The 72,089-nt window shown below is 38.0% G+C and overlaps 3 long non-coding RNA genes across 3 annotated transcripts; 2 read left to right on the forward strand and 1 right to left on the reverse strand.

Moving 5' to 3' along the window:
• Nucleotides 1–4,466: 4,466 nt before the first annotated feature.
• LOC124258632 lies at nucleotides 4,467–17,632 on the forward strand. The gene is made up of 3 exons (XR_006893632.1): nucleotides 4,467–4,562; nucleotides 6,575–6,582; nucleotides 17,621–17,632. It is a non-coding gene; the product is annotated as an uncharacterized LOC124258632 (long non-coding RNA).
• Nucleotides 17,633–56,995: 39,363 nt separating this feature from the next.
• Nucleotides 56,996–70,313, reverse strand: LOC124258631. The gene is made up of 3 exons (XR_006893631.1): nucleotides 70,302–70,313; nucleotides 67,191–67,194; nucleotides 56,996–57,166 (listed from the first exon to the last, which is right to left on the reverse strand). It is a non-coding gene; the product is annotated as an uncharacterized LOC124258631 (long non-coding RNA).
• Nucleotides 57,636–66,775, forward strand: LOC124258628. The gene is made up of 3 exons (XR_006893629.1): nucleotides 57,636–57,739; nucleotides 61,212–61,218; nucleotides 66,765–66,775. It is a non-coding gene; the product is annotated as an uncharacterized LOC124258628 (long non-coding RNA).
• Nucleotides 70,314–72,089: the final 1,776 nt, after the last annotated feature.

Raw genomic sequence — 72,089 nt, forward strand, 5'->3', positions numbered from 1 at the left:
GTTATATTACGAAACATCTGAAACATAATGCAAAACTAAAGAGACTCTGAATGTGCTTAGGTTTTGTTGTATGCTTAAGACATATTTATTTTTACTCGGCTGCTCTTTGAACAACAAAACAGCTGAGGCACTGTCATGTTGTATCAGTCAGTGTAGCTCTCGGATACCATATAGAGTCTACGTTATAGATCGTTTGTCTAGTACAACATCACCAATTATTTACTATGCAATTACAGAAGTCCAAACCGGGAACAGGGAAGCAAAGACGAAGGCGCTCCTTCTTTGTAAAGAAACACTGAAAATCCATTTCAGAAAGTGACTCCATCGAGCGTGTGTAGATGCGCGAAACTATCCCTTCTATAATGAACTTAGTTAACACAAACAATCGCTGTTCTGGCTTTAGCCTTCTTTTTGGCTTGCTTGCAAATGCTCTGTCATGTTTTATTGACTTGCTAAATTTTACTGGATTTGTCGACCCGCTGTTAAAAATGATTTGAGGATATGTAGGTTATCATCTGTTCTTTATGCACATAACATAGCATAAAGATTGTCTGTCCGTGACTACATTTCAGCATGTTCCTCAAATATCTTTTTCTTGTGTCATATGGAAATTAATGTCAACACATGTGAGATTTGGGGATTTGATTTTTCCAAATATTTGAAGACATGAAAAAGGAAATGTGAATGGTTAATTGATTTTGAGCCAAGCATCAGCAAACAAAGTCAAACAGCACCGACCGGATGCAGAGGCTCATCATCACTCAAGTGGCAACTAATCTTCCTCGATGGCCAACACATGTGCATCACAATCTTCAAAAAAAGTCTTCAGCATCACAGATGTAGCCTTCGGGCATACTCACTTCGTCATCTTCAAAATGTCTTTTTTTCTGACATGCCTCACAAAAAAGTTCTCAAGTTTATCAGCTTCCTGTTCCATTAGCTTTTACTTTGTAGCATGGATGCGTGTATCATTTGGATAAAAACGTGACATTTATACCCCTGCATCTAACTGAGTGTCAACGAGATTGACCTGTAGATGAGATAGGTCGAGCAGGAATAAAGGATCGCTGTATTAAAGACGACAGTGACAAACACTAATTCCACCCAAAGTGTTGCGGCGGTGGTTCTGATAAACATCCTATCTTTACCAATCCGAAGTAGTTACTGTGAAAATAGATACAGGCGTACACATCAAAGGTCATCTGAAGCCGCTAAAGACTTAAGATTGACGTGTTGTTGACATCATCTGCTGAATTCACTTTACATAATTAAATCGTTACTGTGGACAGAGCTTTCTTTCTCATCGACCAAACAGTGCTAAACTGGGGTCGATTCATCGTCAATAAAAGGGTGATGATGAAACGGATGTTTGTTTATGGAATGAATTGTGTCGCTAATGGTCATCATCATGACTCTAATGTTGTTCTGTCCATCATGGAATAATCCATCAACACCTGTTGAGAGTGATACGCTTATCGGTTTTCGTATGGGGATGTTGTAGAGACGCGAGGTGTATTTCTCTAACCTGAAGTACACGAGTAAACATTGTACGTCACAAGGGAAATGTATGCGATACGTTGTAGGCGTATCTAGGCAGGCTATTAAACATTATATCATCCCTGATTTAAGGTGGCTGATTATCTTCCAGGCATACCTACACTCAATGCTACAAACATTCTGCCGGCTCTATTTACAACATGATGACTAGTGTGTTTGTGTGTTATCGTCAAATTAAGTGATCAACACTGTATGGATCTGATATGGCACTGTGTTCAAACGTCTCACGTTTGACTCAAAGCAACAAACATACTCATACTTTTGGACTGGACTTTCCGTTTTGTGGGATTACACTTCTCATCAGATTAAACCCTGATTTCAAATATGTTTCCATTTGAGAAGCGTTATGTATGTGATGAAAACACATTTGCAATATGCAGTGCTTTGAATGATCTCAAATGAACAGGTATTGTTTGCGTTACTGTTACTGAAATTGCGCTCTTACTACGGTATATACCAGTCTTAGCATGGCACAGGTGAACACTGTAGATAGCAGTGCAGACATAAAGTATAAAGCGGTGAACTAGTGACAGTAAATATTGACATTTGCTAGTCTGTGAACTGCTGATTCATTGAAACATGGTGAGGACCAATTTGCATGAAACACATTCTATCAGTGCGTCGACTATTTATTGGAAGTTGAGGGATAGGGAATGCAATGTTCCTGTGATTAGAGCAAAGGTGTTCAGATGTTATGCTCACGGCTAATAGTATATCTCGAAGTATCACAGTTACGGCCTTTCCAATTAGTATTGGATATTTAATGTTAGCAGCACCTTAAGTATTATTTTTCAGAGACTAAGCATTAGTCAACCGAGGAACAACCCACCAACGTTCCACGTTAAAGGATGACATGGTCAGTCATTCATGGGACACAATTTGTAGACGTTCATCAACGTGAAACACCAGCTTGTAGCAGTATAATGCTGACAAACTATGAAACAACGACAAGCTGGTTCTGACGTCGACGTGACCAATGGATTCATCCTTGCTGCCATCTTAACACAAAGTAGAGTCTTGCTTAATATTGGCTTCATTGTCACAAGCTGGAGCATTAAGTTTTGCGCACTCTCGTAATGCCGGCAGCTGGTTGATCTTGAGATTAAATCGGGATATTTTGTAAGCTATCAAAATCTCTTTATCACGATGAGTGGTGTTGAGCCGTAAAATAGCCTTGTAAATTAAGTTATTCGTTTTCCATCAAGTCATGTAAAGGTTGATGCTGTCAACAATTCTGATAATGCAAACATAGTTTTCACGGACGGACGTACATCTAAGCCCAGCTTATTGTGCTCTCTGTCAGTCACACCTGGCGTCATTAACCACAAATGTGTCCCTAAAAATACCACAAGGAATTTGTATGCACTTCCACTTTGAACGACACTCCTATCTCTCATAGGCAGACACAATGTTTCTCCCCATATTCATAAGACAATCACCGATACCGATCGGGAGGAAATGGGTCCAGCGCATGGCATTGCAGGCGGAGCACTTGCCTCAGTGAATGTTATCACGCAATTTTCCAAGTCAGTTCATCTCGAACAAAAACCTGAAAAAGACAGGGACCAAGATTAAGAGGGATCATGTCAGTGCGACATATAAAACGGTTAATTTGATTACATGACTGTCATTCATAGATCGTGGACCTGGGCAGGAGAGATTGTTCAAATCATCTTTCATTCTCCGTTCTCTGATCAATAAAAGGTTAAGCATACCTCTTACCCGATGATTCCTGAATCTGATAAAACATACTTATTCACATTTGTAATACCTTTTCTTTTTTCGATATTGCGTTTCAACAATGAAGACACTTTATCACTAGACGTCATCACCAGAAATTCGTTGCAGTGTTGTTGCCATAAAAGAAGCCCTCTACTAAATTTCACTGGTGGAAAATTATATTTAGGTCTACAATGCCATATCATAGCAAGGAAGTTTAGAATAATATTTCATAAGGGTGATGCTTACGAGATGAACATATCATCGTTTTTCTGATATGGTTGTTTGCATGTCACATCTTCCAAAACAATTTATTCTGCAAAAGTCTTTTACTCCTCTTTGAAAACCTTTGAAGTATTAGATTACGCATCATGCATTGGCACTAAGCGCTGGCGACGAATTCTTTTAGATGAACAACTATTATATTTTGTATAGTTTCAACTTTTAGATAAATGCAAGAATACTTTCCAAAATTGAGATTACGCACTTTCGTTCTGACCAGATTCAGTCATGTGGTTCCGTGATCCATCATACCATTGGTTTAATGTTGCAAATAAATGCAATGACATAGCCTTGGTCGACATGGAATTTTTTCTAAACTGAGTTTGAATATGAAAATTAAGATCAGTTTGCTTTTGTAACAGCCTTGTGGTGTACACATACATTGTATATGAGTGATGCGTATACCGTATACTCCGAAGAAAGTAGGTTGCATGGGGGAAGTTCAGCGTTAGAACAATCCTAGTTGTGTGTTTCGATTCCAAGCACTGAATCCTGTATACCCAGTCACACTCTTGAAACTGATTTCGAAATTGTTAAATACTATAGATATTAATTTCAAGGACTTATAAAGAGGTGATCAATGTATCTGTCTTTACCCCATCTGGTACGAAATGTTGCAGGAGGGTACAAGCAATAAATAGAACATGTATGCTTGATTTAGTGAGGAAAATGTATGTATGTATGTATGTATGTATGTATGTATGTATGTATGTATGTATGTATGTGTGTGTGTGTGTGTGTGTGTGTGTGTGTGTGTGTATGTATGTATGTATGTATGTATGTATGGATGGATGGATGGATGGATGGATGTGGTTGGCACTTAAGGGGAATAGTATTGGGCTAACGCTGTTTTTCAAGGGCATTATTATTTGCTGAAGCCCTAGGTCTTCAATTAACTGCCCGACGAAAAAGGTCAAGGTCGAATGTCGTCACGCTCAATAGTGACGTCATCTGTTTTGTTCTATGACGTTTCCATATTTGTAAAAGGTGGGTCAGTGACCTTCGTCGTTTGTTGTTAGCAGTAAATGCTTCAAAACCGATAGTATTGTTTGTTTTTATTATATTAACATTTCGATCCATTTTAGCTATACTAACGGTATTTTTCATCTGTTTTGTTCTATGACGTTTCCATATTTGTAAAAGGTGGGTCAGAGACCTCCGTCGTTTGTTGTTAGCAGTAAATGCTTCAAAACCGATAGTAATGTTTGTTTTTATTTTATTAAAAATTCGATCCATTTTAGCTATACTAACGGTAACGCTAATTTTCAGGGCATTATCATTTGCACAAGCCCTTCTTTGTCGGGCAGTTAATGAAAGACGGCGGGCTTCTGCAAATGATAATGCCCTGAAATATAGCGTTACCCTTATATTAATGTCATCGAATTTGGAATGACTTTGAATAAAAATGTATATGTCTGGACAGGGGAAAGAGTGAACACCTAAAGGATTTTGTCTCTATCCGGTTGGTATTTCATCTTATTTAGTCAAATAAACGACACATAAACTTGAACGGTAACAGCCGGTGATGTCTGTATACATCAGCAAAGGAAATGGGAGAGGGGATTTCGATTTCCACCAGAAACTGTTTGCGTTTGTTGCCGGAAGTTTCACGGTTGACCTTTCCGGTTGGCCGGTACTTACATCAACGTGCGACGATATGGCGGCAATCAAGAGTACAGATCGTCACTTAAGTTATATATTGTCATGGGTTGTTCGGCAAGGCTAGCACACGATGAAAAAAACTGAAACATGACAATATATACAGTTAACCGCATGGGTATTTCTGGTGAAATATTATTATTTACATGCTTATTTCTTATTGTTATCTCTCCTACATGTTGATGGTACAAATAGGTAAATATCACATTTCATATATATATATATAAATACGCATCTGTTATACCATAACATTTGCAATATTATGTTCTGTAGGTCTGTTGTCTCTTAGGTGTAGACATTGAGAGTACAATGTCATATAGTAATGTGTGTAGTGCCCAATGAAGCTCCTGTTCGATAAAAAAAATGATGTGCACACCTAAATATGGATACGACCCCAAGCACAATAAGATTGTCAGTTATAAGAAAAATAATCCGCGACACGGCACATTATTTGGGTCTTGCATGATTTTAAAATCCTTATTGAGACACATATTGGTATGCAATTAACGTCTACACACAACCGTTGATCTCTACGGCAAAGAGATAGAATGAATGTCGATTACAGCAAAAGGATCCCCAAAACACTGACAATTCATATTTATCCGGCCTTAGTTTAAACAGCGTTATTATCGTGGTCTCGAGAGCTTCGTTGTTTGTGGCTTATATATGTAGAGAGAACCAGTTTGTATACAGTATAGACACCTCACCAAACTTGTTCCACCTTAGCCTCTTGGTAGTATTTTATAGTGTCATAATTCTGCGTTAACCCATTAATCCCCAACTTATTAAATATTGCTAATTTTCAAATATAGTTTGATATTATAAATTCAATTTAAGCCAGTTCGTGGTAGATTGTATCAATTCATTTGAGCATTAAAGATCAACCTGTCATGTTGCCAATAGTTCACCAGTCGTCATCACCACTGTCATCGTCAGACTCTGCGCCATTATCAGGTGGTGTCATGAATATAGAAGCATCAGCAATATCGTATTTGTCAATGATTCTGACATCATGCACACTATGGGGCGGTGGGGTAGCCTAGTTGTTAAAGAGTTGGCTCGTCACGCCGAAGACCAGGGTTCGATTCCCCACATGGGTACAAAGTGTGAAGCTCGTTTCTGGTGTCCCCCGCCGTGATATTGCTGGAATATTGCTAAAAGCGGCGTTAAACCATACTCACTCACTCACTCATGTACACTATAAATTCTGCAAAGATTACATGTTAATCGTGGTGTTTCATAATAATATTATGTTCCAGTGCTTTAGTATAAACCTTCAGTACCATTCTGTTGTCTGACAATAATTATTTAGGGCAAAACTATAACGTTTTTGCAGTTTAGGCCGTGTCACAACTAGAAAACAAAGTTTCCTTCAACTTTTACTTGATATCTGTAAATGAAAACCCTGGGCACCTTTAATGCACCCTGTCGGGGTGTGCTTACGAATTATAGTCATGCATTGTAATCATTCTTGCACAAATAAGGTATTGTTCAGGTTACATGCAAAACTGTGACATTTAAGGTGGATAGTTTTCAAGATTAAAACTGACTTTGCAGAACGTCTCAAACCCACCATTTTCATTTTTCACACGTGTCCACATCTCCTGATACCCACTCAGGTGGAATAACTCCCAAACAACTACTACATCTTTGCATACCAGTCCAGCAGCTCAGCAATATATGTTAAAAAGTATTTGTAGGCATTTTGTCAGGATAACCCATTGGGGTGCATGGGGGTTAAGGGGTTAATGAGTGTTCCTTATTTAAGCTAATGTACTGTATAAATGACAATGATTAGCCCCTCGTAATAAACATCACCGCGCGTAATGCATCTTATTTGAATATTTGAAAATCTAAAATAGCCTTACACGTTCCTATTGCAATAATATAGACAACGTTTTATCACTTTATAGTTAAATGACAAGCTTAAGCTGACTAATGTTTTTTCTGTTCTCAGCCTTTTGGTCTACTTTGGATTTACTTCATTTGAACTACTTTATAAACCCAGCACTGCCAATCTAATGAATATTTTATTGACGTGAATAATAACAGGAGAACAAAAGATACAATTCACTCTGTTGGGAGCTGAGCTTCTGTTCATGGAGAACAATTCCAGATTAGTTGTCTGCCTTCCTTTCTGAGACAGTAATTGTGTCTCATTAGCACACAATATTCAGCGTGCATATTTAAAGGATTGCACATTCAGTTAGTGCTAGGCGATATATCGAGATATATTACAGCTTTTTAGAATATTCCTGTGACTAATGGCGGGATGTTACAGATGTACTGAAATGGACGTAAACTTCCTATAGGGGAATTCGCGTGACTATCACCTGTTCGCCAGTCAAGCCACGCAACATCCAACATTATGTTTGTCAGGTAAACATGATGTAAGCACACAATTCCCATCGGATTATATCACCATGAAACCTGCATCAAATAATATCGTGTTAGTTATCCATTTTGGATGTATTACTTTGCTATGATGTGCGACTGATTTGAAACTAACCTCTCAAATTTCCATTGGCTGCATTCGCATTGATAAACCCTGGTTTAGCTTTAAATGAACCGTGTATGATTACGCACTGCAGAACCGGGAACATAGTTTACAATTCGTGCATGAGACCGTTAGTCTGTTAAATCCACAACAGGCTGATAAATAGAGACCGGAGAAGATCTGAGTAATTTCAAAACAGTTCCATTGTCATGAATTCTTCGGTCGTACATAAACAGTTATAGTTCGTTTCACCCCATATCATTGCAGAATGTATGGATCCCGCTTTGTACAAGCAATGGATCTGAGTGCTCTCGCAACCACATACTCACAAACAATACCTGTGCAGTGTGCATGTACGTAATAATAGGATAATGTGCATCAGTAATAGTGATGACAGTAAAAAATTCAAATGGTATAAAACAAAGGGCTTAGAATACAATGCATTGCATTCAAGAGCTGTGGAAGAGCACCAAGAGCAACAACCAAATATATATACTTCTTTTCAACCATATATATTTTATGAAAGCTTCCAGCTATGACTGTGCAGCGATCGTTCAACTTCATCACATCAGTGTATATGTTTTCTTAGTAATCAAATATATAGTGAATAATACCGTGGGTAATTCTAAAGATAGGACAGCTGTAAGCGAATGAATGATGTGAGCATGGTGGTTCAACGCTGGTCTGCATTGCGGCATGCCTCAAGTTTATCAGTTAGTGAGACAGACGAGAACAAGGCAAGTAAGGAATGTGTTCCACAGCAGAATGTCAGCAATAACTTGGTAGGTACCAACGCTGGTCTGCATTGCGGCATGACTGACAAATGAATGCAGATTGCGGTAATTGCAAGATTGAAACTATTTTGTGACGAGAAAGCACTATCAACTATATAGATCAGTAGTGGGTCGTACATAAAACGAGTTCGTGCATCCGAGGTTTTTGATGCACTTATGCACAGACAATGATGATTTATGATTGCCATATCTGATGATCATCCATTCCAAGTCATCGTCCTTTCTGCTTGTATGACTCTTCTCGGCGAGGCAAAATGCTTTATATTGTGTCATGAAATAACCATATTTATGATCCGGCCGCCTCCGTGGTGTAGTGGTTAGAGCGTCCGCCGAGAGAGCGGAAGGTCGCGGGTTCGATCCCCGACCGCGTCATACCAACAGACGTTAAAATATGGTACTTGTTGGTCCCTGCCTGGCGCTCGGCATAAATGGGTACAACAAGGACTGGTCGGCTCGGAGTCAGTATAATGTATCTGAGTGGGGTATTTATGCTTCACTGCGGCATGGTATCTCAGTGGGCTAGCACTATAAAACCAGCTTCAGTCTGGGCTAGTACAAGCAGCCGCACATACACATACACACGCATGCACGTCGTCATATGAGCGAAATATTCTCAAGCACGACGTTAAACCCAATTTCACCTCACCTATTTATGATCCTCCACAAGATTATGTAATAGCCTGGGGTGACCCTCCGCTGATTCCCTCAGATCCCACATCCCCTGTGAATCTTACCGGTCCCTTCATATATAATATGATAGCATCACGATTTAAAACGATGGCTATGTGTGTTGACGGAATACATTCTCGTATGTTCAAAGATATAACCAAGTGCCCCTGGCAGTCTCAAAGACGGTCGCTGTAGGTTTCTGTCGGATGTGATGTAGACCACGCCGTCGTTAACGTCCCTCTTTAATACCAGTAGATATGTGCTCGATGTCTGGCGAAACAGACGCACCTCTTACACAGAAAGCGGATATTTGTCTCAAACCGGAAAACTTGTGTTGGTGATGTCTTTCATATTCTGACATGACAGAACTAGAAGTATATCTGACCTTAGCATGAGATCAGATGTAGTGATTGGTTGTGTTGCACTGAAGCTCACTTCCGGGAAAGTTTCTGCTACTGGTTGCAGTGAAATGATCATACACAGTGCCATTAACTATGGGGTAATGCGTAACACGGTAGTAGAAGAAAGATAATAAAATTATGTATACTGAAGGTAAAAGATCTCGCAACACCACACTATATCTTTTGTTAGCTTACTGAAAGCTTTAGAAAAAGAAAGAAAGCTTAAAACACAGGTCACAATTACCAATTTCTTGCATTTTCAAAACACAACAGCGGTGAACTCGGAATACATTCCGAAGTGCCAGCATTTATGTTGGAAAAAGTAAAAATGCGGCGCCAAGACCTCATGTTAATTGAAAATGTTAATTACGGGAGTCGGTGTTTTGGGCAATGCTATTTATAGGCGTCCGTTGTGAGTGCCACTGCCATTCATGGGCGTGACTGTTGAGACCAATGTTATTCCGAGGTACCTGCGGGACGGACTAAGCTATTCCTGAACGTCTCTAAGCCAGACGATGCTACAAATAGTCGAGGTAAAACAGAAACCTTGCATCTTCCTTGGGCGTCTCTGCTACTTGATCTGGCACCACTGTGGCACTGGTGGACTACAGTTAAGAGTGATACAGTCTGGTTAAGCAAACTTCCTTTGGTTTCTGGATGAAGTCACCTAAAGGTATAATATGAGTGTAGATAAACTGTACTTTACGGTTACAACACCTTAGACGTAGTTACTAAGTGAATTGGCGTTAGTATATATGATTTCGCATTTGAATTGGCAACATTACGAAATGTCTGAAACATAATACAGGGCAAAAGAGACATTGTATGTAATTGGGTTTAGTGGTATGCTTAAGATTATGTGTCACTTGTAATGTCACTTGAAAACATATAAATTTTTGACTTGGTTGTTTTGTGAACAATTTGACGCACGATCATTCTGTTATTTTCTTGACTGAATTATCACACACTTTGCTCACATTGAAACATAAAACAACATCTAGAATATTATCTACACACATACAAATAACTGCACTTACCAGTCAACTACACGTAAATAATCGTTTTAATGACTGAACATACGCAGGTTTTGTAACATGATATAATCAAACAAAAAGGTAAACGAGTATAAGCTGGCGCATAAAGCCTTGTGCATTAGACATCTATCATAACGGTCAACTTGTAGACAGTCTATGTTGGTAATCTTGCCCTGTTTTATAATCAAAGGGATCAGTCTTGTGGATGGACATCCGATGTCGACGTTCTTGTATCAGTCAGCGTAGCTCTCGGATGCCACATAGAGTCTAGGTTATAAATCGTTTGTATGGTTCAACGTTGGCTTTATATAACATTATACAATTATAGACTGGTACTGAGGTCAATGCCTGTTTTTATGGACCCGCGAAAAGTCCAAGGTCAATATTGCTTTTGAGGGCCCATAAAAACAGGTATTGACCGAATTCGCCAGTCTATAATTGTTCTATTTTGTAATTACCGAAAAATAGTTTCCAAAATCCAAAACATGTCCATTTAGTCAAGAAAAGTAGTTTTATTTTCACTACAAACCAATAACGTTATGTCAGCAATACTGTGACATGTAAACAATAGAATGACGTCATAGTAACTCAGATCAATATGACTTTTGGTCGGAGCTGGGTTGGAGTCAATATGCTTTTCTGTCGACGGTCACGTGACCGCCTCTAGACCAATCAGGTAGCCGGAAAAATATGCTTGCATAATAACATCAATTATTTACTATGCAATTACAGAGGTCCAAACACAGGGAACAGGGAAGCAAAGACGCCGGCGCTCCTCCTTTGTAAAGAAACATTGAACACCCTTTCAGAAAGTGAATCCATCGAGCGTCTGTAAATGCCCGAAACTATCCCTTCTATAATGAACTAAGTTGATACAAACAGTCTCTGTTCTGGCATTTGCCTTTTTGTAGGTTTGCTTGCAAATGCTCTGTCATGTCTTACTTGCTAAATTTCGTTGGATTTTTTTCCGGCAGTTAAACATATTGTGTGTATATATTGGTTATCATCTCTTCGTTATGCACATAACTCAAAGATATTTCAGCATGTTCCTCAAATATCTATTTCTCGTGTCATATGGTAATGTATTATCAACATGTATGAAATTTGGGGATTCGATTTTTTAATATTTGAAGACATGAAAAGACATGTGAATGGGGAATTGATTTTGAGCCAAGTACCAGGAAACAAAGTCAAGCAGCACCGACCGGAAGCAGAGGCTCATCATCACTCAAGTGGCAACTAATCTTCCTCGATGGCCAACACATGTGCATCACAATCTTTAAAAAAGTCTTCAACATCACAGATGTAGCCTTCGGGCACACTCACTTTGTCATCTTCAAAATGTTCTTTTTTCTAACATGCCTCACAAAAATGTTCTCAATTTTATCAGCTTCCTGTTCCATTAGCTTTTACTTTGTAGCATGGATGCGTGTATCATTTGGATAAAAACGTGACATTTATACCCCTGCATCTGACTGAGTGTCAACGAGATGGACCTGTAGATGAGATAGGTCGAGCAGGAATAAAGGATCGCTGTATTAAAGACGACAGTGGCAAACACTAATTCCACCCAAAGTGTTGCGGCGGTGGTTCCGATAAACATCATATCCTTACCAATCCGAAGTAGCTACTGTGAAAATAGATACAGGCGTGACATCAAAGGTCATCTGATGCCGCTAACGGCTTAAGATTTGCGTGCGGTTGACATCATCTGCTGAATTCACTTTACATAATCAAATCGTGACTGTGGACAGAGCTTTTGTCTTCGACCGAACAGTTCGAAACTGGGGTCGAATCATCGCCAATAAAAGAGTGGTGATAAAACGGAATTTTATTGATGGACTGAATGGTGTCAATATTGATTATCATCATCTTGGCTCTTATGTTGTTTTGTCGATCATGGAATAATTCATCAACACCTGTTGAAAATGAGACTCATATCTGTTTTGTCTTGGGGATGTCATTGAGACAAGAGGGTAATCGTTATAAGCGGTACACGTTAATGAATGAACCAGTAAGTGTATGAGTAAACATTGTACAGTACGCTGGCAACATTTCCGATACTTAAAAGTGAATGTAAGCCGGCTACTTAACAGTACATCACTACTAACAGTTCTTGCTTTACGGTGGCTGATAATACTCTGGGAATACTTTCACTCAATACTACAAACATTCTGCCGACTCTGTTTACAATATAATGACTTGTGTGTTTGAACATTTTTGACAAATAAAGTGATCAACATTGTACGAACTTGATAAAGCACTGTGTTTAACTGTCTCATTTGTGACAAAACACAACAAACATATGCTATTCAGTCGACAATTCAACAATTTGCATACAACACATTTTTTCAGTGCGTCGACTTATTGAAAGTAAAGATTGAGGGACAGTGAATGCAAATATACTCAAGGCAATAATGGTTGTCACCCCTTCAATTTTTTTAATTGGAGAGGGGGTGGGGGTGTGAGGTGTGTGTGGGGTTGGGGTGGGTAGGGAGGTGACAACCATTATTGGCATGAGTATATGTATGTTCGTGTAACTATAGCAAATGTGTCGATATATTTTGCCTACTGAGAATAGTATATATCAAAGGATCACAGTTACAGCCGTCCAAGTAGTATTAGAGATAATAAAATTATAAACAGCGCCTTAAGCCAGGCTATGTGAAGTCGTTTCAGGTGTACAATAACGTGAGATGTATCGGGCTCATTATTTTCACTTGTATAACATATGTGTATATGCTTGCGTACGTGCTTGTCTGTCTGTACTAATTGTACTCATACCAGTTTTAAAGTTCTCGTCCACTCGTATTCCGTACCGCATTTTGACATGTTAACTGCGATTCGACTGTTCTTTTGTCCCCGAAAAGGAAAACAAGCACAGTATATGGTTACGTTTTTTTGTATTGCAGCCGGAGATCAAGTCCGTCTCACTGTCCTTTCTTTATATCATTTTCCACTCAAACCTATCTGCAATGTGAAAGTCGTATATAGAGCAAATCTACATTTACTCTGGTTATGATTCTCCGAGCTTAATTTTTACTTCAAATTGACTTGATTTTTCCATCAGTATGTAATGTTTTCAGAGGCTAAGCGTTATTGAACCGGGGATCGAACTACCAACCTTCCATGTTACAGGATGACACGGTCATTTATTCACCAGACACAGTTTATTGACGTTTATTAATTGTGAAACACCAGCTTGTAGTTAGTATGGCGTTAACAAAGCAAGAGATATGGAACAACGACTCTAATTATTACGGGAGTACAAAAACAAAATAGTGTCTTACTAAATATTGGCATTATTTTAACAGGCTGCAGCATCACGAGCTTTGCGAGCTCTCGTAACGCCGGCAGCTGGTTAATCTTGAGATTTGATCGGGATATTTTGTCACCTATCAAAATCTCTTTATCGCAAAGGAGTGGTGTTGAGCCGTAAAATAGCCTTGTAAATTAAGTTATTTGTTTTCCATCAAGTCATGAAATATTTGATGCTGTTAATTATTCTGATGGGAAGGATAATGCAAACAAATTTTCACGGACGGACGTACATGTAAGTTCAGCTTATTGTGCTATCTGACAGTCACACCTGGGCGTCATTTACCACAAATATGTTCCTAAAAATACCAAAAGGAATTTGTATGCACTTCCACTCTGACCGACACTTCTATCTTTCATTGGCAGTCACAATGTTTCTCTCCATATTCATAAGGCAATCGCCGATGCCGATCGGGAGGAAATGGGTCTAGCGTTGGCATAGCAGGCAGAACACTTGCCTCAGTGAAAGTTATCACGCAATTTTCCAAGCCAGTTGATCTCGAACAAAAAACCTGAAAAAGACAGTGAGAAAGAGTTAGAGGGGTCATGTCGGTCCGACATATAAAACGCTTAATTTGATTACATGACTATCCTTCACAAGTGGTTGACTTCTCGAGTAGGGATTGTTCAAGTCATCGCCATTCTCTGATTAATAAGAATCTAAACATTACTGCATTCCTCTTACTTTTACTGAAAGCTGAATCGGATGAAACATATTGATTCACAATCAATGTTCAATACCTTTTTGTCTATTTTCAGTATTGCGTTTCAACAATGAAGGCATTATGTCACTGGACGTCATCACCAGAATTCGCTACGGTGTTCTTGCTATAAAATACGCCCTCCACTGAATATCGCTGATGGAAAGTTAACTTTAGGTCTAAAATGCATTGTTCAGCATAACATAGCATAGGCATAGAATAATCGTATATATGGGAAATGTTTGCGAGATGAACGCCTGACATCATGTTTTTCTAATGTGGTTGTTTGATATCAATTCTGCCTACAACGTTTCTTCTGCAATGGCTAAGCACTTGCAATTCTTTACTCCTCTTTCAAAATCTGTACAGTATTAGATTAGATGTGTCATGCATTAGCACCAGGATAATACGGGTGAAGAATGTTCTCATTAACAAACACATTACAATATTTTTGTTTCGATTTTTAGATAAATGCAAGAATAATTTTCATAACTGATATTATGCACTTCCACTCTAACCCGATTACCTGTTGTGGTTCTGTGTTCCCTGAAGACATTGGTTTATGTTGCAAATATAAACAATGACATGGCCTTGGTTGAGGTGACATGTTTCCTACAGGTATGTGAGAGATGTTGTGTGCATCATGATGTAAACAATATACCTTATACTCCAAAGAATGAAGGTAACTTGGGGAAAGTTCGGCGCGAGAAGATTCCCATGTACCTGTTTGGGCTACGAGCACTGAATCCTTTACCAAGAATAATGAATCACGATCTTGAAGCTGCTTGCGAAATTGTTATATACTGTAGTTATTAATTTCAAGTTTTTTTGAAGATGTCATAAGGGATCATGAAAATTCGCCCACTCCCCATCTGGTACACAATGGTGCATGTAGGCACCTGAAAACATTTACGGTATGTATGTTTGGGTTAATAAGTTGTACGTACGTGAGTTTGACGCTGCTTTTAGCAATATGGAGGAACATCACGGCGGGGGACACCAGAAATTAGATCCACACATTGTACCCATGTGGGGAATCGAACAAGAGTCTTCGGCGTGACGTATGTATGTATGTATGTGTGTGTGTGTGTGTGTGTGTGTGTGTGTGTGTGTGTGTGTGTGTAGGTAGGTAGGTAGGTAGGTACCTACGTATGTATGAGGCACTGAAGGGGAATAGTAGTCTTGAGAGCATACACATTCTACTTACTCAGCTGATTAATGTCGTCAATTTTGGCAGGACTTTGAATAAAAATGAATGTGTCTGAAAGGGGAAAAGTGAGAAAAGTGAGAATTCTCCCCTATAGGATTTTGTCTCTCTCCGGCAGCTATGTTAATTCATCCAGTCGAATAAACAACACATAAACTTAGACGGTAACGGTCTGTGATGCCCGTATGTATCAGGAAAGGGAAATGGGAGAGGTTTTTTTTATTTCCAATAGAAGTTGTTTGTGTCAGGAAGAATCAGGGTTCATCTATCCGGTTGGCCGACACTTTTTTTGGACGTGCGGCAATCAAGAGTACATAGGTCACCTAAGGTATATATTTTCATGAATTGGTCAATATGGCCATCACAGGATGAAATAAACTGAAACTAGGAAATAAATACAGTCAGCCAAAAAGATATCGCTCGTAATTTTTTATGTTTTTATATTAAATATTATTAATGATTTACATGCTTTCACAATTACATATTTAATTGGCATTCATAATATTTGGCGCGTCTCAAAGTGACGATCAGCTGCATAGATGACACGTTCTAAAGACAGAAACATGTTGCTATGAAAGTTATCAAAAATGTTCATATGACTGAAACGTAACCATCTTCTGTAAAAGCTGGAACAATAACTAAACAACACTTACACAAGCTCTTTGTGCACTCATCACGATATTAATAACACATCAGTTTTAATGCAGGCAAAGAGTAAACCTGTCAAGTTAGCTCACCTATATGTACATGATATAAATAGGACAAAACTTTTTCTTTTCATGTAAATGTACTCGAATGTTTTCCATTTCTTATTCTCCTACTTGTTGAAGACAGAAATCGGTAAATATAGCATCTCCTGCAAAAAGAAACTGTTCCATTTTATGATGCATTGTTACATAGCAAGCATATATCACACTTCGTAAATATGAGTATCTGAAGTATAAATAAGTTATGATTTAGCGTTTTGGGTGTACTGTAGGTTTGTTGTCGATTGAATACAGATATATATTCAATGTGCACAGAACAGTGTGTAACTTCTGAGACACTTCACATTATTATGGTCTTGTATGATGTGCACACCGAAATGTAGATACGACAATGAGATAGAATAAATGTTCGTCAATAACAGTGAAACGAATCCAACAACGGTGACACTTTATATCATTCCGGTCTGGGTTATGACAGCGTTATTGCTGTGTGGTTTATGCCTCTGGAGAGAACCCGTTTGTATGCAGCGTATATGTTACAGTCAATCTGTCAAACCAGTCATTTGGTCAAATGACTAAAACAATCAGTCATTTGGTCAAAAGACTAAAATTCTCAGTCATTTGGTCAAAAGACTAAATTCTCAGTCATTTGACCAAATGACTAAAATTTTGACCAGTTTATTTGACCAAATGACTACAATTTTTGACCAGTCATTTGACCAAATGACTAAATCGTTTAAGTTAAAAAATGAAACACAAAAAAAATTAAAGTGAACACTTTATTTATCCAGTTTCAACATAGAGCTTCAACATTACTTGTTTTGACAAGTGAGACTTGAATAACACCGGCTGTTGCACAGAAGATTGTTCTTATAGCGTTTGCATTTCTTGGTTCCGCATCCCTTGCTACCAGCACAGTTACACTTTACGAAACCCTGGCCTCCCGATAAAGACTCGGTTCCAACAGCAGTACGAAGGGATACTGAAGTTTCAGTGCTGACTTTTGATAAAATTAAGAGTTTTCTCTGGGCACAAATCTGGGGCAAGTTGTTTGGGCTCTTCAATTGTGGCATAGTACTTTTGTTTGGGGTTGAACACCTTCTTTAGCTCCTCATACTTCTCATACAGCTTCCGTGTGAACGTTTCAGAGATTGAATCACCCATAACTGAATGTTCAGATGTGCAAAGCATTGGGAGAAAAATATTTTTATAGTGTTTAAAATGAAACTTTTTTATAGTGTTTAAAATGAAACCAGAAAATGTCAAGATCAAACAAATTAAATCAATTCTGATTAAGCCTTTGAGTCAGTATGTGTTAATTACCCATTTGTCTCTACTTTCTTTGACTACTACAGAGTGTTTGTTTAAGAGATGATAAGCTCAATCAATAGAAACCATGTGCACCGATCTATCAGTATGTGTTAACTACCACCATGGAACGAATGGTAAACAATAGATTAGTTTGGTATTTGGAAACGAATAATCTTATCACAGATATTCAATGTGGTTTCAGGAAAAACCGAAGTACTATTGATCATTTAGTACGATTAGAATCCTATGTTAAGAATGCTATTGTAAATAAACAACACGTTGTATCAATTTTCTTCGATCTGGGGAAAGCATATGATACTACTTGGAAGTATGGCATTTTGAAGGATTTACATGATTTCGGTTTGAGAGGTCGTTTACCTCATTTTATATCACAATTCTTTAGAGACAGGCAATTTCAAGTCCGAGTAGGTTCAAACCTGTCTGATCATTACAATCAGGATCAGGGTGTCCCACAAGGCAGTATTTTGTCTGTTACTTTATTTAGTAATAAAATAAATAGTCTTTCTAAAGATTTAAATGATGCAGTTGATGGGTCACTTTTCGTGGATGATTTTAATGTTTCTTGTCGCGGTAAAAATATGCATACAATAGAGAGGCAGTTACAATTATGTCTTAATAAAATTCATAAATGGTGTCTTGAAAACAGTTTTAAATTTTCTAAATCCAAAACAAATTGTATACATTTCTGTAGAAAATATAAACCGCATAAAGACCCAGAATTATTTTTAAATGGCACACCCATCAAGGTTGTAAAGGAGGCCAAGTTCTTGGGACTTATTTTTGATTCTCATCTGACTTTCTTACCACATATTAAATACTTAAAAAATAAATGCCTAAAGGCACTTGACTTACTGAAAGTAGTTTCTAATTCAAAGTGGGGAGGGGACCAAACTGCCCTCCTTCACTTATATAGATCACTGGTCCGATCTAAACTTGACTATGGCTCCATCGTATATGGTGGAGCCTGCAAAAGCAACTTAAAACTACTTGATTCTGTCCACCACCAAGGCCTAAGACTTTGTCTTGGATCCTTCAGAACTTCTCCCATTGACAGTCTCTATGTTGAGGCCGATGAGCCATCTCTTAACCATCGCCGTATAAAACTATCCTTACAGTATATTACAAAACGCTATTCTAACGAGTCTAATCCTGCATTTAACTGTGTTTTCAATCCTCTTTATGAGGATTTGTACAACAAAAAGTCTTCTCTTGTACCGCCTCTTGGGCACAGAATTATATTATTTATTTCTGCTGCCGGCATTGAGCTGCAAAATATATCTCCTACCCGTCTTCTTTCTTCTCCTCCTTGGCAACTGGTGAGGCCTGAAGTTGACCTAACTCTGACAAAGTTTAAGAAATCTGAAACTAATGAATTACAATATAAACAAGAATATAATCAGTTAAAAACTAAATATGATACATACAAATCCTTATTTACAGATGGGTCCAAGGATGGTGGCGCGGTGGCATGTGCCACTGTCATTGGATCCAGAACAATATCTTCTAGAATACCGGATAACAGCTCTATTTTAACAGCAGAAGCAAACGCCATATTAACGGCTCTTAAATATATTCAAAGACACACTAAACATACACAATACATAATATTTTCCGATTCTCTTTCTTGCCTTCAGGCTATTAAAAGTCTTTCTTGTAAACATCCACTTTTAATCGAAATTATTGAATTGTATAATGAGCTTGCTACTGGCCAATGCGACATCGTCTTTGTTGGTTACCCAGCCACGTTGGCATTTATGGGAATACAATGGCCGATCTTGCTGCCAAGGCAGCACTCAACAAATCTGTGACACCACTTCTAATTCCATACTCTGATTACAAAGCTAGCATTAGAACTTACATCCGCGATCTGATGCAGAAGAAGTGGGACACCCAAGTAGGTATTAATAAATTACATGAAATAAAACCCTATATTGGTTACACCTACTTGGGTTGTCAGTCCAGATTTGAAGAGGTCATCATGCGACGATGTCGTATTGGCCATACAAGGTACACTCACAAATATTTGTTAAAAGGTGAAGATCCTCCGTTTTGTATCCCTTGTGATGAGAGAGTCACAGTCAAGCATCTCCTGCTTGACTGTGTTGAATTCTCCATCATAAGGGATAAATATTTCAATGTTAAAACTGTTAAGGATCTTTTTAATTCTGTTCATCTTCATTTAATTCTTGCTTTTTTAAAAGAAATTGATTTAATTAATGAATTTTGATAAATATGTTCTGTATATAGATGTGTTTTAATGATTGGTAGTGTAGATTATCAGCTTAGATTGTTAGTGGCTGTATCCTCAAAGGGGGTTGAAGTAGCGTAAAATTATTGTCCTCCTGAGAGGGTACGTAAGTCCCCAAAACTGTCAAAGTAAACTTTTCACGTCCTGTGTTTTTAAACGTAGTATTCTTGTCATTTTAATTTGTGGTTAAATTTTCCTACAATCGCCAACAGCTGAAGGGATGGTGTAAATCCAGCTAGGGTCCATGCAGGTAGCAAAAGTAATGTAAGTCCCGATGGTTCCTAGTATGGTGATCTACCTTCAGTTGTTGGCGATCTATAGCCCGTTTTTATATTGTATTGTCTTCGTAAATAAAATAGTTTTACATGTTCATGCTAGTTTTAGACTCCATCTGTGATACTCTAGTTATTTTACAGTCCTTCGATGACTGATTATTTAGCAACTTTAATTTATTGTTTATGTAAAACATTTCTCGTCACTATATGGCTGAAATATTGCCGAGGTGACGTTAAAGTCTAACTCACTCACTCACTCACTCACTCACTCACTCGCTGTTAACTACCCCTTTGTCTATACTACAGAGTGTTTGTTTAAGAGAAACCACGTGCACCATGTGATTTCTGTGAAAACCACTTTGTTGAGACAACATCAAAACAAATACCTTGCATTTGATGGATTGACTAAAACTGTTTAGGAAATCAGTCTAACTAGACCACATGACCAAATGACTGAAACATTTAGTCTTTTGACCAAATGACTGATCGTTTTAGTACTTTGACCAAATGACTGGAATTTTCAGTCATTTGGTCAAATGACTGGTTTGACAGATTGACGGTAACATATATACCTCGCGCAGTCTCATACCACTTTGGTCTCTTGAGAGTCTGTTAAAGTGCCATAATTAATGAATGGTTCTTATTTGAGCTACTGCACTATGTAAATGCCAAAGACTTATTATTCTTGGAATATGACAAATTGACTAATCTTTTATTTCGTTGCTGCTCTCAAACATGTGCTCTATTATGGACTTAACTTCATTTGAACTACTTTATACACTGACCACTGCCACTATAATGAATATTCTATAGACATGAATAATAACAAAACAGTTTTTTACAGAAGATGTTATTCATTCTATTGGCAGCTAAGTTTCTGTTCATTGTGAAAAATGTCATGATGGTGCAAAGGGCTTTTAGTTGTCTGCCCTCCTTTCTGAGACACATATTGTACTTAGGTAGCAAACACTCTTCAATGCGGAATTGAAGAATTACAGATTCCGTTTGCTATGCGTGCTGGGCGACAAATCAAAATACATTACAGCTTTTTGAGAATAGTCCTGTGATGGTACACACAGATTTGTATGGAAATCGACATCAACTTTCCATGGGGGATATCGCGTGACTGTCACTAGTTCTTCTTGCAAGGTCGTAGTGGGCAACGTCGGCCGTGCACCATCCCGTGCCTTTGAGTCAGAAACACACAAATGTAAACATGAAGTTCCCACCTGATCATGTCACCATGTAACCTGCATCAAATGCACTGTGTTAGGTATCCATGATTTCAATTTATTGTTTTGTTAGAATGTGCGACTGTGTGAAACTAATCCCTTAAATTTTCACACACTGCATTCGTGTTGATTTACCCTTGTATACCTTGTTAAATGAACCGTTTATGGTTAGGCATTGCAGAACCATACTTTCTTTTCACAATTGGCACATTACGTTACCGTTACGTCTTTAATTCCAATAATATAATAGTGAACGGAGAAGCTCTGGGTAATTAAAAATCTGTTCCTTTGTCCTGAATTCTGTTGTGGTTAATTTCAACGCCTATCATTGCAGAATACTTGGAGGCCGCTTTGTAGGAGCAGTAGATCTGAGTGTGTATGGTACTGCTCTCTGAAGATGAACTGTTGTTACTGAAATAGTTCGGCGGAAATATAAATACACTCGGAACCACGTGTACGCATATACAATACAAACGGCTTAGAATATAATTCGTTATATTCATAACAGAACTAGAAAGATATCTAACCTTAGCATTGGATCCGTTCTAATGATTGATTAGGCTGTACTGAAGCTCACTTCCGGTACAGTTTCTGCTACTGGTTGCAGTAAAATGACGATACATGGAGTCAGATGCAACACACAATGGGGTAATGCTTAAAATGGTAGTAACTGAACGATATGTACACTGCAGCTCCATTTCCAAAATATACCTGGTCCATGTTCATGTTGTACAAAGGACAATAGTATTTACGGGCGTCTGTGTTTTGGGCAACACTATTAATAGGCTTCAGTTGTGAGTGCCACTGCCATTCATGGGTTTGTTGGTTGGTTGTCTAACGCGGCACTATTCCAGCTATTTGGCGGCGGTCTGTAAATAATCGACTCTGGACTAGAGAATCCAGTGATCAACAACGTGAGCATCGATCTGCACAATTGGGATAGGAAGACAGGCTTGGTGGGTTTTTTAACAACAAAACAGTTGAGGCACGGTCATGTTGTTATTGTCTTGACTGAATTATCATACTGTTTGCACAGATTGAAATATACACAAAATACTCGTTCATTTGGAGGAAACAGAGATGTTCGTTGGTTGGTTCGCGTGCATTACGTTGTTCATTACACGTACATACGCAATAATATACACTACACGCCCACTGCAATATAATTTACTCCCATACTACAAGTACATTACAAGGTTTTCTACACGCACACAAGTAACTGCACTAAATCTGCACTATTTGTGTACAAAGGCGTACACAGAACTACATGTTTAACATGACACAGCTGTATGCTCATTACACAAAGCTACACATGTACAGTGAGTGTACACAACAGCGTACAGTAAACAGTACACTACAGGACCAACTCGAGGAATGGGACACTGTACAGTACACATACCCTAAGCTATTAAGTACCCATAAACTACAGGTACAAAATTGTTTAAGTGCCTGAAAACACGGAAGATGTGTTAATTCAACATAGCAAATAAAAATTAAAAAGGAATTACAAGTATAAAACCTGGTGCATTAGACATTTACCATAACGACCAACTGGTGTAGACAGTCTACATTGGTGATCTTGCCCTGTTTGATAATCAAAGGGATCGGTTTTATGTATGGACAACCAATGTCGACCTTCTTGTATCAGTCCGTGTAGCTCTCGGATGCCACATCAAGTCTACGTTATAGATCGTGTGTCTTGTTCAACGCTGGCTTTATACAACATCATCAATTATTTACTATGCAATTACAGAAGTCCAAACACAGGGAACAGGGAAGCAAAGACGCCGGCGCTCCTTCTTTGTAAAGAGACACTGAAAATCCATTTCAGAAAGTGAATCCATCGAGCGTCTGTAGACGCGGAAACTGTGCCTTATATAATAAACTCAGTTAACACAAACAGTCGCTGTCCTTGCATTAGCCTTCTTGTAGGCTTGCTTGCAAATGCTCTGTCATGTTTTATTGACTTACTAAATTTCGTTGGATTTGTCGACTTGCAGTTAAATTTTTGTGTGGATATATAGGTTATCATCTGTTTTTATGCACATAACTCAAAGATGGTGTGTCAGTATCTGTATTTCAGCATGTTCCTTAAATGTCCATGTTTTGTGTCATATGGAAATAAATGCCAACACATGTGAGATTTTGGGATCTGTTTTTTCCAAATATTTGAAGACATGAAAAAGGAAATGTGAATGGGGAATTGATTTTGAGCCAAGTACCAGCAAACAAAGTCAAGCAGCACCGACCGGATGCAGAGACTCATCATCACTCAAGTGGCAACTAATCTTCCTCGATGGCCAACATATGTGCATCACAATCTTTAAAAAAGTCTTCAGCATCACAGATTTAGCCTTCGGGCACACTCACTTTGTCGTCTTCAAAATGTCTTTTTTTCTAACATGCCTCACAAACAAGTTCTCAAGTTTATCAGCTTCCTGTTCCATTAGCTTTTACTTTGTAGCATGGATGCGTGTATCATTTGGATAGAAACGTGACATTTATACCCCTGAATCTGACTGAGTGTCAACGAGATGGACCTGTAGATGAGATAGGTCGAGCAGGAAGAAAGGGTTGCTGTATTAAAGACGACAGTGACAAACACTAATTCCACCCAAAGTGTTGCGGCGGTGGTTCCGATAAACATCTCATGTTTACCAATCCGAAGTAACTACTGTGAAAATAGATACAGGCGTGCACATCAAATGTCATCTGATGCCGCTAAATGCATAAGATTTGCGTGTTGTTGACATCATCTGCTGAATTCACTTTACATAATCAAATCGTTATTCTGGATAGAGCTTTTTGTGTTCGACCAAACAGTGAAAATCTGGAGTCGAATCATCGTCAATAAAAGAGTGGTGATAAAACGGAATTTCGTTGATGGAATGAATTGTTGTCGCTATTGATTATCATCATCTTGGCTCTAATGTTGTTTTGTCGATCATGGAATAATCCATCAACACCTGTTGAGAATGAGACTCATATCTTTTTTGTCTTGGGAATGTCATTGAGACAAGAGGGTAATTGTTATAAGCGTTACAGGTTAATGAATGAATGAATAAGTGCATGAGTAAAAATTGTACAGTACGCCTGCATTATTTCAGATACGTTGAAAGTGAATGTAGGCAGGCTGCTGAAGAGTACATCACTACTAACAGGTCTTGCTTTAACGTTGGCTGATAATCTCCTTACACTCTATGCTTAAAATATTCTGTCGGCTCGATTTACAATATGATGACTTGTGTGTTTGAGCATTATTGTCAAATTAAGTGAACAACATTGTACGAACTTCATTAAGCACTGTATTTAATTGTCTCATTGGTGACAAAACACGACAATTCAACAAGTGTCTATAACGTTACGAACAAAGAATTTGTTTAAACAGCATTTTTGATTGAGCTTTCCACTTTCAGTCAAATGGTTTGGGTGTATAAACTTCCAATCAAATTATACCCTGTATTCAAACTTCTTTTCATTTAAGAATTGTTTTGTATGTTTTGAACTTGTGATCAAAACTCATGCGCAATGTGCATTATTTTGAATCTCAAATCAACGTTTATACTGTGTGTTAGTGTTCCTGAAATACTACCGATCTCATCAATGGGCTGTTGAACACAGAAGTTAGCAATGTAGTCATAAAGTATGAAGCGGTGAACTTGAACCAGTGACAGTACACATTAACTTTACCAAGGCTTTGAACTGCCGACTCACTGAGACATTAATCAGGACCAATTTGCATACAACACATTTTGTCAGTGCGTCGACTTATTGAAAGTAAACGTTTGGGGACAGTGAATGCAAATATGTATGTTCGTGTAACTATAGCATATGCGTCGATAGCTTATGCCTACTGAGAATAGTATACGTCAAAGAATAACACTGTCAGTTACGGCCGTTCCAAGTAGTATTGGAGATAATAAAATTATAAACAACGCCTTAAGCCAGGCTATGTGAAGTCGTTTCAGATGTACAATAACGGGAGGTGAATCGGGCTAATATTTTCACTTGTATAACATATGTGTATATTTATGCTTGCGTACATGCGTGTGTGTCTGTACCAATTGTACTCATACCAGTTTTAAAGTTCTCGTCCACTCGTATTCCGTACCGCATTTTGACATGTGAACTGCGAGTCGACTGTTCTTTTGTCCCCGAAAAGGTAAAAGAAGCACAGTATATGGTTACGTTTTTTTGTATTGCAGCCGGAGATCAAGTCCTTCTCACTGTCCTTTCTTTATACCAGTTTCCACTCAAACCTATCTGCAATGTAAAAGTCGTATAAAGAGCAAGTCTACATTTACTCTGGTTATGATTCTCCGAGCTTAATTTTTACTTCAAATTGACATGATTTTTCCATCAGTATGTAATCGTTTCAGAGGCTAAGCGTTATTCACCGGGCATCGAACTACCAACCTTCAACGTTACAGGATGACACGGTCATTTATTCACCAGACACAGTTTATTGACGTTTATTAATTGTGAAACACCAGCTTGTAGTTAGTATGGCGTTGACAAAGCACGAGATATGAAACAACGACTGGGTGGCTCTAATTATTACGGGGGACAAAAACAAAATAGAGTCTTACTAAATATTGGCATCATTTTAACAGGCTGCAGCATCACGAGTTTTGCGAGCTCTCGTAACGCCGGTAGCTGGTTAATCTTGAGATTAGATCGGGATATTCTGTCAGCTATCAAAATCTCTTTATCGCAACGAGTGGTGTTGAGCCGTAAAATAGCCTTGTAAATTAAGTTATTTGTTTTGCATCAAGTCATGAAATGGTTGATGTTGTTAAAAATTCTGATAAGAAGGATAATGCAAGCATATTTTCACTGACGGACGTTCAGCTAATTGTGCTATCTGACAGTCATACCTGGGCGTCATTAACCACAAATGACAAATAGCAAAAGGAATTTGTATGCACTTCCACTCTGGACGACAATGCTATCTCTCATTGGCAGACACAATGTTTCTCTGCATATTCATAAGACAATCGCCGATGCCGATCGGGAGGAAATGGGTCTAGCGTTGGCATAGCAGGCAGAACACTTGCCTCAGTGAAAGTTATCACGCAGTTTTCCAAGCCAGTTCATCTCGAACAAAAAACAGTGAGAAAGATTTAGAGGGGTCATGTCGGTCCGACATATAAAACGCTTAATTTGATTACATGACTATCATTCACAAACGGTTGACTTGTGGAGTAGGGATTGTTCAAGTCATCGCCATTCTCTGATTAATAAGAAGTTAAACATTACTGCATTCCTCTTACTTTTACTGAAAGCTGAATCGGATGAAACATATTGATTCACAATCAATGTTCAATACCTTTTTCTATTTTCAATATTGCGTTTCAACAATGAAGGCATTATATCACTGGACGTCATCACCAGAATTCACTAGTGAGTAAGTGAGTTAAGATTTTAAGTCACATCGGCAATATTTCAGCCATATCGTGACTAAAGCAAGTTATAAATATATCAACATTTTAAGTTAAATTATAAAATAATGCCAACGAAGGACAGTAAAACAACTAGGGTATCACAAATATACATGTAAAACTAGTAATTAAATCTAAAAACTTTTCAACTATAGGGAACAACACAATATAAAAATAGGCTATAGACCGCCAACAACTGAAGGTAGATCACCATACCAGGGACCATGGGGACTTACAGTACCTTGGCTACCTGCATGGTCCCTAGTTGGATTTACACCATCCCTTCAGCTGCTGGCGATTGTAAGGAATGTTAGCTACAATTAAAATTACAAGAATGCTACGTTTAAAAATCCTGGCAAGTTTAAATTGACTTTGAAAGTTTTGGGACTTACGTACTCTCTCAGGAGGACAATAATTTTACGCTACGTCAACCCCCTTTGAGGGTACAGCCACTAACAGTCTCAGTTACTAATATAAACTACCAACAATAAAATACTTAGCTGTTTACAGATCAGTCAGCAAATCTAATTCTTTTAAAAATTCAACTATTAAATGATAATTAACATTATAAAAAAGATCCTTCACTGTTTTGACATTAAAATACTTATCCCTTGTGATGGAATATTCAACACAGTCAAGCAGGACATGCTTGACTGTGATTCTTTCATCACAAGGGATACAAAACGGAGGATCTTCGCCTTTCAATAGGTACTCATGAGTATATCTTGTGTGGCCAATACGACATCGTCGTATGATGACCTCTTCAAATCTGGACTGACAACCCAAGTAGGTGTAACCGATAGTTGGTTTTATTGCATGTAATTTATTGATACCTACTTGGGTGTCCCACTTCTTCTGCATCAGATCACGGATGAAAGTTCTAATGCAAGCTTTGTAATCAGAGTAAGGAATAAGAAGTGGTGTCACAGATTTGTCGAGTGCTGCCTTGGCAGCAAGATCGGCCATTGTATTCCCCGAAATGCCAACGTGACTGGGTAACCAACAGAAGACGATGTCGCATTGGCCAGTAGCAAGTTCATTATGTAACTCAATAATTTCTATTAAAAGTGGATGTTTACAGGATAAGTTTTTAATAGCCTGAAGACAAGAAAGAGAGTCTGAAAATAATATATATTGTTTATGTTTGGAATGTCTTTGGATATATTTAAGAGCTGTTAAGATGGCATTTGCTTCCGCTGTAAAAATAGAACTGTTATCAGGTAGTCTAGAAGATATTGTTCTGGATCCAATGACAGTGGCACATGCCACTGCGCCACCGTCCTTGGACCCATCTGTAAATAAGGATTTGTATGTATTATATTTGACTTTTAATTGATTATATTCTTGTTTATATTGTAATTCATTAGTTTCAGATTTCTTAAACTTTGTCAGAGTTAGGTCAACTTCAGGCCTCACCAGTTGCCAAGGAGGAGAAGAACTGAATTCACTACGGTGTTCTTGCTATAAAATACGCCCTCTACTGCATATCGCTGATGGAAAGTTAAATTTAGGTCTAAAATGCATTGTTCAGCATAGCATAGCATAGGCATAGAATAATCGTACATATGCGAAATGTTTGCGAGATGAACGCCTGACATCATGTTTTTCTAATGTGGTTGTTTGATATCAATTCTGCCTAAAACGTTTCTTCTGCAATGGCTAAGCACTCACAATTCTTTACTCATCTTTCAAAATCTTTACAGTATTAAATTAGATGTGTCATGCATTGGCACTAGGCGAATACGGGTGAAGAATGTTCTCATTAACAAACACACTACAATTTTTTTGTTTCGATTTTAAGATAAATGCAAGAATAATTTTCATAACTGATATTATGCACTTCCACTCTAATCCGATTACCTGTTGTGGTTCTGTGCTCCCTGAAGACATTGGTTTATGTTGCAAATATAAACAACGACATTTCTTCTGCAATGTCTAAGCATTCGCAATTCTTTACTCCTCTTTCAAAATCTTTACAGTATTAGGTTAGATGTGTCATGCATTGGCACCAGGCGACTACGGGTGAACAATGTTTTCTTATTAACAAACATATTACAATTTTTTAGTTTCGATTTTTAGATAAATGGAAGAATAATATCCATAACTGAGATTATGCGCATCCGTACTGACCCGATTACCTGCTATGGTTCTGTGTTCCCTGAAGACATTGGATCATGCTGCAAATAAAAACAACGACATGGCCTTGGTCGACATGGCATGTTTCTGAACTGAATTAAAATGTGGCAAATATGAATCAGTTAGTTTTTAAGGAAAATCGTTTTAGTTTCCAGGTACATGAGAGATGTTGTGTGCATCATGCTGTAATCAATGTAGGTACGTATGTATGTCTGTATGTCTGTATATCTGTATGTATGTATGCAGGCATGCATGTATGTATGTAGCACTGATCGGGATTAGTAGTCTTGAGAGCATACACATTCTACTTACTCAGCTAATTGATGTCGTCAGTTTTGACAGGATTATGAATAGAAATGAATGTGTCTGGGAAGGGGGAAAAGTGAGCATCAAAAAATTCTCCCCTATAGGATTTTGTCTGTCTCCGGCAGCTCTTTGACTTCATCCTGTCGAATAAAGAACTTAGACGGTAACGGTTTGAGTGAGTGAGTTTAGTTTTACGCCGCACTCATCAATATTCCAGCTATATGGTGGCGGTCTGTAAATAATCGAGTCTGGACCAACCAATCCAGTGATCAACAGCATGAGCATCGATCTGCGCAATTGGGAACCGATGACATGTGTCAACCAAGTCAGCGAGCCTGACAACCCGATCTCGTTAGTCGCCTCTTACGACAAGCATGGGTTACGGAAGGTTCATTCTAACCCGGACCTTCACGGGTGGTAACGGTTTGATATCCGATTGTATCACGAAAGGGAAATGGGAGATGGGTTTTCTATTTCCACCAGGAACTGTTTGTGTCAGGAAGAATCATGGTTCATCTATCCGGTTGGCCGACACTTTTTTTGGACGTGCAACCGTATGGCGGCAATCAGGAGTACAAACATCACCTAAGCTATATATTGTCATGAATTGTTCAATAAGGCCAGCACAGGATGAAATAAACTGAAACTAGGCAATATATATAGTCAGCCGAATCGATATCTCTCATAATTATTATTAATGATTTACATGCTTTAACAATTACATTTTTCATTGGCATGTATTATGTTTGGCGTGTCTTAAAGTGACGATCAACCGCTCAGATGACACGTTTTAAAGACAGAAACATGTTATTATCAAAGTTATCGAAAATGTTCATATGACTGAACAGTAACCATCTTTTGTAAATGCTGGAACAATAACTAAACACCACTTTACATAAGCTCTTTGTGCACTCATAGCTAACACATAGGTTTTAATTGGGAAAGAGTAATTTCTTAATTTTTGCTCCCACATGTTGATGACAACAAAAATAAACTATTCCATTCTACTATGTCACATAGCAAGGATATATTACACTTAATAAATAGGTCAATGAGTATCTGAAATAAGTATATGTTATTGCACGTATTACTGCAGTGAACCGTTACACGAATATTATGCATCAGTAACCGTGAGGATTGTAAGGGATAAAAATCGGCATGGTATACAATACTTTGTATTCAAGCGATATTGTATGCAAGCACAGTATCAAGAATAAGCTCTTTGTGCACTCATAGCTAACACATCCCGCTCCCACATGTTGATGACAACAAATATAAACTATTCCATTCTATTATGTCACATAGCAAGGATATATTACACTTAATTAATAGGTCAATGAGTATCTGAAATAAGTATATGTTATTGCATGTCTATAGCGTTTGGAATGCACTGTAGGTCTGTTGTCTCATGAGTACAGACATATCAATGTGCACATAACAGTGTGTGCTGTGCGCATTCATGAGTGTTCATATTTGCATACGATGTGCTCACTGAGATGTAGATGCAGCAACAAGCACAATGAGATGGTCAATTACAAGAACAGACATCCAACACCTGTGACAAGTCACAATAGTTCGGTCTTACATGATTATAATACTATGGCATATGATATGCACACCGAAATGTAGATACGACATTGACATACAACGAATGTTCGTCGATAACAGTAAAAGGAGTCCAACAACAGTGACACTTCATATCATTCCGTGTCTTTGTTATAACAGTGTTATTACTGTGATCTCTGGAGCTTCGTTAGGTATGGCTTATGTCTGTAGAGAGAACCCCTTTGTATACAGTATATACCAAACATGTTCCTGAGAGTCGGTTATAGTGTCATAATTCTGCATTAATAAACGCTTTTTATCTGCCTGCGCTAATGCACTATGTAAATGCCAAAGATTTACCATCTCTCAATAAACATCACCGCACGTAATGCATCTTATCTGAACCTTTGAAAATTTTAAATAGCCTGACACGTTCCTGTGGCAATAACATAGACAACACTTGGTTATTCTACGGCAATGACAAATTGACTAATGTTTTATCTCGCGGCTGTTCTCAGCCATGTGGTGTATCGTGGATTTAACTTCCTGTGAATCACTTTAAATACCCAGCATTGCCAACATAATGAATAATGACAAAACATGTTTTAAAGAAGATTCTATATGTCATGTTCATTAAAAAAATGCTATGATTGTGCAAGATCCGTTTAGGTGTCTGCCTTCCTTTCTGAGAGAGTGAGTGTGTCTAATTAGCAAACAATATTCAGCGTGCATTTAAAATATTGCATATTTAGTTTGGCATGCATGCTGGGCGACAAATCGAAATAAATTACAGCTTTTTAGTATAGTCCTGTGACTAATGGCGGGATGTTACAGATTTGTACAGAAATGGACATCAGCTTTCCATGAATGAAATCGCGTGACTGCCACTAGTTCCTCTTTCATGATCGTAGCGGGCCAGTTAAGCCTTGCAACACCCCATGCATTTGAGTCAGAAACATCGAAAAGAATGTTTACATGATGTAAACATGAAGTTCCCATATGATTATGTCACCATGTAACATGCATCAAATGCATTGTGTTAGTTATACCAATTTGAATGTATTACATTGTTGTGATATGCGACTTTTCTGAACTAATCACTTAAATTTTGTTTGGCTGCATTCGCATTGATAACCCCGAGTAGACCTTGTTAAATGAGCCGTGTATGACAAGGCACTGCAGAACCATGAAACACAGTTTACAAGTCGCGCATTAGACCGTTTGTCTTTAGTTAAGTGACAGGCTGATATATAGTGACTGCAGAAGCTCCGAGTAATTACAAACAGATTCCTTGGTCAATACGTCTTTGCTAATTCATTAACAGTTATGGTTCATTTTAAAACCTACCATTGCGCAATACTTGGAGGCCGCTTTGCAGGAGTAATGGACGTTGGCCCATTGTATTGCTTTCTTAAGATGAACTATTGTCCCAGAAATGATTCGGTGGAAATAGAAATACACTCGCAACCATGTGTACACATATCCTAACAAACAATACCTATATATGTGCATGTACGTAATCGACATTCCATGTGTTACTGCAGTGAACCGCTACACGAATATTATGCATCAGTAACTGTGAGGATTGTAAGGGGTAGAAAGCGGCATGGTATACAATACTTTGTATTCAAGCGATATTGTATTCAAGCACAGTATCAAGAACAACTACCCTTGTTACTTCCTCTACAACAACTTACATATATTATGAGTGCTTCAAGCCATAACTGGTTTTGACCCGTGAAGGTCTGGGTTAGAATATTGATCTTCAGTAACCCATGCTTATCGTAAGAGGCGACTAACGGGATCGGGTGGTCAGGCTCGCTGACTTGGTTGACACATGTCATCGGTTCCCAATTGCGCAGATCGATGTTCATGCTGGTGATCACTGGATTGTCTGGTCCAGACTCGATTATTTACAGACCCCCGCCATACAGCTGGAATATTGCTGAGTGCGGCATAAAACTAAACTCACTCACTCACTATAACTGGTTTTTCAGTTAGTATCTGGTATCTATAATATGTCATTAAATTGGTTATATTACAAAATATCTAATATCTAAAATAATGCAGACGTTGAATGTGCTTATGTTTAGTGATATGTTAAATTTAAAGTGAAGAACAAAGTAGATGTCTCATGTGAATCAGGATCTCAGCAGACGTTTTCTTATCTTCTGAACGCAGATGGATGACAGGGGCAGGTCTTAATATTTTCAAACCATGGACATGTTGTGGGTGGACAACCGATGTCGACCTTCTTGTATCAGTCAGTGTAGCTCTCGGATGTCACATAGAACCTATGTTATAGATCGTTTGTCTAATACAACGCTGGCTTTATACAACATTATCAATTATTTACTATGCAATTACAGAAGTCCAAACACAGGGAACAGGGAAGCAAAGACGCCGGCGCCCTTTCTTTGTAAAGAAACACTGAAAACCCTTTTTAGAAAGTGAATCCATCGAGCGTCTGTAGACGCGAGAACTGTGCCTTATATAATGAACTTAGTTAACACAAACAGTTGCTGTTCTTGTATTAGCCTTCTTGTAGGCAAATGCTCTGTCATGTTTTATAGACTTACTAAATTTCGTTGGATTTGTCGACACGCAGTTAAAATCAATTTATGGATACATGAGTTGTCATCTGTTCTTTATGCACATAACTCAGAGGTGGTTTGTAAGTATTTTCTGTTTCAGCATGGTCCTCAAATAGGAATATCTTTTATTATATGGGAATATATTGTGAATACGTATGGGATTTCGGGATTTTTCCAAATATTTGAAGACATGAAAAGACATGTGAATGGGGAATTGATTTTGAGCCAAGTACCAGCAAACAAAGTCAAGCAGCACCGACCGGAAGCAGAGGCTCATCATCACTCAAGTGGCAACTCATCTTCCTGGATGGCCAACATATGTGCATCACAATCTTTACAAAAGTCTTCAGCTTCACAGATGTAGCCTTCGAGCACACTCACTTTGTCATCTGCAAAATGTTCTTTTTCCTAACATGCCTCACAAAAATGTTCTCAATTTTATCAGCTTCCTGTTCCATTAGCTTTTACTTTGTAGCATGGATGCGTGTATCATTTGGATAAAAACGTGACATTTATACCCCTGCATCTGACTGAGTGTCAACGAGATGGACCTGTAGATGAGATAGGTCGAGCAGGAATAAAGGATCGCTGTATTAAAGACGACAGTGGCAAACACTAATTCCACCCAAAGTGTTGCGGCGGTGGTTCCGATAAACGTCTCATCTTTACCAATCCGAAGTAACTACTGTAAAAATAGATACAAGCGTGCACATCAAAGGTCATCTGATGCCGCTAAATGCATAAGATTTGCGTGTTGTTGACATCATCTGCTGAATTCACTTTACATAATCAAATTGTTATTATGGACAGATCTTTTTGTGTTCGACCAAACAGTGAAAATCTGGAGTCGAAACATCGTCAATAAAAGAGCGGTGATAAAACGGAATTTCGTTGATGGACTGAATGGTGTCGCTATTGATTATCATCATCTTGGCTCTAATGTTGTTTTGTCGATCATGGAATAATCCATCAACACCTGTTTTGTCTTGGTGATGTCATTGAGAGAAGACGGTAATTGTTATAAGCAGTACAGGTTAATGAATGAATGAATAAGTGCATGATTCCGATACGTTGAAAGTGAATGTAGGCAGGCTGCTGAAGATTACATCACTACTAACAGGTCTTGCTTTACGTTGGCTGATAATCTTCCAGGAGAACTTTCACTCTATGCTAAACATATTTTGCCGGCTCGATTTACAATATGATGACTTGTGTGTTTGAGCATTATTGTCAAATAAAGTGATCAACATTGTACGAACTTCATGAAGCACTGTATTCAATTGTCTCATTTGTGACAAAACACGACAATTCAACAAGTGTCTATAACGTAACGAACAAAGAATTTGTTTAAAAAGCATTTTTGATTGAACTTTCCACTTTCAGTCAAATGGTTTGGGTGTATAAACTTCCAATCAAATTATACCCTGTATTCAAACTTCTTTTCATTTAAGAATTGTTTTGTATGTTTTGAACTTGTGATCGCAATGTGCAGTATTTTGAATCTCAAATACTGCGTATACTGTGTGTTAGTGTTCCTGAAATACTACCGATCTAATCAATGGACTGTTGAACACAGAAGTTAGCAATGTAGTCATAAAGTATGAAGTGGCAAACTTGAACCAGTGACAGTGCACATTAACTTTACCAAGGCTTTGAACCGCCGACTCACTGAAACATTAGTCAGGACCAATTTGCATACAACACATTTTGTCAGTGCGTCGACTTATTAAAAGTAAACGTTTGGGGACAGTGAATGCAAATATGTATGTTCGTGTAACTATAGCAAATGGGTCGATAGCTTATGCCTACTGAGAATAGTTTATGTCAAAGAATCACACTGTCAGTTACGGCCGTTCCAAGTAGTATTGGAGATAATAAAATTATAAACAACGCCTTGAGCCAGGCTATGTGAAGTCGTTTCAGATGTACAATAACGGGAGGTGAATCGGACTCATTATTTTCACTTGTATAACATATGTGTATATGCTTGCGTACGTGCGTGTGTCTCAGTACCAATTGTACTCATATCAGTTTTAAAGTTCTCGTCCACTCGTATCCGTACCGCATTTTGACATGTGAACTGCGAGTCGACCGTTCATTTGTCCCCGAAAAGGTAAAAGAAGCACAGTATATGGTTACGTTTTTTGTACTGCAGCCGGAGATCAAGTCCGTCTCACTGTCCTTTCTTTATACCAGTTTCCACTCAAACCTATCTGCAATGTGAAAGTCGTATACACAGCAAGTCTACTTTTACTCTGGTTATGATTCTCCAAGCTTAATTTTCACTTCAAATTGACTGGATGTTCCCATCAGTATGTAATCGTTTCAGAGGCTAAACGTTATTGAACCGGGGATCGAACTACCAACCTTCAACATTACAGGATGACACGGTCATTTATTTATCAGACACAGTTTACCGACGTTTATTTTTTGTGAAACACCAGCTTGTAGTTAGTATGGCGTTAACAAAGCATGAGATATGGAACAACGACTCTAATTATTACGGGAGTACAAAAACAAAATAGAGTCTTACTAAATATTGGCATTATTTTAACAGGCTGCAGCATCACGAGTTTTGCGAGCTTTCGTAACGCCGGTAGCTGGTTGATCTTGAGATTAGATCGGGATATTTTGTCAGCTATCGGAACGAGTGGTGTTGAGCCGTACAATAGCCTTGTAAATTAAGTTATTTGTTTTGCATCAAGTCATGAAATGGTTGATGTTGTTAAAAATTCTGATAGGAAGGAAAATGCAAGCATATTTTCACGGACGGACGTTCAGCTTATTGTGCTATCTGACAGTCATACCTGGGCGTCATTAACCACAAATGTGTCCCTAAAAATAGCAAAAGCAATTTGTATGCACTTCCACTCTGGACGACAATGCTATCTCTCATTGGCAGACACAATGTTTCTCTCCATATTCATAAGACAATCGCCGATGCCGATCGGGAGGAAATGGGTCTAGCGTTGGCATGGCAGGCAGAACACTTGCCTCAGTGAAATTTATAAAGGCAATTTTCCAAGCCAGTTCATCTCAAACAGAAAACCTGAAAAAAGATTTAGAGGGGTCATGTCGGTCCGACATATAAAACGCTTAATTTGATTACATGACTATCATTCACAAGCGGTTGACTTGTGGAGTAGGGATTGTTCAAGTCATCGCCGTTCTCTGATTAATAAGAAGTTAAACATTACTGCATTCCTCTTACTTTTACTGAAAGCTGAATCGGATGAAACATATTGATTCACAATCAATGTTCAATACCTTTTTCTATTTTCAATATTGCGTTTCAACAATGAAGGCATTATATCACTAGACGTCATCACCAGAATTTCGCTACGGTGTTCTTGCTATAAAATACGCCATCTACTGAATATCGCTGATGGAAAGTTACATTTAGGTCTAAAATGCATTGTTCAGTATGAACATAACATAGGTATAGTATAATCGTACATATGCGAAATGTTTGCGAGATGAACGCCTGACATCATGTTTTTCTAATGTGGTTGTTTGATATCAATTCTGCCTACAACGTTTCTTCTGCAACTGCTAAGCACTCGCAATTCTTTACTCCTCTTTCAAAATCTTTACAGTATTAGGTTAGATGTGTCATGCATTGGCACCAGGCGAATACGGGTGAAGAACGTTTTCTGATTAACAAACATAATATTACAATTTTTTTGTTTCGAGTTTTAGATAAATGGAAGAATAATATCCATAACTGAGATTATGCGCATCCGCCCTGACCCGATCACCTGCTGTGGTTCTGTGTTCCCTGAAGACATTGGTTCATATTGCAAATAAAAACAACGACATGGTCTTGGTCGACATGGCATGTTTCTGAACTGAATTTAAATGTGTCATATTAGAATCAGTTCGTTTTTTAAGGAAAACCGTTTTGGTTTCCAGGTATATGAGAGATGTTGTGTGCATCATGCTGTAATCAATATACCTTATACTCCAAAGAACGAAGGTCACTTGGAGAAAGTTAGAAGCCAGAAGATTCCCATGTACCTGTTTGGGTTTTGAACACTGAATTTTTACCTAAGAATACCGATATCACACTCTTGAACCTCCTTGCGAAATTGTTATATATATCGTGAGGGATCGTGGCTGCATGTATGTATGTATGTATGTATGTATGTATGTATGTATGTATGTATGTATGTATGTATGTATGTATGTATGTATGTATGTATGTATGTATGTATGTATGTATGTATGTATGTATGTATGTATGTATGTATGTATGTATGTATGTATGTATGTATGTATGTATGTATGTATGTATGTATGTATGTATGTATGTATGTATGTATGTATGTATGTATGTATGTATGTATGTATGTATGTATGTATGTATGTATGTATGTATGTATGTATGTATGTATGTATGTATGTATGTATGTATGTATGTATGTATGTATGTATGTATGTATGTATGTATGTATGTATGTATGCATGTATGTATGTAGCACTGAAGGGGAATAGTAGTCTTGAGAGTAGTCTTGAGAGCATACACATTCTACTTACTCAGCTAATTAATGTCGTCGGTTTTGGCAGGATTTTGAATAAAAATGAATGTGTCTGGAAAGGGGAAAAGTGAGCATAAAAAACTTCTCCCCTAAAGGATTTTGTCTGTCTCCGGCAGCTGTTTTACTTCATCCAGTCGAATAAAGAACTTAGACAGTAACGGTTTGAGTGAGTGAGTTTAGTTTTACGCCACACTCAGCAATATTCCAGCTATATAGCGGTGGCCTGTAAATAATCGAGCCTGGACCAAACAATCCAGTTATCAACAGCATGAGCATCGATCTGCGCAATTGGTAACCGATGACATGTGTCAACCAAGCCAGCGATCCTGACCATCCGATCTCGTTAGTCGCCTCTTACGACAAGCATGGGTTACCGAAGGTTCATTCTAACCCGGACCTTCACGGGTGGTAACGGTTTGATATCCGATTGTATCACGAAAGGGAAATGGGAGATGGGTTTCCTATTTACACCAGACGTGCGACCATATGCCGGCAATCAGAAGTACAAACATCATCTAAGGTATATATTGTCATGAATTGTTCAATAAGGCCAGCACAGGATGAAATAAACTGAAACTAGGCAATATATACAGTCAGCCGAATCGATATCGCTCATAATTATTATTAATGATTTACATGCTTTAACAATTACATTTTTCATTGGCATGTATTATGTTTGGCGTGTCTCAAAGTGACGATCAACTGCTCAGATGACACGTTTTAAAGACAGAAACATGTTATTATCAAAGTTATCGAAAATGTTCATATGACTGAACAGTAACCATCTTTTGTAAATGCTCGAACAATAACTAAACGCCACTTTACATAAGCTCTTTGTGCACTCATAGCTAACACATAGGTTTTAATTTGGGAAAGAGTAATTTCTTAATTTTTTCGCTCCCACATGTTGATGACAACAAAAATAAACTATTCCATTCTACTATGTCACATAGCAAGGATATATTACACTTAATAAATAGGTCAATGAGTATCTGAAATAAGTATATGTTATTGCACGTTATACTGCAGTGAACCGTTACACGAATATTATGCATCAGTAACCGTGAGGATTGTAAGGGATAAAAATCGGCATGGTATACAATACTTTGTATTCAAGCGATATTGTATTCAAGCACAGTATCAAGAATAACAACCCTTGTTACTTCCTCTACAACAACTTACATATATTATGAGTGCTTCAAGCCATAACTGGTTTTGACCCGTGAAGGTCTGGGTTAGAATATTGATCTTCAGTAACCCATGCTTATCGTAAGAGGCGACTAACGGGATCGGGTGGTCAGGCTCGCTGACTTGGTTGACATATGTCATCGGTTCCCAATTGCGCAGATCGATGCTCATGCTCTTGATCACTGAATTGTCTGGTCCAGACTCGATTATTTACAGACCGCCGCCATATAGCTGGAATATTGCTGAGTGCGGCGTAAAACTAAACTCACTCACTCACTCACCATAATTGGTTTTCAGTTAGTATCTGGTATCTATAATATGTCATTAAATTGGTTATATTACAAAATATCTAAAAAAATAATGCAGACGTTGAATGTGCTTATGTTTAGTGATATGTTAAATTTAAAGTGAAGAGCAAAGAAGATGTCTCATGTGAATCAGGATCTCAGCAGACGTTTTCTTATCTTCTGAACGCAGATGGATGACAGGGGCAGGTCTTAATATTTTCCAACCATGGACATATGCATGTTGTGGATGGACAACCGATGTCGACCTTCTTGTATCAGTCAGTGTAGCTCTCGGATGTCACATAGAACCTAGGTTATATAGATCGTTTGTCTAATACAACGCTGGCTTTATACAACATCATCAATTATTTACTATGCAATTACAGAAGTCCAAACACAGGGAACAGGGAAGCAAAGACGCCGGCGCCCTTTCTTTGTAAAGAAACACTGAAAATCCATTTCAGAAAGTGAATCCATCGAGCATCTGTAGACGCGAGAACTGTCCCTTATATAATGAACTTAGTTAACACAAACAGTTGCTGTTCTTGCATTAGCCTTCTTGTAGGCAAATGCTCTGTCATGTTTTATTGACTTACTAAATTTCGTTGGATTTGTCGACACACAGTTAAAATCAATTTATGGAAACATGGGTTGTCATCTGTTCTTTATGCATAAAACTCAGAGGTGGTTTGTAAGTATTTCTGTTTCAGCATGGTCCTCAAATAGGAATATCTTATGTTATATGGGAATATATTGTGAATACGTATGGGATTTCGGGATTTTTCCAAATATTTGAAGACATGAAAAGACCTGTGAATGGGGAATTGATTTTGAGCCAAGTACCAGCAAACAAAGTCAAGCAGCACCGACCGGAAGCAGAGGCTCATCATCACTCAAGTGGCAACGAATCTTCCTCGATGGCCAACACATGTGCACCACAATCTTTACAAAGTCTTCAGCATCACAGAAAAAGCCTTTGTCATCTTCAAAATGTTCTTTTTCTAACATGCCTCACAAAAAAGTTCTCAATTTTATCAGCTTCCTGTTCCATTAGCTTTTACTTTGTAGCATGGATGCGTGTATCATTTGGATAAAAACGAGACATTTATACCCCTGCATCTGACTGAGTGTCAACGAGATGGACCTGTAGATGAGATAGGTCGAGCAGGAATAAAGGATCGCTGTATTAAAGAGGACAGTGGCAAACACTAATTCCACCCAAAGTGTTGCGGCGATGGTTCCGATAAACATCCTATCTTTACCAATCTGAAAATAGATACGGGCGTGCACATCAAAGGTCATCTGATGCCGCTAACGGCTTAAGATTGCCGTGCTGTTGACATCATCTGCTGAATTCACTTTACATAATCAAATCGTTACTGTGGACAGAGCTTTTTTGTCTTCGACCAAACAGTGCAAAACCCGTCAATAAGGATGATGATTAACGGAATTTTGTTGATGGACTGAATGGTGTCACTATTGATTATCATCATCTTGGCTCTATTGTTGTTTTGTCGATCATGCAATAATCCATCAACACCTGTTTAGAATGAGACGCATATCTGTTTTGTCTTGGGGATATCATTGAGAGGGTTATTGGTATAGGCTTTAAACGTTAATGAATTAGTGAGTGAGTGAGTTTAGTTTTACGCCACACTCAGCAAGTTTCCAGCTATATGGTGGCGGTCTGTAAATAATCGAGTCTGGACCAGACAATCCAGTGATCAAGAGCATGAGCATCTATCTGCGCAATTGGTAACCGATGACATGTGTCAACCAAGTCAGCGAGCCTGACCACCTGATCCCGTTAGTCGCCTCTTACGACAAGCAAAATCGCCTTTTTGTGGCAAGCATGGGTTGCTGAAGACCTATTCTGCCCCGGAGCTTCGTCTTGCAGAGGAAGGGCGCCAATGACCTGTAACAGCGGCAGTGTTGGGTCATAAAGGTCAATGCACGTGCAGTTCATGATAGTTACCTGTGCACTGCACAGTGATAGACCGTTTGGATCATTCACATTGACTACTTCTAGCTGACATCATGAAAGCTTATTCAGATGATGCTAAACGTTTAATTAGAAATGTGTTGAATTTTTTTTAAAAAGAGAGCAAACGTAGCAAACCGATTTATAAGGTGTCGGATTACATGAAACGTACAACTTTTGCTCTTGGCATGAAAAAAATCGTGCTAAAAATTGTGAAAAATAAACCAACCAATAAACAAAACCTTTTCCATAAGGTAGATTCTTTACTACAAATGCATAAAATCGATGATTTACAATGTGATTAGGTTGTCTGACAAAACATCCACTTGCACAGTTTGAGATCGATTGGGTCATTGGATGAAGAGATATTTACAAAAAACCCGGGTCCACATGCATTTCATGCCAAACTATAGTGTACAGTACACAAACAAGTGCACCCACGAATCCGTTGGTATATGACCAGATTGTGGCCTCCTGAATACGTGCAAACACCCAGTTGTAGGTACAGCAACGTACAGCAAACTTGGACAAAGTACTGTGACTGTATATGTGTCCCAGTCCACCCAGCTGTGAATGGGTACCTCGCAAGGATGGGAAAGCCGCAATAACTCGTTGGGCCTTGTGGCAGCAAGAGTTGTTTGCTCCCCAGGGAATTGAGATTGATAATAAGATGTGTCGTTGAGATTGACATCTAACGATCGAGGAAAAAAATACCAGCGCCTTGAGCATGCACTAGTGCGTGGATATGTGCGCTATATACATATCCAATAATAATAATAATAACTTTGCTTTTTCGGTCAAACGTTTTCTGTGTATAAACTTCCAATCAAAGTATGCGATTAGACCGAGGGTTTCATTGTCAAGATGTTTTGCCCACGGCCAATAGTATATGTCAAATGTTTACAGTTACGGCCTTTCCAAGTAGTATTGGATTTAATATTAATAGCGCCTTAAGCCAAGTTATATAAAGTCGTATCAGGCGTATTATAACATTTTGTGATAAGTGTTCATGTGGCACTATTATGTTCCCTTGTATAACATATGTGTATATGTGCGTGCGCGTACGTGCCTGTACTAAATTCCATATAAACTCCGAGTCGCCCATTCTTGTTTCATCCCGGAAATGGAAAGGTAAAAACAACTACAGTTTTATTTTACGTCTTTTGTATGTCGACGCTGAAGATCTATTCTGCCTGTACTAATTGTAGTCATACCAGTTCTAAAGTGCTCGTCCATCGAAATTCCATGTAAACGCTGGAGATCTATTCTGTCTCGTAGAACCTGAGCCACATTATTTCCTTTTCCACTCAAACTACCTCTAAAAGTCCTATATTGAGTAAGTCTACATTTCCCCAGGTTACGATTCCCGAGCTAAATTTTCACGTCAAATTGACTAATTCTTTTCCATCAGAATGTAATCTTTTCAGAGGCTAAGCGTTAGTCAACCTGTCATCGAACTACCAACCTTCAACGTTACAGGATAACACGGTCAGTCATTCAGGAGACACAATTTACAGACTTTTATTAATTGTGAAACACCACCTTGTAGAAGTTCACAAACCAAGACCAAGACCAGCTGGTCTTAATTATTACAGAGGCACAACTCTCGAAAACTGCGTCGACGTGACCAGTGGGTTAATCCTTGCTGCCGTACACACAAAATAGAGTCTTACCAAATATTGGCTTCAGTTTCACAGGCTGCAGCATTACGAGTTTTTGCGCTCTCTCGTAATGCCGGTAGCTGGTTGATCTTGAGATTAAATCGGGATATTTTGTCAGCTATCAAAATCTCATTATCGAGATGAGTGGTATTGAGCCATAAAACAGCCTTGTAAATGAAGCTATTTGTTTTGCATCAAGTCATGAAATGGTTCATGCTGTTAAAAATTCTGATGGGAAGGATAGTGCAAACATATTTTCACGGACGGACGTACATGTAAGTTCAGCTTATTGTGCTATCTGACAGTCACACCTGGGCGCCATTAACCACAAATGTGTCTCTAAAAATACCACGTGGAATTTGTATGCACTTCCACTGAACGCCAGTGCTATCTCTCATTGGCAGACACAATGTTTCTTTCCATATTCATGAGAATCGGCGATTCTGATCGGGAGGAAATGGGTCCCGCGCTTGGCATTGCAGGCGGAACACTACCTCTTGCCTCAGTGAAAGTTGTCACGTAATTTTCCAATACTGAATCACACTCTTGAAGCTACTTGCGAAATTGTTATATACTCTGGTTATTTATTTCAAGGTTTTATAAAAATGTCATCAGGGATCGTGAATACTGCAGAGTGGTAAATTTCGCCTACTTCCTATCTGGTACACAATGACGCATGAAGGTACCTGCAAAACGTTACGGTACGTATGTTTGGGTTAGTAAGGTGTGCGTAAGTGAGTTTTACGCTTTTTTGGCAATATTACAGCAGCATCACGGCGGGGGACACCAGAAATTAGCTTCACACACGTACCCATGTGGGGAATCGAAGCCGGGTCTTCGTTGTGACGAGCTAATGCTTTAACCACTTGGCTATTTCACCGATTACATTTGTTTGGGTCAGGGAGAGTGGCTCAGTGTGAATGACGCATGTATGTATGTATGTATGTATGTATGTATGTATGTATGTATGTATGTATGTATGTATGTATGTATGTATGTATGTATGTATGTATGTATGTATGTATGTATGTATGTATGTATGTATGTATGTATGTATGTATGTATGTATGTATGTATGTATGTATGTATGTATGTATGTATGTATGTATGTATGTATGTATGTATGTATGTATGTATGTATGTATGTATGTATGTATGTAGGTATAGGTAGGTAGGTAGGTAGGTAGGTATGTATGTAGGTAGGTAGGTAGGTAGGTAGGTAGGTAGGTAGGTAGGTAGGTACGTAGGTACGTACGCACTGAAGGGGATTAGTAGTCTAGAGAGCATATAGCGTTTGGAATGCACTGTAGGTCTGTTGTCTTTTGAGTACAGACATATCAATGTGCACATAACAGTGTGTGCTGTGCGCATTCATGAGTGTTCATATTTGCATACGATGTGCTCACTGAGATGTAGATGCAGCAACAAGCACAATGAGATGGTCAATTACAAGAACAGACATCCAACAACTGTGACAAGTCACAATAGTTCGGTCTTACATGATTATAGTACTTTGGCATATGATGTGCACACCGAAATGTAGATACGACATTGACATACAACGAATGTTCGTCGATAACAGTAAAAGGAGCCCAACAACAGTGACACTTCATATCATTCCGTGTCTTTGTTATAACAGTGTTATTACTGTGATCTCGGAAGCTTCGTTATGTATGACCTATGTCTGTAGAGAGAACCCCTTTGTATACAGTATATACCAAACATGTTCCTGAGAGTGTGTTATAGTGTCATAATTCTGCATTAATAAACGTTTCTTATGTCAGCTAATGCACTATGTAAATGCCAAAGATTTACCATCTCTCAATAAACATCACCACACGTAATGCATCTTATCTGAACCTTTGAAATTTTTTTAATAGCCTGACACGTTCCTGTGGCAATAACATAGACAACACTTGGTTATTCTACGGCAATGACAAATTGACTAATGTTTTATCTCGCGGCTGTTCTCAGCCATGTGGTGTATCGTGGATTTAACTTCCTGTGAATCACTTTAAATACCCAGCATTGCCAACATATTGAATAATTCATAAACATGAATAATGACAAAACATTTTGAAAGAAGATGTCTATATGCAGCTATGTTCTGTTCATTGAAAAATGCTATGATTGTGCAAGATCCGTTTTGGTGTCTGCCTTCCTTTCTGAGAGAGTGAGTGTGTCTAATTAGCAAACAATATTCAGCGTGCATTTAAAATATTGCATATTCAGTTTGGCATGCGTACTGGGCGATAAATCGAAATGAATTACAGCTTTTTAGTATAGTCCTGTGACTAATGGCGGGAAGTTACAGATTGTACGGAAATGGACATCAGCTTTCGATTGATGAAATCGCGTGACTACCACTAGTTCCTCTTTCATGATCGTAGCGGGCCAGTTAAGCCATGCAACACCCCATGCATTTGAGTCAGAAACATCGAAAAGAATGTTTGTCAGTCAAACATGATGTAAACATGAAGTTCCCATATGATTATGTCACCATGTAACATGCATCAAATGCATTGTGTTAGTTATACCAATTTGAATGTATTACATTGTTGTGATATGCGACTTTTCTGAACTAATCACTTAAAGTTTGTTTGGCTGCATTCGCATTGATAACCCGGAGTAGACCTTGTTAAATGAGCCGTGTATGACAAGGCAGAACCATGAAACACAGTTTACAAGTCGCGCATTAGACCGTTTGTCTTTAGTTAAATGACAAGCTGATATATAGTGACCGCAGAAGCTCTGAGTAATTACAAACAGGTTCCTTGGTCAAAACGTCTTTGCTAATTCATTAACAGTTATGGTTCATTTTAAAACCTACCATTGCGCAATACTTGGAGGCCGCTTTGCAGGAGTAGTGGACGTTGGCCCATTGTATTGCTTTCTGAAGATGAACTATTGTCCCAGAAATAGTTCTGTGGAAATAGAAATACACTCACAACCATGTGTACACATATCCTGTCAAACAATACCTGTATATGAGCATGTATGTAATCGACATTCCATGTGTTACTGCAGTGAACCGTTACACGAATATTATGCATCAGTAAGCGTGAGGATTGTAAGGGATAAAAATCGGCATGGTATACAATACTTTGTATTCAAGTGATATTGTATTCAAGCACAGTATCAAGAACAACAACCCTTGTTAGTTCCTCTACAACAACTTACATATATTATGAGTGCTTCAAGCCATAACTGGATTTGACCCGTGAAGGTCTGGGTTAGAATATTGATCTTCAGTAACCCATGCTTATCGTAAGAGGCGACTAACGGGATCGGGTGGTCAGGCTCGCTGACTTGGTTGACACATGTCATCGGTTCCCAATTGCGCAGATCGATGCTCATGCTGTTGATAACTGGATTGTCTGGTCCAGACTGGATTATTTACAGACCGCCGCCATATAGCTGGAATATTGCTGAGTGTGGCGTAAAACTAAACTCACTCACTCACTCTCTATAACTGGTTTTTCAGTTAGTATCTGGTATCTATAATATGTCATTAAATTGGTTATATTACAAAATATCTAAAAAAATAATGCAGACATTGAATGTGCTTATGTTTAGTGATATGTTAAATTTAAAGTGAAGAGCAAAGAAGATATCCAATGTGAATCATGATCTCAGCAGACGTTTTCTGATCTTCTGAACGCAGATGGATGACAGGGGCAGGTCTTAATATTTTCCAACCATGGACATATTGTGGATTGACAACCCATGTCGACCTTCTTGTATCAGTCAGTGTAGCTCTCGGATGCCTCATAGACCTTACGTTATAGATTGTTTACCTAATGCAGCGCTGGCTTTATACAACATCATCAATTATTTACTATGCAATTACAGAAGTCCAAACACAAGGAACAGGGAAGCAAAGACGCCGGCGCCCTTTCTTTGTAAAGAAACACTGAAAATCCATTTCAGAAAGTGAATCCATCGAGCATCTGTAGGCGCGAGAACTGTGCCTTATATAATGAACTTAGTTAACACAAACAGTTGCTGTTCTTGCATTAGCCTTCTTGTAGGCAAATGCTCTGTCATGTTTTATTGACTTACTAAATTTCGTTGGATTTGTCGACACGCAGTTAAAATCAATTTATGGAAACATGGGTTGTCATCTGTTCTTTATGCATATAACTCAGAGGTGGTTTGTAAGTATTTTCTGTTTCAGCATGGTCCTCAAATAGGAATATCTTTTGTTATATGGGAATATATTGTGAAAACGTATGGGATTTTGGGATTTTTCCAAATATTTGAAGACATGACAAGACATGTGAATGGGGAATTGATTTTGAGAGTACCAGCAAACAAAGTCAAGCAGCACCGACCGGAAGCAGAGGCTCATCATCACTCAAGTGGCAACTAATCTTCCTCGATGGCCAACACTTTACAAAAGTCTTCAGCATCACAGAAAAAGCCTTCGGACACACTCACTTTGTCATCTTCAAAATGTTCTTTTTTCTAACATGCTTCTGAAGAAAGGTTTCCATTTTATCAGCTTCCTGTTCCATTAGCTTTTACTTTGTAGCATGGATGCGTGTATCATTTGGACAAAAACGTGACATTTATACCCCTGCATCTGACTGAGTGTCAACGAGATGGGCGTGTAGATGAGATAGGTCGAACAGGAATAAAGGATCGCTATATTAAAGACGACAGTAACAAACACTAATTCCACCCAAAGTGTTGCGGCGGTGGTTCCGATAAACATCTCATCTTTACCAATCCGAAGTAACTACTGTGAAAATAGATACAGGCGTGCACATCAAAGGTCATCTGATGCCGCTAACGGCTTAAGATTGCCGTGCTGTTGACATCATCTGCTGAATTCACTTTACATAATAAAATCGTTACTGTGGACAGAGCTTTCTGTCTTCGACCAAACAGTTCGAAACTGGGGTCGAATCATCGCCAATAAAAGAGTGGTGATAAAACGGAATTTCGTTGATGGAGTGAATGGTGTCACTATTGATTATCATCATCTTGGCTCTAATGTTGTTTTGTCGATCATGCAATAATCCATCAACACCTGTTGAGAATGAGACGCCTATCAGTTTTGTCTTGGGGATGTCATTGAGACAAGAGGGTTATTGGTGTAAGCTTTAGACGTGAATGAATGAATCAGTACGTGTATGAGTAAACATTGTACAGTACGCTGGCAACATTTCTGATACGTTAAAAGTGAATGTAGGCCGGCTACTTAGCATTACGTGACTACTAACAGTTCTTGCTTTACAGTGGCTAATAATGTTCTAGGAAACCTTTCACTCCTTGCTACAAAATTCTGCCGGCTCGATTTACAATATGATGACTTGTGTGTTTGAGCATTATTGTCAAAAAAAGTGATCAACATTGTACGAACTTGATAAAGCACTGTGTTTAATTGTCTCATTTGTGACAAAACACAAGAAACACATGCTATTGAGTCAACAATTCACCAATTTGCATACAACACATTTTGTCAGTGCGTCGACGTTGAGGGACAGTGAATACAAATATGTATGTTCGTGTAACTATAGCAAATGTGTCGATATCTTATGCCTACTCAGAATAGTATATATCAAAGGATCACAGTTACAGCCCTTCCAAGTAGTATTGGAGATAATAACATTATAAACAGCGCCTTAAGCCAGGCTATGTGAAGTCGTTTCAGGTGTACAGTAACGTGAGATGAATCGGACTCATTATTTTCACTTGTATAACATATGTGTATATGCTTGCATACGTGCGTGTGTGTCTGTACTGATTGTACTCATAGTTTGATATCAATTCTGCCTACATTTCTTCTGCAATGTCTAAGCATTTGCAGTTCTTTACTCCTCTTTCAAAATCTTTACAGTATTAGATTTGATGTGTCATGAACTGGCACCAGGCGAATACGGGTGAAGAACGTTTTCTGATTAACAAACATATTACAATTTTTTAGTTTCGATTTTTCGATGAATGCAAGAATAATTTCCATAATTAAGATTATGCGCTTTTTCTCTGACCCGATTCACTACTGTGGTTCCGTGTTCCCTCATACCACTGGTTTATGTTGCAAATAAAAACAATGACATGGCCTTGGGTGAGGTGGCATGTTTCCTGAACTGAATTTAAATGTGACAAATTAGGATCAGATGTTTTTTGTGAAAGAACATCGTTTTGGTTTACAGGTATATGAGAGATGCTGTGTGCATCATGCTTTAAACAACATACCTTATACTCCACAAAAATGAATGTAACCTGGGGAAAGTTTAGCCCCAGAAGATTCCTATGTACGTGTTTCGGTTCCGAACACTGACTCCTTTACCTAAGAATACCGACTCACCCCCTTGAAGCTACTTGTGAAATTGTTATTTACTCCAGTTATTAATTTCAAGGTTTTATGAAAATTTCATCGTGAATACTGCAGTGTGGAAAATTTGACCTACTCCCCTTCTTGTACGTAATGATGCATGGAGGTACCTGCAAAAGTTTACGGTATGTATGTTTGTTTTAGTAAGGTGTGCATTAGTGAGTTTTACGCTGCTTTTAGCCATATTGCAGTAATATCACGGCGGGGGACGCCAGAAATGTATGTATGTATGTATGTATGTATGTATGTATGTATGTATGTATGTATGTATGTATGTATGTATGTATGTATGTATGTATGTATGTATGTATGTATGTATGTATGTATGTGTGTGTGTATGTGTGTATGTATGTATGTGTGTGTATGTATGTATGTATGTATGTATGTATGTATGTATGTATGTATGTATGTGTGTGTGTGTGTGTATGTATGTATGTATGTATGTATGTATGTATGTATGTATGTATGTATGTGTGTGTGTGTGTGTGTCTGTCTGTCTGTCTGTCTGTCTGTCTGTCTGTCATGTATGTATGAACGCACACACGTACGCATGCATGCATCAGCAAAGACAAATAGGAAAGGGATCTCCTATATAGCTAGCAAATCAGTTTTAATGGAGGCAAAGATTAGACCTGTCAAGTTAACTCACATATATTTATATAATTTAAACAGGACAAAACTATTTCTTTTTTTTCATGTAAATGCATTTCATACTTCCTCGAATGTTTTCCATTTATTAATTTGTCGCTCCACACATGCTGATGACAATAAAAAGAAACTATTCAATTATATTATGCACTGCCACATAGCAAGGATATATTACCCTTAATAAATAGGTCAATGAGTATCGGAAATAAGTATATGTTATTATATAGCGTTCGGAATGTACTGTAGGTCTATTGTCTCATGAGTACAGACATATCAATGTGCACGTAACAGTGTGTAGATACGACAATCGTATAGAATGAATGTTCTTCGATGACAGTGAATGTTCTTCGATGACAGTGAAACAACATTGACACATCATATCATTCCGGCCTTGGTTAAAACAGTGTTATTACTGTGGTCTCGGGAGCACCATTATGTATGGCTTATGTCTGTAGAGAGAACCCGCTTGTAAACAGTACAGATACCTCACCGAACTTGTTCCACCTTAGTCTCTTGAGAGTGTGTTATAGTGTCATAATTCTGCATTAATAAACGTTTCTTATGTCAGCTAATGCACTATGTAAATGCCAAAGATTTACCACCTCTTAATAACCATCACCGCACGTAATGCATCTTATCTGAATATTTGAAAACTTAAAATAGCCTTACCTTACCTTTCCTTTGGCAATAACATAGACAACACTTAATCATTCTCGATTAATTGACAAATCGACTAATGCTTTATCTCGCGGCTGTTCTCAGCCATCTGGTCTATTGTGGATTTAATTTCCCGTGAACTACTTTAAATATCCAGCACTGCCAACATAATAAATAATTCATAGACATGAATAATGACAAAATCTTTTTTAAAGAAGATGTGATTCTTTCTATAGGCAGCTATGTTCTGTTCATTGAAAAATGCTATGATTGTGAAAGATCCGTTTTGGTGTCTGCCTTCCTTTCTGAGAGAGTGATTGTGTCTAATTAGGAAACAATGTTCTGTGTGCATTTAAAATATTGCATATTCAGTTTGGCATGCATGCTGGGCGATAAATCGAAATAGATTAGAGCTTTTTTGTTTAGTCCTGTGACTAATGGCGGGATGTTACAGATTTGTACAGAAATGGACAGCAACTTTCCATGGGGCAAATCGCGTGACTACCACTAGTTCCTCTTTCATGGCCGTAGCGGGCCAGTTAAGCCATGCAACATCCCATGAATTTAAGTCAGAACCATCGAAAAGAATGTTTGTCAGTCAAACATGATGTAAACATGAAGTTCCCATATGATTATGTCCCCATGTAACATGCATCAAATGCATTGTGTTAGTTATACCAATTTGAATGTATTACATTGTTGTGATATGCAACTTTTCTGAACTAATCACTTCAATTTTGTTTGGCTGCATTCGCATTGATAACCTCGAGTAGACCTTGTTAAATGAGCCGTGTATGACAAGGCACTGCAGAACCATGAAACACAGTTTACAAGTCGCACATTAGACCGTTTGTCTTTAGTTAAGTGACAGGCTGATATATAGTGACCGGAGAAGCTCTGAGTAATTACAAACAGGTTCCTTGGTCAATACGTCTTTGCTAATTCATTAACAGTTATGGTTCATCTTAAAACCTACCATTGCGCAATACTTGGAGGCCGCTTTGCAGGAGTAGTGGACGTTGGCCCATTGTATTGCTTTCTGAAGATGAACTATTGTCCCAGAAATGATTCGGTGGAAATAGAAATACACTCGCAACCATGTGTACACATATCCTGTCAAACAATACCTATATATGTGCATGTACGTAATCGACATTCCACGTGTTACTGCAGTGAACCGTTACACGAATATTATGCATCAGTAAGCGTGAGGATTGTAAGGGGTAGAAAGCGGCATGATATACAATACTTTGTATTCAAGCACAGTATCAAGAACAACTACCCTTGTTACTTCCTCTACAACAACTGACATACATTATGAGTGCTTCAAGCCATAACTGGTTTTGACCCGTGAAGGTCTGGGTTAGAATATTGATCTTCAGTAACCCATGCATATCGTAAGAGGCGACTAACGGGATCGGGTGGTCAGGCTCGCTGACTTGGTTGACACATGTCATCGGTTCCCAATTGCGCAGATCGATGCTCATGCTCTTGATCACTGGATTGTCTGGTCCAGACTCGATTATTTACAGACCGCCACCATATAGCTGGAATATTGCTGAGTGCGGCGTAAAACTAAACTCACTCACTCACTATAACTGGTTTTTCAGTTAGTATCTGGTATCTATAATATGTCATTAAATTGGTTATATTACAAAATATCTAAAAAAATAATGCAGACGTTGAATGTGCTTATGTTTAGTGATATGTTAAATTTAAAGTGAAGAGCAAAGAAGATGTCTCATGTGAATCAGGATCTCAGTAGACGTTTTCTTATCTTCTGAACGCAGATGGATGACAGGGGCAGGTCTTAATATTTCCCAACCATGGACATGTCGTGGGTGGACAACCGATGTCGACCTTCTTGTATCAGTCAGTGTAGCTATCGGATGCCACAGAGAACCTAGGTTATAGATCGTTTGTCTAATACAACGCTGGCTTTATACAACATCATCAATTATTTACTATGCAATTACAGAAGTCCAAACACAGGGAACAGGGAAGCAAAGACGCCGGCGCCCTTTCTTTGTAAAGAAACACTGAAAATCCTTTTCAGAAAGTGAATCCATCGAGCATCTGTAGACGCGAGAACTGTGCCTTATATAATGAACTTAGTTAACACAAACAGTTGCTGTTCTTGCATTAGCCTTCTTGTAAGCAAATGCTCTGTCATGTTTTATTGACTTACTAAATTTCGTTGGATTTGTCGACACGCAGTTAAAATCAATTTATGGAAACATGGGTTGTCATCTGTTCTTTATGCATATAACTCAGAGGTGGTTTGTAAGTATTTTCTGTTTCAGCATGGTCCTCAAATAGGAATATCTTTTGTTATATGGGAATATATTGTGAATACTTATGGGATTTCGGGATTTTTCCAAATATTTGAAGACATGAAAAGACATGTGAATGGGGAATTGATTTTGAGCCAAGTACCAGCAAACAAAGTCAAGCAGCACCGACCGGAAGCAGAGGCTCATCATCACTCAAGTGGCAACTAATCTTCCTCGATGGCCAACACATGTGCACCACAATCTTTAAAAAAGACTTCAGCATCACAGAAAAGGCCTTTGGGCACACTCACTTTGTCATCTTCAAAATGTTCTTTTTTCTAACATGCCTCACAAACAAGTTCTCAAGTTTATCAGCTTCCTGTTCCATTAGCTTTTACTTTGTAGCATGGATGCGTGTATCATTTGGATAAAAACGTGACATTTATACCCCTGCATCTGACTGGGTGTCAACGAGATGGACTGTAGTTGAGATAGGTCGAGCAGGAATAAAGGATCGCTGTATTAAAGACGACAGTGACAAACACTAATTCCACCCAAAGTGTTGCGGCGGTGGTTCCGATAAACATCTCATCTTTACCAATCCGAAGTAGCTACTGTGAAAATAGATACAGGCGTGCACATCAAAGGTCATCTGATGCCGCTAACGGCTTAAGATTGCCGTGCTGTTGACATCATCTGCTGAATATATTTTACATAATCAAATCGTTACTGTGGACAGACATTTTTCGTCTTCGACCAAACAGTGCAAATCTGTGGTCGAATCATCGTCAATAATGATGATGATAAAACGGAATTTCGTTGATGGAATGAACGGTGTCACTACTGATTATCACCCTCTTGGCTCTAATGTTGTTTTGTTGATAGAATAATCCATCAACACCTGTTTAGAATGAGACGCCTATCTGTTTTGTCTTGGGGATATCACTGAGACAAGAGGGTTATTGGTATTAGCTTTAGATGTTGATGAATGACTGACTGACTGAGTTTGGTTTTACGCCGCTTTTAGCAATATTCCAGCAACATCACGGCGGGGGAACACCAGAAATGGGCTTAACACATTGTGCCCATGTGGGGATTCGATGTTGATGAATGAACCAGTAAGTGTATAAGGAAATATTGTAGAATACGCTGGCAACATTTCCGATACGTTAAGAAAGAATGTAGGCAGGCATTGCATGACTACTAACAGTTCTTGCTTTACGGTAGCTGATTAGCTTCTAGGATTACTTTCACTAAATACTACAAACGTTCTGCCAGCTCTAAGGCGCCAGTCTATTGATACAGCAGGCATGAGGTGCCGGGATTGAGCCCACCTGTGACTAGGTGTTAAAAAACTTGGAGTCAGCATTGTGTGAAGACTCTTTCAGTGTTGTCACAATCCCTAGTGTACAGTACACAACCATGTGCACTTAAAAAAACCAACAAAACCGTTGGTATATGACCAGATGGTGGCCACATGGATACGTGCAAACACCTAGTTGCGGGTACAGCAACATGCAGTAAACTTGGACAAAGTACTGTGACTATGTGTCCCAGTCCCCCCAGCTGTGAATGGGTACCTCGCAAGGATGGGAAAGCCGCAATAACTCGGCTCGCCTTGTGGCAGCAAGAGTTGTAGGATCCCCAGGGAGTTGAGATTGACATCTAATGATCGAGGAAAAAAACTACCAGCGCCTTGAGCATGTACTAGTGCGTGGATATGTGCGGTATATAAATATCCAATAATAATAATTATAATAATAGCTTTGCTTTTTTGGTCAAACGTTTTCTGTGTATAAACTTCCAATCAAAGTATGCGATTAAACCAAAGGTTTCATTGTCAAGATGTTTTGCCCACGGCCAATAGTATATGTCAAAAGATTACAGTTACGGCCTTTCCAAGTAGATTTAATATTAATAGCGCCTTAAGCTAAGTTATATAAAGTCGTATCAGGCGTATTATAAAATTTGGTGATAAGTGTTCAAGTGGCACTATTATGTTCCCTTGTATAACATATGTGTATATGTGCGTGCGCGTACGTGCCTGTACTAATTGTAGTCATACCAGTTCTAAAGTGCTCGTCCATCGAAATTCCATGTAAACTCCGAGTCGCCCATTCTTGTTTCATCCCGGAAATGGTAAGGTAAAAACAACTACAGTTTTATTTTACGTCTTTTGTATGTCGCCGCTGGAGATCTATTCTGTCTCGTAGAACCTGAGCCACATTATTTCCTTTTCCACTCAATCTACCTGCAAAAGTCCTATATTGAGTAAGTCTACATTTCCTCAGGTTACGATTCCCGAGCTAAATTTCACGTCAAATTGACTGATTCTTTTCCATCAGAATGTAATCTTTTCAGAGGCTAAGCGTTAGTCAACCGGTCATCGAACTACTAACCTCCCACGCTACAGGATGCCACGGTCAGTCATTCAGCAGACACAATTTTTAGACTTCTATTAATTGTGAAACACCACCTTGTAGAAGTATGAAGTTCTAAAACCAAGACCAAGGCCAGCTGGTCTTAAGTATTACAGAGGCACAACTCTTGAAAACTGCGTCGACGTGACCAGTGCATGAGAATAGAGTCTTAAATAATATTTCTGTCATCAGTTTCACAGGCTGCAGCATTAAGAGTTCTGCGCTCTCTCGTAATGCCGGCAGCTGGTTGATCTTGAGATTAAATCGGGATATTTTGTCAGCTATCAAAATCTCATTATCGCAATGAGTGGTGTTGAGCCGAAAAACAGCCTTATAAATTAAATTATTTGCTTTGCATCAAGTCATGAAATGGTTGATGCTGTTAAAAATTCTGATGGCAAGGATAATGCAAACATATTTTCACGGACGGACGTACATTTAAGTCCAGCTTATTGTGCTATCTGACAGTCACACCTGGCGTCATTAACCACAAATGTGTCCCTAAAATACCACAAGGAATTTGTATGCACTTCCACGCTGGACGACAATGCTGTCTCTCATTGGCAGACACAATGTTTCTCCGCATATTCATAAGACAATCACCGATGCCGATCGGGAGGAAATAGGTCTAGCGTTGGCATGGCAGGCAGAACACTTGCCTCAGTGAAAGTTATCACGCAATTTTCTAAGCTAGTGCATCTCGGACAAAAATCCTGAAATAGACAGTGACCTAGATAAAGAGGGGTCACGTTAGCCCGACATATAAAACGCTTAATTTGATTACATGACTGTCATTCATAGTTGGGATTGTTCACATCATTTTTACTACTCCGTTCTTTGATTAAAAAGCGTTACACATCTTTGATTAAAAAGCGTTACACATTACATCCCTCTTACAGTGTTGTTGCCATATGACAAACCCTGTACTAGATATTTCTGAATAAAAATTCAATTTATGTCTAAAATTCATTGTTTAGGATAACATAACAAGGAGGTTTAGACCAATCGTTCATGTGGGAGATGTGTCTGAGATGAACGCCTCATGTTCTTCCAATGTGGATGTTTTCATATTAATTCTAGCTAAGAAATCCCTTGAGACAATGTCTAAGCGTTCACAATTCTTTATGTTTTTTTAATTTCTATTTTTTATTATTCACTCAAAATCAGTAGATACAAATACACAAAGTACATGATGCAACAGAACTTGTACAAAGAAAACAGAAATAACATAGCAGAAATTCATCTGGGTTGGCATTACACATACTGGAATCTTCATTATTATTAAGCTGGGAATGTGTGCAGTAGAGATGACCATTTTCTGTCGAATTGTAATATGTTTTGATTTTTATTGGCAATAAACTTTTCTGTCTTGAAAATATCACTCAATAATTTTACAAATGTATCCAGTGATAGCTTATTTTTTTTAATACTTGATACATGGGTGTATTGTTTACTGGCAAGAAGTAGGTGGTTCATAAGGTCGTTATTATTTCCGCCAATTAAGACTGTAAAGTTTCTGATGATTTATCTTCAATTCATTCTTTCAGTTTCAACCAGAACGTTTTCACGCATTCACATTCCCAATGAACATCTATCAAATTTTCTGACATTAAATTACAAAATGAGCAAAGTTCATCATCTACTAATTTCATTTTCAATAATTCTTTTTTGTGTAGACAATATTGTGGATAAATTTATACTGGAAGTCAATCAATTTAGTATCTTTTGTACATCTTCTATATTTTTTGAAGATATCTTGCCATGGAATTTCAATATCAAAGATATTTTGCCATTTTTCGCATGTTGAAAGTAGGTTTTAAGTACATATAAGTTAATCATAGAAATATCTAGATCTCTTTGGTGCTGAAAGTAAACCTATCAGTGATGTGTTAAGATAATGATTATGAACAATCAATAAATTATTTCTTATAGTAGCTTTCCATGTTTTGGTATATTTGAAAGAACCCGATAATAGTCAAGAATTGTCCCATTAATTTTGTAAGTTTTCTTAAGTTCACTAAAAGGCAAAATACCTTGATCATTACACAAGTCTCTTATAGAGTGAATACCTTTGAGATGCCAATGTCTTGTTTGTCTATTTTGGAATTGATGATTGAACCAAAGGGGTTCGGATAAGATTTGATCAATATCTGTAAAATCAGTTTTATGTGTTTTATAAAATATTCCCCATGCAGCCATTACATCTTTCCAATAGGGATTCATAATATTGAGACCGCCTCCGTGGCGTAGTGGTTAGAGCGTCCGCCCGGGAGAGCGGAAGGTCGCGGGTTCGATCCCCGACCGCGTCATACCAAAAGACGTTAAAATATGGTACTTGTTGGTGTCTGCCTGGCGCTCGACATTAATGGGTACAACAAGGACTGGTCGGCTCGGAGTGAGTATAAAGTGTCTGAGTGGGGTATTCATGCTTCACTGCGGCATGGTATCTCAGTGGGCTAGCACTATAAATCCAGTTTCAGTCTGGGCTAGTACAAGCAGCCGCACATACACATACACACTCATGCATGTCGTCATATGAGCGAAATATAACGACGTTAAACCCAATTTCACCTCACCTCATAATATTGACATAATTTTCAATACTGGCTCCAAGCAGAAATATATCTTTGAATGGAAAGATACTAGGGCTAGTACTGCTTTTATTTTGAAGATATTTATGTAAAACTGACAAGAGTTTATGAATACCTCTACATTAACCATTCTGAGTCCCCCTTCTTCATATTTTCTAATAAGTGTCGTCCGCTTTATCTTATCCCGCTTATCATTCCAGATGAATTTATAAAATATATTGTTTAATTTGTCAATGAATTCCTTTGGAGGATTTGGGAGTGAAATGAATATATGCACCAATGATGAAAGTGCTAGAGTTTTAATAACAGCTTTTTTCCCTAATAATGTCAACTTTTTTTCCCCCAATTCCCTAGAGTTCTATTAATAATTTATAGTCTTTTTCTTGTATTAATTACCCAAAGGTTATTTAAATTAGGATTAAGCCTTATTCCTAGAATATCAAAATCCCCATTATGCCAATCAAGCTTAAGACCCTGGCATAAAATCATGCTATTACCTGCCATTGAGCCTATCCACACTGCTTAGTTTTATCTATATTTATTCTTAAACCAGACATTTTGTAGAAATTATTGAGAGTGTCAACTGCTGCCCTTAAACTTTCTCCACGCCCATCAAGAAATAATTCAGTTTCATCTGCATACTGTCCAATTTTATGTTCAGTATTATTCAATGTAATTCCTTTTATTGCACTGTTGTTACGGATCATTATTCCTAAAAATTTCAGCCACTAAGAGGAATATATAGGGAGAGACTGGGTCCCCTTGTCTACAGCCCTTTCATTGTTAAATAATTGTGATAAATGACCATCCTGTATAACACATGATGTAGCATTATTGATCAATATTTTAATCCATTTTTCCATATTGGGTCCAAAGCCAAACTTTCGAATTGTTAAAATTATACATTCTTTAGAGGCAGTGTCAAAAGCTTTTTCAAAGTCAATAAGTAACGAGAGTCCCTTTTCACCTTGTAATTTTGCTTCAAACATGATATCGTATAATAATCTAATGTTCTCACTGATACACCTTCCAGGTATAAAACCCGTCTGAGTTTCATGAATAAGTGTATTCAATGTTTTTTTAATTTCTATTGGCTGTACATGTGCTGAGTATTTTATACATAGAATTCAGTAGGGAAATTGGGCGCCAGTTTTTTAACAACTGTCTAATTTTGTTAGCTTTTGGAATACATGTGATGACGCCTCTGTTTATTGTTATTGTTGGACTTAACATATTTTGCCTGAATGTTTCTGATATATATCTACCAACCCAAATATGAAGATCTTTCCAGAAAAAAAAAATAAAAAATTCTATTGGGAAACCATCTACTCCTGGGCTTTTGTTATGTTTCATTGATTTAACAGCTTGGGTTATTTCATTTAAAGTAATATCACCCTCAAGATTTTCTGCCTGTTCAGTGTTCAGTTTGGGTGTAATAAATATCATCAAATATATTTAATAATATAATTATCTGTTATTTTACCACCTCATGAGTATAGATTTCCATAAAATTGTCTTTGTTCATTTAAAATAGCCTTGATTAAAATAGTCATTGATGACACTATTCATAAGCTTACTGGTATACTTTCTATTTTCGAGATGACAGAAATAGTTGGTTGGTTTTTCTCCTTCCTCATACCACTGAATTCTATTTCTTATCTGTATACCTCTTATTTCATATTCTTTTAATTTTTCAAATTCTAATTTACATTTGGATAGTTCAGAAAGTTTAGGTTCACATATGATTTGGAAATTTTCTCTGATTTCTGTTTCCACTGCCAAATTTCTTTCTTTGCTAGTTTCAGTTTTGAGTTTTTTAAGTAGGAAGAGAATGATATTGTTTCTCCCCTTACTTTCATTAAAAATGTTTCTAAACACAAAGTGTCACTTATATTAAGTTGTAGTTTAGAATTTTCAATATCACCTAGTTCATCCTCAGAGCAGTTACAGTATTCTAATTTTGTTTCAAAAAGCATATCCTTGACTATATTTACATATTCTTGGTCATAAAGTAATGATGTATTTAGTTTCCAGTATCCACCACCCCGTTCCTTATTAAGTTCATTAGAAAAAGACATGGTAATTGCTGAATGATCAGATTTATATCCTGGAAGTATTGAACAGTCAGTTGTCATGTTCGCTAAATCTTGACAAACTAAAAGGAAATCAAGTCTGGACTGTTGTTTAGGGTTTCATTTCCACCATGTGTATTTCTTTATATCATAATTTCTCTCCCTCCAAATGTCTGTCAAATCATACTTTTCTATATTATCTAACACTACTTTCTTGCTTTTGGATTATTGATATTTTTATAATTTTCTAAGTCTATGGAAGGATTAAGAACTAAGTTCTTAGTTCTAGTTCTAGTTCTAAATTATTGCCGATGTGACTTATAATCTCAACTCACTGACTCTATTTCAAAATGTTTAAAGTATTGGATTACTCGACAGATGTATCATGCATTGGCACCAGACGAATACTGGCGAAGAATGATTTCTCATTAACAACCTTTATATTTTTTCAGTTTCGATTTTTAGATCTTTGCAAGAATAATTTTCATAATTGGGATTATGCGCTTCCGTTCTGACCCGATTCACTACTGCGGTTCTGGTGTGGGCATAATGCCGTACACTGTATAATTTCTATTATGAAAAGAAACAAATGTTTAGATGGGGGAAGTTCAGCGTTGGAAGATTCCTTCAAGTGTGTTTCGGTGTCAACCACTCCTAAACCTGATTAACACAACTTACCAATACTCTCTCTGCGGATTTGCGTGTTACAACTCCAATCGCTGACTTCTTGACTTAAGAAGAAACATCGTACCAACACCCAATCACACTCTTGAGTTGATTTCAAGGATTGTTAAATACTCTGGAATTAATTTCATCAAGATGTTACCAGGGTTCGTAAATATTTAAGAGTGGGAGTATTCGTGGTTTTGTCCTTTCTATTCCAGAATGATATATGAAGTTGATGAGTTTGGTGCCTTGTTTGATAAAACACGCAATATTATTGGTTCTTTCTCTGCAGCAGTAACTATTTTTTCTTTTAAATGGATTTTGTGGAAACATTTATGATACATATACTGAGGAAAACAAATAAGGGATCACATGAAAGTACAAATTCCAGTTGTGCGATACAAAGTATATATTTTTTGCCTCTTGGGATCAGGAACCATGTCACTTTTTACAGCACATTTTCTCCAGGAGAACGTTTCTGAAAAATTGGATCGAGATGTAAAATCATAAAAAGGGCCAGCATTTAAAGTGTACATTAGCGCTGAATCACTTTGTTTGTTAGTATATTAGTTGTGTTATTTATTTCCACCTTGTGCAACATGCTGTCGTATTACGTTATTTAGAGGGATGACTAACACAATATGGTTCAAGGAAGGGAAATGCCAGCCTTGCCGGATATACCAATATATAGATTATAGCAAAAAGCGTTTCAACCCAGCTGGTTGACTGAAGAATATATGTCAAACCCTAAACAGCAAAACCTAAAAAGCGTCAATATATAGGCCACGAGCTACTGAAGTCAAGCAAGCCTGTCCACCTGATGGTGGGTGCTACCGGTAGGGCGCGGCATGCTGTCAATATACGTGAGAGCTGCTGTCGTCACTGACCTTGACTAATCCACTCCTGTAAATTTCAAAACTCATTTCTATTTATGGCCAATGGAATTTGTTTCTCGATAGGAGCATATGAATTGCAACAGTGATAGGAACTGTGATGGGTATATTTACAAATCAGAACGGTAGCTATCAAGACAAACCGCACTTTTATGTTTAATTGGTAGTAGTCAAGGAGGCATATGACCACAAACTTAGCCGAATTGTTTTACGTCCAGTCGTAAAAGTCAGAAGTGATTTCCTAGTACTCCTAGGAATTCAGCGAATTGAAATGACATGGAGCAGCATTTTGAGTGAATAACGTCACTAATATATTTAGTGTAGTCTCTTGTACTGATACGTACTGGGTGGGCAATCTAATTTTTCTGACTCAAGTTTGTTTGGGGTTATTAACTACATATCAGTCTTTTCCACCTTATTAATATTTACTGACTCCGTGGCTACTGTTAAAGCAATAGAATCTGGTATCAATAACTCAAGAAATGACAATGTACGTGAAATACTGAAGATGGAAACATATCTGAACTTAAAGTGTATTCCTACACGTCGTTTTAGGTGAATTCTGGAAATGAAATTGCAGATCAGATGTGAAAATCAGGATCACCAGAATGTCATTGACGAATGCCAGAATTCAGCGATTTTGATTTTAGCCCCACATATGATCACCCTTCCCCATGATGGCAGTATTGATGGAATGGTGAGGCACATCAATTTGAACAATCTGTATTACTAACAAAAATATTTGAATTTCCTAACAGTTCTTTATGCCCAAGATGGAAACAACTATGGGCGGGGGTTGTTAGACAGATCAAGAAACAATGTCTAACGCATCACAGATATAGCCTTTGGGTACACTTTGTCATCTTCAACATCATCTTTTTTACATACCTAACTGAAAAGTTCGCAATTTTTGTCAGTTTCTTCTTTCATTAGCTTTTTTTAACATATGGATCATGTGGATAAAAACGTGACATTTATACCCCGGCATCTGACTGAGTGTCAATGAGATGGAATTGTGTAGATCAGATAGGTCTAACAGAAGAAAGGGATCACTGTATTGAACACGACAGTGACAATAAAGATAGGATATCGTTACCAACCCGAAGTAGCTTCTGTGAAAATTTATATCAAAAGTCATCTGATGCCGTTAAAGACACAATGTTTGTTGTTCTGGGATACACGCACGTATTAGCAAAAGTGTTTGACATAGATCGTATTTTTGGTAGTTACAAGGGAACAACGAACCAAGACATAAATGAAACAAACAACTCTGTGGATGACAATTTCTTATTTATTGCATAGAGCGACGTTTCGGTGTATATTCTTACACCGTTATCAAGCTAAAAGTGGATAACGGTAAGAATATACACCAACACGTCGCTCTATGCAATAAATAAGAAGTTGTCATCTATAAAGTTGTATGTTTCATTTTTGACTCACCAACTTCTAGAATGGCGATCAAAGAATTAGAACCATGACATCATTACCAAGAGTTCATGTATTAGTATGATTATTTTGTGAAAACATTCGGTTAGACACGATGTGTTGGCTTTATAAACAACGTAGTAACCTGGGTGTTTATTATGTGTGTAATATCGACAAATTAAGTGATTGTCCGAATTCGACAGTCACAACAAAAAATAACTTTCAGTGTAATGTTTTGGATTTCAAATCAACGCCCATAGTTTACATTATGCTGGTATTTCTGACATTCTGCTGGTACTAACGAAATTGTAGCATTTCCACAAGACACAGGTGTACACTGTGTATAGACACAAGTGGGGAACGTGAACTGGTGACTGCGATCATCGACTTTGAGCACTGCAGATCCATTGAAACATTAGTGAGAGGGAAAAGTTACACAAAGCAATCCTAGTGCATCGACTATTCTTTGTAAATAAACGTTTGGCGAATGCAATGTTCGTGTGATGAGTGCAGATGCGTCAAGGCCTCATGTCCACGGCATTCCGCCAAAGCGATAGTATAAGTATATCCGTTACGACCGAACAAAAGTACTATTGAATTTAATATTTAAAATAGCCTTGAAACATAGAGCAGTGTCCTAGTTAGATACTGACATATCTGGTATTTGAGATGAAATGAGTTCAAGTCGCCCTAGTATTTCCACTTGTATAACAATGTACATGAACGTGTGTATTGTATTAGTGCATTCGTGTGTCTGAGCGTGATTGTGTTTGTGAGTGTAAACTGACTTAGAGCCGACAGTTTTGTATTGTTCCATTTATGATGATCTCTAGGTCTGATGCCAACAAGGACTATGTTGTAACGTTCTATATACGTACAGCCAGAGACCTAATCACCGAACATCTTCTGTACAGGCTGACACTCTATACATTACACCACAACATTCCTAAATACGACATCCGTGAAGATCCGAGTTGGAATTGGTCTTCAGGAACCCATGCTTGTCGTGGTTATCTCTCATTTGACAGACACTCATTTGACAGACACCCAATTGACAGACACTGAACTAGAAGGTTAATTAGGGTAACACCTACGGGTATAATGGAACAGTCCACTGTCTAGTGAGTAGAGCAGGGTGAGCCTGAAACAGGTTCGTTACTGACAAGTTTGATTGTGGGTAAATAGAACTTTGTTGTGATAAAATGATTTCTCTTCTCAAAATTGATTTTACTATCAATTACTATCGAATATAAAAACAGGTTTGTCACTGAGAGGTTTGATTGTGTTTATTGATAGAAAAGTCACCTCCCAATAATAGCATATGTACAACAGAAGTTAACTGAGAAAACGTTTTGTTGGAGATACATTTACATGTACATATTTGAAAACATTCTTATTTGCAGTAAATGAGACACCTGCATTGCCATGTAAGATACGATTAATACCAATCAGTGTTCTAATTTCAACAATACTTTCTACAGATTGTAACACTTTATGTCTTTGAGTAGTATACAATTGACATTCAAGGAGGTAATGAAAAACATTCTCACATCCATGGCCACATTGACATGATGCGTCATATTTTAAATATTTATTCTAAATAAATCGTAACTAAGTTCATTCGTCATATATCTTAATATCGTGTGCAAAACATATAACTTCTTTATTCCAAATGAATAATATTTAGGTTCACATTTATCTATATTTGATTTATACGATACAACAGTGTCGCAATTTCTAATAGCTAAGCTAACGTTTTCAATATGATGATGCCGACTCCCGTTAGACTAGAAGGTTAAACCGAAATGTTTATGAAAATAAATAACCTTTTAATAAATAAACTGTTTTTATATTGCAGCAAAAAAAATTCAAATTACTGTCTTTCGTCCATCTTTCAAAATAAATATATATAGCTTCAGTTTGTTCCTGTGTTTTTATTTGGACTATTCCATTATAATGTGTAGGTAACAGGTAGTAGATAATCTGTTCACTGAACCGTAAATGTTGTTGCTTTAAGGTGTCTGCGAACTGGCTGTCTGCGTAATGGGAGGACACCCTTGTCGTATGAGGCGACTAACGGGATCGGGTGGTCAGGCCCGCAGACTTGGTTGATGAGTGTCATCGTATCTAATTGCGTATAATGACTGCTCACTGGATTGTCTGGTCCAGACTCGATTATTTACATACTGCCGCAATATAGCTGGAATATTGCTGTGTGCGACGTTAAACAACAACCAAACCAACCAAATCCTAAATATGGCACTGGCATAGGATCAAGGCGGGCCATTGTGGCCCGACATATACACTCGCCTAATTTGATCACATGACTACTACACATAAAAGTTACAAATGTGTTGTCAAATCATATTTGACTCTTCGTTCCCTGATTTGATTCATAAGTTAAACATTACTGCATACCTCATAGCCCATGAATACTAGCTAAGATTAATATTTTCATTTACAGATAATGTTCATTCCCATTTTCGTATTTCGTTATTGCGTCTCTTAAAAGAAAACACGCCATCGTTAGACGTCATTGCCAGAAATTTGCTGCTTGATATTATAATGCAACAAGCCATCTACTAGAAATCGCTGCATGGAAGATTACATTTTGGTTTATAGTTCATTGCTCAGCAGCAAATAGCATTAATGAATAATATGATTGCTGTTTTTGTTAAGTAACTGTGTATAAAAAGGATTGATTAACTCCGTGTCCAGTATTGTGGTCCGTTTCTGAAGAATATGCAGTGCCTGACATGCATGTGTGAAATGATAGGGAGGTTTCATATTAATTTCATAATTACTTTGTATGATTGGTTGTAATTCTTACCACCTAAACGTCTTGTCCAGCGAGTTGTAACACGCAAATCCGCAGAGAGAGAGAGAGAGAGAGAGAGAGAGAGAGAGAGAGAGAGAGAGAGAGAGAGAGAGAGAGAGAGAGAGAGAGAGAGAGAGAGAGAGAGAGAGAGAGATTCAACGACTAACACAAACAGGCACTGCCTCAGACAGGTAGAACAGTGGTCGACCACGTGTGACATCATCCGGTGTTGATCGCCACATCCGGACAATTCATCTGAGATATCTTTTTGTAACAGCGACGTGAACAACCTAGTATTCAACAGTTTCGATATCAAAATGGGAGAAGAGAAGGCGAGCACTTCACGTGATCATCAGTCCTGAATCAGTTTGTTTGTTTGTTAGTGTAGAGAGTAATTGAAGGAAAACCAAGTTCTTTGATAGTCATCTTCTTTACTGCAATAAGTGCGACGTTTCGGCGTAGATACTAATACCGTTATCAGGCTGGTTACTGCATTTGAAGAATGTAGCATATGCAAAATTCAGGTATGTTCTTTTTGTGTTCGAACATCGTTTTGTTTTTACATGTACATGAGAGAACCCGTGTGCATCATGCCGTCGACAATATGCCTTCTACTCCAGAAGATGAAGGTAACTTGGAAGCGTTGGAGGATTCCTATTTGCGTGTATCGACTCCAAGCGCTGACTCCTTCACCTGAGACAAAACACCCAGTCACACTCTTGAAGTTGATTTCGAAGATTGTTAAATACTCTGGAATTAATTTCATCAAGACGTAACCAGGTTTCGTAAATATTGAAGTGTGGGAATTTTCGTCTGTTTTTAAAGAATGTTACATGAGGTCGTTGAGTTTTTTAAATACATTAAATGTACGGTACATGTGTTTAGAAAGTGGATACTTGCAAAACAAAAAATACATAGATGGTAAAACCACTTGTAAAAATCCCAAAACATCTCTGAGTCATTCAATGATTGCTTCATTTAGTGGGTGTTGGTGAGTGTTAAGGGGAATAATTAACATTTTGAGGGAGCAATCCTCGCCACATCACGACGGTCGCCGTTGTTGCGTTATGCTCACGTCACTGCACCCGCTATCGTTACGAGTCAGGAAGCAATGTGGGCGGGGGTCGATTTCAAATGTTACATTTTGTATAATCAGGTTTGACAGAATGTAACTTACCAGGACTCCTTATAGCTAGCATTCCTTCGCAGGGGCGAGTTTCATGGTTTGTTACCTTCATTGTCCTGAATGATTAGGCTTAACCCTTGGTGTAGAAGATATGAAGCAACAACCCTGAACAGAACTGAGAGAATGGTTTTGTTCCTTTCTGTTGGAGACTGCATTCTCTTCTTCCACTGCTTCAGGAGATACATAATCTCTAAAAAAATTATTTCAATGTCAAGTGTTCTCGTCACGATATGGCTGAAATATTGCCGATGTGACGTTAAATAATAACTCACTCACTCACTCAGGAGATACAAATCATTCTCAGAGAGGGTAACAATGAATTACTTTGTCGCAGGATACTTGTATTTTCTGGAATTTATGGCCAGTTTACAGAATTGTTTTTATCTCTTCAAAGAGATGCCGAACCACGCTGTATGATATTTTGTTCAGGGTATCCAGCAATTCAGCTGAAAGTTTGATATTGTGACATTATCACATGGATATCAGATATAAAATAACGTCCATCACAAAATGGAATAGTATATTAGTTCCCTTTGCTGTTTACATCTGTCACGTGCAGCATACAGTCATATTTCGATTTCTGAGGCATGACAAACATCGACTGGTTCAAAGAAGGTTCAAATGTCAGCCTTGCCGGATATACATGTACTTTGATACAGAAAATAGCATGACAGTTTTCAACCAGGCCGGGCTGAAAGACTGAGCTTAAAGAACAAACATCAATTTAAACACTAAACCCTGAAATGCCATAATAAATGTATGAACGCATAATCTGTTTTGAAGCAAATGTCTGTATGATATGCCTGTTTCCTTGGGAGCTCATACTGAACATGAAATGCACATAGAAGATAGAACCTTTGCCCGTCTGAGCAGCATTGATCGTGACCAAAGTTTTCATTGCTAAAAACTAATTCGTTCGTTTTGCCAAGACAAGCGATTAAAAGGGTAACAAGACATATACTTCAATTGCTTTTGAACACAGTTCAACTGATGTCAAGCGTTGTTTAGAAAATTGGAAATAGGTGTTACTCCTGGGCTAACAGAATTTGCCATTGCTCAGACCTCATTTTGAAAATACATAGGTATCATGGCACATATTTCAACTGATTGTTTACACAGTCTAACTACAGTGTATATTCAAGTGTGAAACATTTTGCCACCTAATTATCCGCAAGGTATCTGACACTGAATTTAGAAATTAAAATATAAAAAGAAACGCGTTACTGACTATGCGTGCGTGCGTCCGTGTCTGGGTGTGACGGTGTGTCTGAGCGTGATTTTGTGGCTGAGTAAACTCACTCCGAGCTGAACAGAACAGAACAGAATTGTTTATTCTCGAAAATCATACAGAATGATATATAGAACATACAGTCGTTTAAATGCAATATCATATGGGTAGGTATTTTGATTTAGAAGTGGCTAAGCACAGTTGTAGCAAAAAGTGAAAGTTTCAATAGGAGTGGGGTATAGTTTGATTTCATAAGTGAGATAAATTTGTCCATATGTGGATTATTACAGAAATAAGAGGGAAGAATCTTCTTACGTTCGACATTAAGCTGTGTACATGATAAAATAGCATGATACTCGTCACAAATAATATTATTTTTACAAATTGTACATGTTCTGTTTTCTAGATTAATATTAAACCATCGTTTCGTTTCAATGGGTGTCCTCCCATTACGCAGACAGGCAGTTCGCAGACGCCTTAAAACAACAACATTTACGGTTCAACGAACAGATTAGCTACTACCTCTTACCTACACATTATAATGGTATAGTCCAAATAAAAACTCAAGAAGAAAACTGAACATATTATTTACTTTGAAAGATGGACGAAAAGACATTAATTTGAATTTTGAATGCTGCAAAAAAAGGTTTCATAAACATTTCGGTCTAACCTTGTCTAACGGGAGCTGGCATTATCATATTGAAAATATGACATCTAAAAATGATTGGAACATTTCAGAAATTAAAGTTCCAACTAAACAGAACAACACCAGTTTTTCTTCAGGATTTACTCCCACCTGTAGTAGGCAAGCGGACAAGCCATGAGTTAAGAAACTCCAATAATTTTAGCCAACCATGTACAAGACGCAACATCATCTTTTGTTCCATCAGCAGTTCAAATATGGAATAATATTCCTTTAGCTATTAGGAATTGCGACTCTGTTGCATCATTTAAATCTTATATCCACGTGAAAGAAAAGTTTTATAATTAAAAGAAGTATTCATATGGAATAAGGAAGTTAAATGTTTTGCACACAAGATTAAGATATATATGACGAGTACACTTAATATTGATTTATTTAGAATAAATATAAAAAATGACGCATCGTGTACATGTGTCCATGGATATGAGAATGTTTTTCATTACTTCCTTGAATGTCCATTGTATACTAATCAAGTAAACTGTTACAATCTTTAGAAAGTATTGTTAAAAGTAGAACATTGACTGGTATTAATATTACCTTACATTGCAATGTAGGTCTGTCATTAACTGAAAAGCAGAGGGTTTTCAAATATGTACATATCTATATCTATGATTACACAATACCATTTATCTATATCTCTCAAACAAAACGTTTTCTCAGTTAACTTCAGTTGTACATATCCTATTATTGGGAGAGGGCTTTTCTAAGTTGGATAAGTTGTGCCAAATCCTTTTCTTGAATGCATAAAACGTTTCAATCAATAAGCACAATCAAACCTCTCTGTGACAAACCTGTTTTTATATTCAATAATTATTAATAGTATAAATAATTTTGAGAAGAGAAGACAGATTATCATTTAATCACACCAAAGTTCTATTTACACACAGTCAAACTTCTCAATAACGAATCTGTTTCCTTGCTCAACTCAATAGACAGTGGACTGTTCCATTATATAGTTAGGTGTCTGTCAATTGACTGTCAGTCAAATGGGTGTCTGTCACTTGGGAGATAACCGAGTTGACAGTTTAGTATCATTCCCTTAATGCTGGGAACTAGGTTTGACGCCAACAAGTAACATCTTATCTTGACAGGCTAAAAACTGATGAGTGGTATATGTACAGAGCATGCTGTGCCAACAGCAGATTAACATTAATAACAACAGGTAACCGATATTATATAGCAAATATTCGGATGAGGCCAGGTAAGGGTGATTGAGTGAGTTTAGTTGTACGCCGCTTTTAGCAATATTCCAGCACAACCACAGCGGACAGACACAAGAAATGGGCTTCACACATTGTACCCACGTGCGGAATCGAATCCGGGTCTTCATCACCACCCCTGATTAGTAAGACTGACTGACTGACTGACTGACTGATTGAGTTTGGCTTTACGCCGCTTTTAGCAATATTCAAGCAACATCACGGCGGGGGACACCAGAAGTGGGCTTCACACGTTGTACCCATGTGGGGATTCGAACACGGGTCTTTGGCGTGACGAGCAAACGCTTTAACCACTAGACTGCCCCACCGCCCCCTGATTAGTAAGAACAAGAAATAGCACGAATGAATTAACTGGACATGAAGGATAAAACGGCGTAAGAATCTACACCGAAACGTCGCTCTGTGCAATAAACAAGACGTTGTTATCTATATAGTCGTATCGTATCGTTATTGGCTCAGAAACCTCTAGAATGCCCATCAAACAATGAACGCAGTCAACTCGCCTTGTTCCAAAAGGTTCTTCATCATTGTTTCCGGGCACCTCGTGAATTCGTGGTTGCTTCAGCGCAAATGTCAAGGAAAATTAAATTGATCGAATTGTGACATCGCCTACTTCAAAATATATTTTTAACTGTTTACATGTTGAAGGACTCTTGATCATCCTTGTACCAACCGTGAAGATCCAGGTAACGATTGATCTTCAGTAACCCATGCTTGTAGTAAGAGACGACTAACGGGACCTGGTGGTCAGGCTCGTAGACTTGGTTGACACATGTCATCGTATCCCAATTGCGAAATTCGATGCTCATGCTGTTGATCACTGGATTGTCTGGCCCAGACTCAATTTTATTTACAGACCTTCGCCATATAGCTGAACTATTGCTGAGTGCGGCGTTAGACAACCAACAAGCACGTTGAAAAGAAACATTGGAAAAACACATGTTTTCCTATTACGTTTTATGATAATCTGACTATATTTTCTCAAATAAATCCAAGTTTTCACACCCCGTGTGTGCTCTTGAGATACTTCTTTGGTCAGAGAGCAATTCTAAAATCAAGGGCTACATTAGTTCCTGTCACTTCACACCAAATGTCTCAAACCCCCATTGACGGGACTGCAGTATTTGTGTTTTGATTTCCCCAAGGAGCAAAGCTTCTCTAAATTTGTATTGGAAACTAATGCAGTTAAGGTTTATTAATTAAATTAAAATCAATCACAATGGTTTATAAAAACAACACGGGAAAGTCCAAGTGTAAACGATTATATGACATTATGAGTGGATGTTCGAGAACCTTAATTCATTTGCGGCGATTTCTGCAGCCGTTGTGGTTTTTAGAGAAGTAATGAGACATTTTTATTGTGCCCATGTTTTTTTTTCATTGGTGGCAAAATTACCAGATTAAATGTGGAGAGATGGCTGTTTTAGATCTAAATATGTTAAATGTTCTCATCTGAATGAAACAAGGATATGTTCTGAGATGAATGCTTTCGGCAATACCCAGTACCAAGAACATCAACTAAACGTTAGCGTGTTCCATTTAATAATGCACACAAAGCAGAATTTACTTCTTTAGTGAACAATGAATAAAATGTATAAAAATATACATTCTGTTTCTTTCCAACTTCGCGAGTATTT

Source organism: Haliotis rubra, unplaced genomic scaffold (genome assembly GCF_003918875.1).
Source record: "Haliotis rubra isolate DU_JTF1 unplaced genomic scaffold, ASM391887v1 Scf7, whole genome shotgun sequence".
NCBI classification, from domain to species: Eukaryota; Metazoa; Mollusca; class Gastropoda; order Lepetellida; family Haliotidae; genus Haliotis; species Haliotis rubra.